A 72,089-nucleotide genomic window follows, 5' to 3' on the forward strand; every position below is an offset into this window, starting at 1 on the left:
AGGTTCTTTGTGCCTGTATGTCCAACGTTAGTGGAAGTGAAAACACATCTTAACAGTACCCTGAACAGCTTTCACAGCTCAACCCTACTGTGCCCTGTCAGCCCATCAACATCCATCAGATTATACACACACACTAGGTTAGTTTTGAAAGTCTGTTCAAAGTTCAGCTCCAAGGTTTGGCACTTATGATGTTCTAGGAGACCAAAGAGCCATCAAAGTGTAAAGTTACAATGACGTGTTTTAAGGAAGTCCCTGGCAATATTTCAAGATCCTAGGTGTAGCACTGAAGTATCACCTCCAGGTTAGTTTCTAGAAGTCTGCAGGGAAAGGGATCCTAAGTTATCATTCTAAGGGTCAGTCTTTTCAGAGCAGACATGTCTTACACAAAAGACTTTTCACAGGATTATTCACAAAAATGGCTGTGCTGGAGTACAACATTGATCAAAATATCTCTGGCCCTTTTGTATATTGATTGACACTTGGCCTCTGACTTGAGAAAGTTCTCTGAGCAAATGGTCTGGAATGTCACAATGAATGTTATTACCATTTGTTTTGTTTCATGTGCCCAAACCACTTAAAATCAACTTGCCTTACCCCTTCAGAGGAAGCGTCTCAGAAAAAACAGCAACTGTTTCCAGCTGTCTGCTTTAGATGGTGTCAGTTATTTGATACATTCTGAGTGCTTCATAAAAAACTAAAACCCCTCTCTTACAACTGTTTTCATGGTTTAATCCCACTTTCCACTTTTCTACAGCACTGTCAACACACAGATTAAAAACTCTGCATAGCTACTTGGCTCATGCCCTTACATGCTGGGCAACATTCCAGACTACAACACCTAGGACAATGCAGAACTACTCAAAAAACTGGCTACTGCACGTACTCCTGCAAGGACAGTAGATTGTATCAAATGTAGAGCACAGGCCACATTGTAGCTCAAACGAAAGGCTTCACGGTTGCGCCTTCTGTATGAAAGCCTTCTCATGCTTCTAAACATTAGAACATTCTATTAGAGATTATACATTGCGTCAGCCACAGTATGGATTTGTCAACACACTGCTGAAAACAAATTATACTTTGGGTTGAAGCAAAAGTAAATCAATCAGGCTTAAAGAGCAATCAAATAAGTATTGCTGAGGCTTTACAGTCTATTTATAATTTTATCTAATTGATCAAAGTACTAGTATTACATCTAAATCTTAAATTGTTACAAAAATCAGTCTTGAATTACATTTATCATTAAAGGGGAAGTTACAGAAAGGCACAGAGCAGAGGTAGGATAGACATTTAAGTAAAAGCCATCTAGACAAAATGAATTCAGAAAGGAGAATGAGCATCTACTCAATAAGTGCAAATAAAACTAACTCAACTCCCTTCCCCACAATACAAAAACTTGCGCAAGTCGAAAGAAATGCTGAGTAACACACACAGAACTGTACAGGCACTTCAAGTGACACAGTTAAGGCCTTGATGATCTGACTAAGAAGTCTTTTTTTTGTTCATTTATCCTGATACTCTGGGTTGCTGCTCTCTCATGTAGGACCAAAAAAACAGCCTTGCCCTGCCCTCAGATTTAAAGCTTTATTTGGTGAATAAGGAATGAAGAGAGCAGGAGAGGAAGACTGGTTCAGAGAGCTGTTCTTTGCAACCATTGTATTACCCTGATTTTGAGTGAATTAGCAAACCAGGTTTTGTGGTTTAAAAAAAAAACAAAACAAAAAAACCCCAAACAGTGGAATAATATTTTGCCAAGTTACTTACAGTCAGAGACACAGAACTATTGCCACAAAGGCCTCTGGCAAGTCAGACAACAGAAATAGCAAAGATTTAAAATGGACTCCCAGACAATGCTGCACAGTCTTTTGAGCCGTGTTTGAATGTCTTGAGGTAAGGTTAGGTTTGTTCTTTCTGGTTCAGTCTCGCTGCTCGTAATAGCTCATTGGGATTACAGCAGGCTCTGTCCCAAGTTAGCACAAAGCTTTCTACTAAAGCATATGACAATCTTTTTGGCAATTTAAGGCTATAGTGACGTCTCAGTAATTTGATTTTTTTGGTGGTTGGAACGCAAAGTCTTTAAGCCTCTGCTGTAAAGCTCCAGTCAGCAAAGTCAGAGGAACCTGGGTGTTGCTTCATAGTTCTAAGGAGACCAGTTAGTTGTTTTCAAATTTGGCGTAAGGGTTATCTTCCTTAAACAAACCTGAAAAGAAAAAAACCTCCAGTCAGGCTAATATATTTCAGGATTGGAAGAAGGGAGGTGGGTGGGAGGAGAAGAGTACACAACTTGAGCGCACTCTGATTTTAGAAATAAATCAAGCGTTTTTTCACTCAGTACAGAGTCTGGTTTTGGTCACTTCTGCAAGTGTTCTTATGATTTAGTACACAACTTCCCATCCCAGCTTTAAAGGCTGTGACAAAGCTCTTCCTCTACCTTGGTGGGTCAAGCGCTTCAGTCTCATGGCAGATAAGGGAATTGCTTCACCTCTTATTGTTTCTTCCACCCTCTAATGGTGGGGTGAGGGTAATGCAGCCACTTTAAGATGGCCACTCCCTGCTGGCTCCCAGTGTTGTCTCTAGTTCTCTTAGGCCCTTGCCTCTTTGGTGAGGCTCTTGCCAGTAAATAGCTGGTGGGAGGTTGGGGGTGGAGGGGACGGTACCACCCTCAACTCCAGGCCCCAACCCAGGGACCCTACAAGTAGCAGCCTAGCGCTGTGGTTTCAGGAAAGCTGCCAGCTTCCCTAGGTTACTTCCCCGTCTCTCTTGACTTAAAGTCCATGCCCTGCTCGGATACAGGCCCTTCCTGGCCTCCTTGCCAGGGGAGGCTCTTGACCCCTGACAGCCCCACTGGGCATAGTAGAACTGGACATTTGGTTTGGCACTATCTTCTCCTTCTGGCAGGGTCTCTTCCCTCAGGTCTCCAGGCCTGGGAAAGGTCCTTTGCCCTCTTCGGGCAGGGTTTTCCCTCTCCCAGTCTTTGTACTTGCCGGGTTCTCTTCTGCCAGCCTTCTGTTCCTTCTTCTAAACCCCCTGCTCTTGACAGCATCTTGCCTGCTCACACTCTGGTATCTGGCCTCGCTCCCACAACTCCAGCCGCACCCTCTCTCTGGAGGGGAGGCTTTTAACAAGTCCTGGGTGGGGCCTTGATTGGCTGCAGGCATGTTAATTAACTAGGAGTAACCCCTGCTCAGCTACCAGGGGAAAAGGGACTTACTGATCCTAGGGCTGATATATTGGCCTTCTAGCACTCTCCGGTAGCCAGCCAGTCTGACCCTGTCACAAGGCTTAGAAGACTTAGATTCTCAAAAAGTTGATTAGAAGCCTATCTCCCACTGATTTCAATGGATATTAGGTATGTAAATACTTTTGAGGATCTGGGCGTGACTGTACAGGATTGATTTTCAAAAGGGACTCAGTTCTAAGCACTGCAAATGCCATTGTTTAGTGATCTGATCTGTGAGCACAATCAGGTAGACACTGAAATGGTAGCACTTACACCCATAACAGGAAGCTGCCTTTAAATATTTCTGCCCTGCAAGGTTAACAGAACCCAATTCCATGCTAAAGTGTTTGTGTAAAGCAGTGGCAAGTTTCTCCTTCAACAAAACAGAGAAAGGTCACTCGTGTAGATGCTCTTTCCTCTGTGAAGGATGTTTAAGAAAACAACTGGAAGCCTGAGTATAAAGCTGATGAAAACATTTGAGATGTTTTCTGCTGGAGGTTGGAATTAGGAGAAATGTGTTCTGGAAGGCTGGCTACATGAAAGCTGCTCCCAATTTTGAAAGCTAAATTGATTTCCCTTACCCCGCTTTCCCAAAAGATGGAAAAGGAAATGTCTGCACACAAGGTCTGCATTGTTTCCTTCTAGCTGTCTATGAAAGGGTGTTACCAGCTTTACCACAGCCCCTTCCCAAAGGCCGAGGGCAGGCTGCTCTGCCCCCACGGCTCCTTTCTCCAGCAGCCAGCACCAGCTACCCCACCATCCCTACTTGTAGGGACAGAGCACAGGGAGCACCACACTAACAGGAGAGAGCTGCTTACACCCTGCAAGCTGTGTAAGAGAGCTTTGGACCACACCAGAGCATGGACACAGTACTGATGGCACTAAAACATGACTTCCTCACGGCAATAGCTAAAGGCATGTACAGGACAAAGCAGGGCCTTCCAGCCCCTCTCCTTCCCCAATGACACCGGGCCCAGCAGCCTCGTCTACTCTTCCCCCATTCCACAAGAGGAATGGGGACAGCAGCTGAGAGGACCCTGTAGAAGACAGTGCAAGTCCTCAGATCCAGAGTTTATCTGCTACAGCAGCCACCATCAGTGACAAGTAAGGGCAAGTCAAGGCCTCCCAGCTGCTTCTCTGTTACTGCATCAAGAGGGACCCAACCAGGACCCGTGGCTTTCCCTGCCCACCCCACCCCAGAAGGTCAGCAGCTTAAACATCAGGCTGTGAAGGCAACTCTGAAACCTGGACTCCAGATATTTGTTTACTCTGCTGCCATTGACTGCTGCGCTCTCAGCTGCCCAACCTCACTCTCTCGGATTGGTCCTCACCCTCCTATTGCCTCCCTTCACCCCACTCCAGGATCTCTTCCCTCACTTCAGCAGTGAGGGCCCCCCTCCAAGGACGGAATAAGGGTTTACAGAAACACGGCACAAGAGAAGGAAAGCGATGAGATCCTGACATCACCTACTCCCTTTGGGCCAGTGGTGTGCTGCTACTCACAAGAGCAGTCTGCCTGGAGTCAAACCAGTCTCTGCTAAACCCATTCCACCCCTCACAGTGGCCACAGATGGCCACTGAATAAACTCCCCCATACAGAGCCAGCTCCCTGACAGCCCCCAACCCCACTGCACCTGAGGTTGAGAATCTAACCCTACCAGATTTTTGTGGAGTAAGATGCCACTTCTTGAAGGAAAAGTGTTTGGCCCATTGGCTGGACATGTTATAGCCTTCACCTTACAATGTTTACCAAGAGTAAGAAGCTTGTGTTATTTTTAATCACTTAAAAAAAATTCTTATTGCACCCCGTTCAGAATCTCAAAGCTTCCTTCTCACCTTTGTTTTGGCAGATTTCAATTAAACCCCATGAAAGCAGAAAAAGCCACATAAAGAACAAGCTGACCAGCGTTCCCATCTGGTGCTGTGGAAGGGCTGCGTCTGAAGTGTTCACCGTAACTGCATAGTTTTCACAGTCTGCTTGTGGCTTTCTTCTGCGTTCATTAGGTTTAAGGTGAAAGCTCATGAAAAAGAAACAGGTTTTTGGTTTTATGTAATCAACTAGTGACTATTAAGCTGCATGATTTATTATGCAGATTCTCCCCCAACCCCACTCATTCCCCAGTCACTAAAACAGGTCGTATTGGGTGTCAGACCAAATACAAATTAGACACTATAGCCATTGCTGTGTTCCTCCCCAAAGTGCAACTGATCATTTGGGGGTAGGGAAGATAATGATTTGTCTTTCCCATGCAGTCAATGTTTTGTTTATAGAAGGTACCATAAAAACTCTACTGCAATACATGGATTTGAAGAATCACTTGAAAGTCACTTGTGAGCTTATGAATTTTACCATATTTTTTCCGGATTTCATCGTGTCGAGATTTCATCTCAGCTCTCCTACAAAAAAATAAAGACAATTTAAAAAAAGTATAAGTTATCTGTCTTTTCCAATACTTCCTCCTCCAAAGTACCATTGTCTGAAGCCAATATACAGAGTTAGACGGTTACCCGTCTGCATACAGATTGTAGTTCCCTGCCCCCCAAAAGACCTGCTTGAATTTTAGGAGAGAAAAAAGCATCAAATATAGCAACCCAAGAATAAAGAGCAAGCCTATCAAATAGTTACAAGACAAATAATGGATCATTAAAAACTGTTAAAGGAACCAAGTGTGACGCTAGCTGGATTAGAGGGACCATTTATAATATTATTTAACATCAATATATCAACATTACAATAATTCATATGAGATAGGCCATGTCAGGTACCATTAGAAAGGTTATAATTTGCTAAGCAGGATGATATTGTTTATGCATATGTCATATCTGTACTAGAAGTTATGAATACGTTTGATGTGTCTGTAGTTCAACTTGTGCTGTGTTTCTGGGCGACACCCCAGCCAGGATGGCAGCAGCAATAAGCTGTTTAATGGCCCATTAAGGGAACTCAAAAAATACAATATGCCCAGGGAAAGAGCCAAAGGGCTACACCTTATGAGTGACCAGGACTTACTCCTGTGACCCTGGACTCCATCTTATTTCTGTAAATTTCCACAAACAGACAGCATGGCAAAGGGACAGAAAAGGCAGCTGCATCACATCCATATTGTCTTTAGTCTTCAGCCTTCACCTACCTCTGGATCAACTCATCTGCAACTGAAGCTGTAAATCAAAGAACTGAGACCCATCCAGGTACTGGATGTACACCAGAGGAACTATACAAGCCTGCAAACTCCACAATTCTACTGGAAACCCAATGTGTAGGGACTTTCAAATGATTTGTATGTATCTGATTACTGTAATCTTTTAACATATCTCTTATAGCTTGTTTCTTTCCTTTATAATAAAGGTTTAGTTTTAGTTATTGAAGGATTGGCTGGCAGCGTCATATTTTGGGTAAGATCCAAAGTTATAATGATTTGGAAAAGTGGCTGACCCTTTGGGGTCAGGAGAACCTTTTTGGTAGAGAGCACAGAGTTTTAAATAACTGATCTCTTTACTGGACCTAGTGGTTAATTGGGAGCCAGAGACTGAAATGCAGTAAAGGGGGCTGTGTATATTTTGTTTTAGCTCCTTGATAACCAGTGTGGGGAATCAGAAGCATTGTCTGTGGCTGGTTGTGAAGTCTGATGTCAGTGTCACCCACCAATGCTGGGAGAATCTGCTCTCCCCTTTTGCAGTCTGCCTTGCCTGACCTTGGCATTTTCAGGTGGTCTATCCTAGGCACAGATGGATCACATCCAGTATACAGTGCTGTTGTAGCCATTGGTCCCAGGATATTGTAGCAGTTGGTCCCAGGAATTAGAAAGACAAGGTCGGGTGAGGTAATATCTTTTACTGGATCAACTTCTGTTGGTGAGAGTGACAAGCTTGAAAGCTTACACAGATCCCAAAGAAGAGCTCTGTGTAAGCTCAAATTGTCTCTCACCAACAGATGGTAATCCAGTGAAAGATATTACCTCACCCCACTTTGTCTCCCTAAGGAGACAAGTAACAGTTTCAAGTTTTAATGAGTTAGTATGTCAAGTCAATGTTTTCAAATCTTCCCAACTTTTATTTAATTATAATGTAGCTTAACATCCATTTAATTTAACAAGCTCAACCAGCCACCCATGGAAACGGTAGTTTCCAAAGATGCTTGATAATATTACACGAGCCAGAAGAACAGGATCTCCCTAATGAAATTTACACACACAATACACATTGCAAGGTTTTTAATCCAGTTTCACAGACTGCTGGTTGGAGGTAAAGTCATATGTCCCTCCGAGACCTGGCAATGAGCAGCAGTTTTAGGTTTTCAGGTTGCTAAGGTAACCCCACTGCTATCACTAAAGGAGCCCCTCATCTTGGGCCAGAGTGAGTGTTGAGATAAGAGTATGGATGTGAATATCTAGGACTGTGTACATGATGGTACACTGAAATTACCAACAACTACCCCATGCTATTAGGAGACTGGCAAGTATACAGTAGATTAATATTTTACAGTTTGAGCAAGACTGAACTATTGCATCCCATTTCTCCAATATCCAGACAGATGTGCTGATCTGTTTACAGAAAGTTACTTGAAGCAGAAGATGATCCCTTTCTGCCTTGCCCACCCAATTTCCTCACACAGGGTACTCACCTCTCCTCTTGCCGTACTCTCCTCTGTTCCCGCTCTCTGACAGCTTTTTCATCCTCTTTGTCTGGCCTGGCAGGAATAATAGAGACTGTCATAAGCAACCATCACCACTCACCAGGGTTTTGGCATCTGGTTAAATTTTGTACAGCACTTATAGAAAATTACAGTAGGGATTAGGCTTTCAGATACTTGCTTTTTGCTCTTCTTTTTCCTGCAACAGCAGTAGCAGCAGATGCAAAGAGCAACAAGGATCACTCCTCCTACCACAGACATTGTGATGATCAAGGTCTCAAAGTTCACTGAAAGAGTCAAACAAAACTTTAATATGTTTTTGTACTTATAAATATGTTAAGAAAATGAGAATTACAATCTTGAGGACATTGAGTTATGAGACAGAAGCCATTATTTTCTGGAAGTTTAGTTGCTTTTAAAAGCCAGAAATTTTAGCCTGACCCATTTGTTTAAAAAAATGTTTGTTTTCTCCTGTAGAAAGCAGTGCAGATATTACAGTGAACTACAGTCACCCAAAGCAGAAAGGTTACCAAAGTACAGGGGTGTTATACAATTAGCTGATGCATAATTTAAGGTTGCCAACCTTCCAGGAATTAAAAGATTAACCTTTAATTAAAGATTATGTCATGTGATGAAACCTCCAGGAATACATCCAACCAACATTGGCAATCCTAGCTTAACTGTACACTTTAGTTACTAGATATTACTGCTAGTATCAACCACAGGCAAGGACACTGATGTGTTCCGAGATGGCAGACAATGGTTCCTGTGAAAATAGTTACCAGCTAGTAGTAACTCGTTGGTATGCTTGCAGGCTGGAGCAATTTAAATATAACCTGATGTCAAAGTCATTGATTTTGCTGTAATCCACTCGAAAAATTGCAGTAGCACAGATTTGAAAATGAGAATTTATAGCTAAATTATAAAGCGGTTTTTAAGATGTCTTATTTCAGTCACACTACTGGTAGGGTGTCTTAGCAGCTCTGTAAGCAGAGGACAAATCATCAACATTACAACTGTTTTTGTTCATAACGTCTTACAAATCCAAAATGGCCTGATAACTCACTAAAGACCAATCCCACGTCAACGGGAACACTGCTGAAAACCTGACTAGAAATGGAGGAACCTTGACTCGCAATTGAATTACTGCAGGTAGAAGCCCACTTCCATAATAAGCTTCCTGGACAAGTTAAAGAGCTCGTGTGGATTCCTCTGTCAGTGCAAACCACTGCTCTATGTGGCTGGTAACAGTTGCCAACTCTTGAGCTGAGATCGATAGAAACATACTTAATTTCTCAGAACTACAATTAACAGGGCCACTCTCCTTTTTCCTGAAGGCAATCATCTCTATATAGATTCCTACTCTTGGGGAGGTAAGAAGGAAGTGAGAGGGGGCAATTAAAATAAAAAGGCACAGATTTCAAGTTTTGCGCACCAACTAACAGGGCTGGAAGCCATAGGAATTTAACCAACAACTTCAAAAAACAAGGAAGCCTTTTTGTCCCCCTCCCAATTTGGATTTCTCATCTCTCTGCACCCCTATTTCTGCCAGTCTCTCCCCACCCCATTCTAGTCTTTGCCCACATCCTGGTTTTTTATCAAAGGGCTCTGATCCCTCATTTCCTCACCTTTATTCTACCACAATCATCACATAGCAGCAATAGCACACAATAGCTGTGGAAAACTGGAGGTGAAAGCTGCAACTGCTGCCTCATGGGGCTAGCAAAGTCTGTAAGTCAATGCTTGAGATATTATGGTCATGATTCCATATCTGTATCAGGCAGGAAAGAGTTAATTTGCCTCTGTTTTTCCACTCTATGATGTGAAGTTTTACTGTAGAACTCTCTCTATCAATCAGGAGCAAATGGAATTGGATCATGTGCCGCATCTACTCCTAAACCACCGAAGATCACAGAACTGTACCAATCAGGAGGGGATACAATGTTTTGTCCCTAAAGCAAGTGATTAGAAGGGAGAGAACAGTCCTTTGGAGGACGCTCAGTTAGAATTTAGGACTATTTTGTGTACATTTCTTTATTAGGATTCCCCATATACTTTCTTAGCATTTTAGTTCTGACAGTGGCAGTCCCCTCCCACAAAGCTGGCGGGTGACCACAGAAGCCATCATACAACAAATGAGCCCTATGTTCTAAAGGAGCAAGAAACGTCTAACAAGGCACTTCAGTTCCTTCAAGGAAATGTAATGTAACAATGAATAGCTCTTTATGCAACATTCCTAAAACGGCTTATAAGATAAGAGACTCAGACAGGAAAACTAGATCAGCCACATTTGGCTTAACTGGGCAATGCAGAGGCAACAACACATCTTTGTCTTTCTCCTCAAGACTGCTACATGTGTGGAACTTTATTCCTAGACTCAAGGCCAGACAGGACTATTATGATCATCTAGTCTAACCAGCATAGCACAGGCCAGAGAATTTCACCCCATCATTCCTTCATCTAACTCATAATATCTAGTCGAGCTACAGCATCTTTTAGACAGCTATCCAGGCTCATTTTAAAGAATGAATTCTGCTACGACCTGTAATGAAGAGATGCCTACCATATACAATGACACAAAAGGGAGAAAAAGCCATTCTTAAAGCTTCTACAGCTCCTAGATCCCTGCAGATGTGTCACATTAATCCCTTGGTTAAATAGGCCAGCCCAGTGCATAAAAGACAGGAAGAGGGGCCAGCACTCCCAGAAACAAAGCTGAAATGCTGTGGATCCCATATCAGACATGTACGGCGGTTCAGGTAATACCTTTTATTGGACCAACTTCTGTTGGCGAGAGACAAGCTTTTGAGCCACACAGAGCTCTTCTTCAGAGACTACAACTACACTGTATGTATGGTGGTTATCCACGTACAGGCTCACTAGATAAGACTGGCAGGAGAGCCAGTTCAGGTCATGTTCAAACTAGAATTAAGATGCAGATTTTTAAAGACGATAATTAGCCCCTGGAACAGATTAAGGATGTGGTAAATCCTCCATCATTTGGAAACTAACCCATGATTGGATATTTAAGAAATATGGTCTCGTTCAGGCACAAGTTGCTGGCCAAAATTGGCAATCACCAGGTGGAGTTTTATAACCAGTGCTATAATAAAGATCTTTTCTGGCCTTAAAAAGTATGTAAGTATAGATGGTATGTCACCATTCATCTTGCAATATTAGCTGTACATAACTTTTCTGCTCTTCACCATGCAAGAGGATAATATGGCATCTAGTTCCCAGATTCTAGCCTGTGGACCACCAGTGGTATAAGCAAGTATTTCCTAATGTTCTGCAGAGACCCTCTGGTTGTTCTTGTTTACAGCCCCTAAACCACACAAAGAAGCTACCATAACATAAAATGCTTTCCAAATACTACTTTTCTATGTAGGTCATTAGACACACAAGTTACTCTATTGCCAGAAGAAAAGAAGATGGTCCAGAAGACTCTGCATTAAGATGTGGTCTTTGAGAACTCTTGATATAGCTAGGATCTCTGTTAAGACCTAGTGGCATGAACGCTAGAGAAGCTTGGGGAAAAGTTCCTTCTGTTATATCCAGTGTATGCAGTGAAGGCTGCTGAATTGATAAGATGCCACAAATTTTAAATTACCTTATGTTTTCCACAAATGACTGAAGTAAAATCCACTTACCCCAGCAGACTCCCCAGCGTGCAGAACTCAACTTGCAAAGAGAGCTAGGAGGGAGAAGATTTTTAACCGGATAATCCATGCATTTCTTGTTGCTGCTACACCAGAGACACTGAAAGAGAAGCAAAGCAAGTGAGATGCAGGTGCATGATTATTTGAGTTCCATGATACAACTTGGTAGCAAAGGTTATTCAAGCTAAGAGCATTGTAACGAGCCAGGCAAGTTTACAAACTACAATGTATGACATGCCTTACCATATTCCAATATACTCAAGGGCACATGGCTGATGAGAGTAATCTGTATTTGACTACAGATAGTTAAGGTGGTTTCTGAGACTTGCTATGGTTGAATGTTAGGTTAGAGGGATGCTGTGGATATATAGAACAGCATACTCCCGAGGCATGGCAAAAGCTCCGTAACTTTGCTGCACTTTTGAAAAGAAGTTGGCAAGTCATGAATGTCAGTGCCTTAAACTTTGCTAAAGTGTTTCTCAAGAAAATTCTGCTGTTTGTTGGTATGAACGTGTGCCTCAACTGAGGCTGTCCAGAAACAAGCTTTCTAAATGGCTATGAGTTTATAATAGTTACAGTACATTTTCGTAAGACAAAAGGCTTAAAATACATTCCCTATATGATGGCTGTTGAAGAAATAAGGGAGGAAACTTTCTAAACAAATGGAAGCATAGCTTTACATCATGACTTTAAGACTTAGTTTTGCAAGTCAACTTTTAATATGCAACGTTTGTACTTTTCTCCCCAAAGCAAATACGAGTGAAAGCGAGCTGCTGATATTCTCATACCAAACATAAGGTTGTTGCAAAGAATCCTCCATGGAGCCTAGGCTGAACGTTATCATTAGAAACCTTAGAAAGCAAATAATCACAGTCAGCAGTAGACAGGACATGTGAAGGCTTTCTGGACTACAAGGCTGACCAGTTTCATGAGGAAAGCATTCAATGACTGTTCCAGAACCAGTGAAATGTGAAAGGTTAGTGTCTACCCTAGCTAATCATTCTTTGACCGGATTCAGTGTTTTAACATACAGTACTCCCCCTCAGCTATCACAGGATTAGTGGGCAATAGTTCTTGAAGTTCCTCTACAGCTCCTGGCACTGCTCTTTGAAGCAGAAGTTTGTGGGAGTTGCCGTTGGAGATGCTGACGCAAAGTGGAAGATTTACAAGTTGTTTTTTTTAAATGGACAAAAAGAGGCCTTAAATGCTCACATTGTACCTCAGAAACTAGGAGCCATATGCTCAGGATTACAGCAGCTGTAGTAGCTCCAAACAAGATGAAACAGGAGCACAGGACAGAGCAGTCATGGTACAGCAAACAGAAAGAGCACACAGCAGTGCATTCGGAAACCTGGAGATTAAGTAATGGGATGCAATACTTGGGCTTAATTTTGCTGTTGGGTTTAGTGTGCAAGTGCTGAGTGATAGCAGTGGCCTGTGCTATACATGAGGTCAGTCTAAATGATCTGATGGTCCCTTCCAGCCTTAAACTCAATGACTAAGTCCTCCTTATTTATCCACAGCTTGGGGGGATTCTGTTAAGCAAGATGTGCACATAGCTAGAGTAACTGTGTGCTCTTAGTGTAACCTACTTCCTCCCTTCCCCGGCATCCTTTACCCACCATTGTTGCATCTAGGGATGTAAGAATTCGTTAATAAAGGATCTGTTTAAATGTTCTATTTTTAGAATGGTTAAATACGTTGGGGCGGGAGGGGGGCTGTGCTGAGTTCAGCTCCTCACTGCCAAGCGAGAGCTGCCTAGCTGAGGCTCTCTCACTGAGTGCAGAGCTGTAGCTGGGCAGCTCTTGCTCACGGCAATGGCATACGGTGGGTCTCTTATGGCCCCCCGCACAGGGCAGAAGGGTCCCCGACTCCCACCAGATGGTGCCACCCCCTGCTGCCCAGGGAAGGCGGGGCTCTGTACCTCCGGGGGGTGGGGAAGACATGCTACGTTCCTCCGCCTGTGCCCCGGGGACTTTCTGGTGCTCATGGCTCTGCCATACCCCTCCCTCACCCCCGCAGCTGGCACTTATCTGCCAAACGTGCAGAGCTGGGGGTGGGGGAGGAGGAGCTGGGCTGCTCTCGATCATTGGGAGTTGAGCCCAGCTGTGGGTCCCCCCCTCATTCTGCATGTGCGGGGGGGAGCTGTACTGGGCTCCGTGCCTCACAGCAAGTAAGAGGGAGTCGAGCCCAGCTGCTGCTCTCCCCAAGTTTAAAACAGAAATCAGCTGTTTAAAAGGTTTAAACAGCTGATTACCGTTTAAACGTGTAGGTTTTTACATCCCTTGTTGCATCCGGTCTTGTATTTAGACAAGCTCTTTGGCAAAGGAACTTGCCTTTTTTGTTTGCTGAGGACCTAAGGGTGCTGGGTTTTTAAAATGTATAGTGCAGGAAAGACCAAATGAGCCACACCGCTGTGTCGGTTCTGACCTATGGTGGCGCTAGTGTATCAGCTAAGACAACTATAGGATTTACTCTGAGCTAATGTGGTTATGCTGGTAGATGGTGTTTTACAGGTGCTCCAGATGCTTTGGGGAGGGAAGGGGATGTGAGAGTCTGTCCACCATTCCCTGGGACTCAATGGGAAGAACTGCCCTCCTTTCCCGGGTCCCTCTGCTCACAGGAGTGACTAGAAGTGGCATCACGGAGTTCCATCTTTTTGACAGTGTAGACCAGGCCTAAGAGGACAGTTTCAAAGCCATTTGGAGCTGCAGTGTAGATAAGGATCTGGCTGACAGAACATTTTTTAGAACCAGTTCAGTTAAACCTTTAACCCAGGGTAGAATTTAGCCCTACAACTGGAACCTGAACAAGTTTGTTGATGTTAAAACCAAGGTTTGAGAAGTTTCCTAAGCTCCCATTCAGCCTAGTACCTAGACCATTTCCACCCAAAACTATACCCAGAACTGTGGTATGTGAGGTATCATTTAGATCAGCTTCTGTACCAGATGACTGGAGGATAGCTAATGTGATGACAATTTTTAAAAAGACTCCAGACGCAATCCCGGCAATTACAGACTGGTAAGCCTAACTTCAGTCCCAGGCAAACTAGTTGAATCCATAGTAAAGAACAGAATTATCAGACACATAGATGAATATGATTTGTTGGAGAAGAGTCAACATGGTTTTTGTAAAGGGAAATCGTGTCTCACCAATCTACTAGAATTCTTTGAGTGGGTCAACAAACATGTGGACAAGGGTGATCCAGTGGATATAGTATACTTCGATTTTCAGAAAGCCTTTGACGAGGTCCCTCACCAAAGGCTTTTAAGCAATGTAAGCAGTCATGAGAGAAGAAGGAAAATCCTCTTCTGGATCAGTAACTGGTTAGAAGATAGGAAAGAAAGAATAGGAATAAATGGTCAGTTTTCAGAATGGAGAGAGGTAAATAGCAGTGTCCCCCAAGGGTCTGTACTGGGACCAGTACTGTTCAGCATATTCATAAATGATCTAGAAAAAGGGGTAAACGGTGAGGTGGCAAAATTTGCAGATGATACAAAACTACCCAAGATAGTTAAGTCCAAAGCAGACTGTGAAGAGTTCCAAAGGGATCTCACAAAACTGGGTGACTGGGCAATAAAATGGCTGATGAAATTCAATGTTGACAAATGCAAAGTAATGCACATCAGAAAACATAATCCCAACTATACATAGAAAATGATGGGGTCTAAATTAGCTATTACCACTCAAGAAATCATTGTGAAAAGTTCTCTGAAAACATCCCCTCAATGTGCAGCAGCAGGCAAAAAAGCTAACAATGTTGGGAAATCATTAGGAAAGGGATAGAAAATAAGACAGAAAATGTCATATTGCCTCTTTATAAAGCCATGGTACACCCACAACTTGAATACTGCGTGCAGATCTACTCTCCCCATATCAAAAAAGATGTATTGGAATTGGAAAAGGTACAGAAAAGGGCAACTAAAATGATTAGGGGTATAGAAAGCTTCCATATGAGGAGAGATTAATAAGACTGGGACTTTTCAGTTTGGAAAAGAGACGACTAAGAGTGGATATGATAGAGGTCTATAAAATCTTGACTGATGTGGAGAAAGTAAATAAGGAAGTGTTATTTATGCTTCCTCATAACACAAAAACTAGGGGTCACCAAATGAAATTAATAGGCAGCAGGTTTAAAATGAATAAAAGTAAGAATTTCTTCATACAACATACAGTCAACCTGTGGAACTCCTTGCCAAAGATGTTGTGAAGGCCAAGACTATAACAGGGTTAAAAAAAAAAAACTAGATAAGTTCATGGAGGATAGGTCCATTAATAGCTATTAGTCAGATGGGCAGGGATTGCTGTTTGCCAGAGGCTGGGAATGGCCAACGGAATGGATCACTCAATGATTCCCTGTTCTATTCATTCTCTCTGAAGCGCCTGACATTGGCCACTGTCGGAAGACAGGATACTGGGCTAGATGGACCATTGGTCTGACCTTGAATGGGTGCTCTTATGTTCTTATTTATATTGTCTGATAGGAAAACTGAAGATACGGGAATCAAGTCTGTCCTGCCGACCACCTATCAAATCTAACCCAGCCGTTGTTCCAAAACACCCAGTTAGTAAATTCTGGGCACCATCTGGTATCAACTCACATAGCAGATTGCCAGTTGTACAATGCTGTCATAATTCCTCCTTGTAGAGAAAAAAATAACTTTGTTCAAGATAGTAAACTATGTGTTCATGTTCAGTCTTACGATCCTAGAACAAAGGGCAAAACAGTTAAAGACTTGAGTACTCACAAGACTATCATCTGATCTGAGGCTGTCATGAGAAATGTATCACATGAGGAATTTAAGGAGGAGCTTATCAAAGATTTGATTACTAAAATCAGGAAATACTCCCGCACAGAGATGCAGGTTAGGATTACTCGCCTCACTCACTCCAGATAAAATTAACCTTTCTTGCCCCACCAGAGATATAATTAGGGTAGGGAATTGATCATAGCACTGAATCAGGGCTGGACTGTGGCAGCAGAGTGCATTTTTCAAGCAGTTAACTGGATTGTCAAGAAGCAGTCTAGAGCCAATTCCTTTGCAAGTGATTTCCACTGTAATCTAAATGAGCTGATTTTAGTTATTCTTTTATGCTGTGCAAGTGTCAGCATTATTATGTCCAGTGTTATTCCAAGCCTCTTGGGATATAGTGTTTTGAGATTGATTTCCCACAATGCTCACCTCAGAAGCTGAGTTAGATGCAGTTTATTAGGCAGAGTCTGAGAAACAACTGACCCATAAGTCTTTTCATTGCTTTTTTAGTGACCTCTTTGGGTCTCTCTATAGTGCAACTGGGAGATACAATTATAGCACATGTAGGCATATTTAACCTAGCTTCAATCGAGCTAGCTTGCTAAAAATAGCAGTGACGTCATGGCAGCATGACTGGTGGCTTGGGCTAGTTGCCTGACCCCAAGTCTGCCTGTGACCTTGGATACACATCTGGGTGGCTAGCCTACGCCGCTGAGCCTTCACTGCTATTTTGTAGTGAGCTAGCCTGATGAAAGCTAGGGTGGGTACACCTATAGGTGCTGTAATCACGCCTCCTGACTGCAGTGTAGACAGATCCTAACTGTTCATAAAGGAAGCACAACTCCTCCCGGAAGGTGGTAAAGGATTTACATTTATCATATGACATTATATTCTTCAGAAGTGGAAACCACAGGATGGCAGAGTAGGTTCAGTAAATCTCCCTAATCCAGAGGTGGGGCTTAGAATGGTCTGCCATACACAAAAGCCAGGGGCAGATCCCCAAAAGCAACCAGACTGTTTTTGCGTTTAGCGTTTCATTTCCTAGAACACTCGAGGATCTCTCAGTTTCTGACTTTTCCGCAGTTCGGGAATGTTACAACCCTGAATCTGCAGCTCAGAACTGACTGATACAAGGGATACCTTCATACCTGTATAAAGGTATAGTTTCCCCTAGCCTTAGAGCCACTACATTTCATCTATCTGTACCAACAGCCTCCTTCATCTGATGAGCAGGTACAAATTCAGGAGACATGTTAACTTTGAGTTTCTCTGAAAGTCAATTTAAAGTCAGATCCCTGACAGTAAGCAGTTAGACAGAACACCCCACAATGTCATTAGAAGGCATTCCAGGTGGAGGTCGTCAAGGCCCAGTGTCATTCTTAGGCCTTCCATAACCTTGCAAATTTTGCATCAATAAGACTACCTCTATACTATAAATACTGAATTAAAGAGCCAAAAGTTTGGCCTCTTCCTACCTTTAAAGCCAAACCTTCAAAACGGAGGTGTTGGATAATTTCCCCTACCCTCATCTAATTACATTTGGGTCTAGGAGTGCTAGAGTACAAAAATGCTCTTATTTCCAGCATATCCTCAGATTGGATTGAGAGAATAGACCACAACACTCAGCCCCCTGGAGAAGCGGGGCAGTTTAGCCAGCACCCAAACAGTGCCAAAGGAAAAGCAGTTCTCCAAGCAGTCCCCAAAAATACTGGAAGGCAGAAGCAGTTCATCCCAATGAGGCATGTGGCAGAGATCATCACAGCCCGGAGGTGAAGGCAAGGTTCTGTAGGAAAAGGTTCCAATTCAACTTTTGAAAACCAAACCAAACTACCCCAAGTGCTGAAGTCAGCTGGCGTAGTGGCTGCTCACCACTTCCAAACACCAAGACTTTTTTTTTTTTTTTTTTTTTTTTTTTTTTTTAAAAAGATGCTTAGCAAAACTCTGAACCTTTGGCAGGTTGACACATCAAGTTCACTTAAAAAAAGTGGTAGATTTTGTTTATTTACTACTTACGGTCACATTTTTCATGCACTCTTCACAAGTTTTGTTTGTGTATTGGTGACAAGCTGTGGAAAGGAAAAAGAGCCACATCAGTATTTAGTTTCCAAATAAGTTGCTAATGTTTTAAACGTAATTCTTCAACCCTCCCCTCGCCTTTTTTTTTAAAAAACAAGTTTAAAAACAACTTTTTTTAACGTGATTTCCACCTACCAATCATAAGCCAGTTTAAAGGTAAAGAACAAGAGGGTTGACAGAATCATCTTCCAAACTAAATGCACATAAGACTGACATTTCAAGAGCAAATATAATCTCTTTCAAGTCATCAAGGAGACACCACCACATACTACTGTCCACCGCTAGCAATGTTCAACAACTCACAATACTACTTTGAAGAGGATAAAGATGGGTCCACACAAGCAACATGCCAGGCTGTACAACATACCATTTCTAAAAAAACTCAGAAATGCCTTACCAGACATTTTTGCTTGACTAATTACTATACTGTCAAGTGCAACAACTTCTTTCCCTACTCACTGTGCACCAGTGCTTTGTCTCAGAAAACTGGGGAAGAAGCACCATACCATCGGTATATTCTCACTCTATTTGTGTACACAAAATTTATTTATAGAGGCTTCTTTCCACATACTTATTGTATGTTGTTGAAATTCTCTTGCCATTAACATAATGCTTTTAATGGCAGAGCACTCTGCATTTCAACAGGGACTTTTATCCCAGGATCTCAAGGGCTTTCATAGGTTCCAGAATAAAGACAGTTGGGAGACACGCAAGACAGTTATTACTACAAACTTGTTACGAAGTCTCTTCCGTGCAGACTCAGAAACTACGCAGTCTAACATTTAACTGTGAAAACATGCAAGCTAACACCGATTTAGTCCAATGTTTTCAGTTAATGGTTTATTACTTAATTGTTGGGGAAGTAAATTATGCCAGGTCCCAATTCTCAGATTTGCAATTAAATAAAAGCTTTAAAAAGAACTCCACCATTTTGCTCAGCTTCCTGTTGGTAGTGACCCTCTGGATGAAAAATAGGACAACTGAGCTGGTCAAACCTGTCCTCCTAGTACGTGGGTTACCACCAGCAGAAGGTTCAAAAATACTAGTTGTAATTTTTAACTTTTCTTCAAATCCAAGCATGCAAAATCCTTCAAACTGCAACCAATCATTGTTTCTGACCTTCACTACACCCTTCTTTTATCTTAAGCCTTGTTCACTGTAAACATGCTCTGCTATCTAAGAAATGAATTTTATCTATCAACCTATAAAGGATAAAAAAAAACATAACTAAGGTGAAAATATGGAGATAGCATTGGTTGTTTCTTGGCTATTATACATTCAGGGTATATTGTCCCTGAACAGAAGGGCTTGTACACTTTATTGGTACAATACTTTAATGGTTTTAGGTAGTTTAAAAAGGTTTATATGTTTTTGTCATCTTTTGGAAGCTTAAACATGCTATGTATGCAGATTTTAATTTATGGGATGCATCTTTGAAACACTGATTTTTCTTCAATACATCTTTCAGAAGCTTATGGACAAGTTTATACTTCAAATCCTTCCATCACATCATAAACATGAAAAAGCATGCAGTGACATGCCAAAAGCAATGAAAGTCCAACGGTACCAGTTTTTAAAATATCACCAGTTCAAAGATGAACAGTTTTGGTATACAAAATATCCATACACCTAAATTTCAAAATGCCATTTAAATCCAAAAGGAGGAAGAAGAGAAATAGCCCAGACATTAAAACCATGTTTGCTGTGTTTACACATCATTTTGGTTGTCTTGCAACAAATGCTCACTCTAGATCAAATTAACTTTTTTTCTTTATACATAGAGTTCTGAACAAGTATTCAGAACTTGATTTTTTTTTAAACAATGTTAAACATTTCACTTTGTTCAGTCAGAATTATATCATCCCTTACAAATGTTACCATTAGTGGGCTGAGCAATAGGTGCTCTCTTTTAACAAGCGAGTTAATTTGTTCTTATAAAAACAAGTCACGTGGATGTAGGACTCTGAAAAGGTGAAAAGTTGTCAGACCACGTTACAGACTCCTTGGACCTTTAGGCTGGCCGTCTGCCCCTCCCATTCCACCCCCCATTTGCACTCGAGGAACAGACTTTTCCATGCCTTAACTTAAACACAACAACGCATATCCTACTTTTTCAGTCTCCCTGAGAGCCACAGGTCCATTTCCTCAGTGTGACAACAAGTAAGCAGCTTTACCCAGATGAAGTCCAGCTCAGTTGGATTGAACTTCCATTTACGAGAGATTAGGATCCACAGTAGGATCCCATGAACAGACCACAGAAAGGTGTTACAGAAAGTTGTTCCTTGGGAACTGCTGTGGCCAGAGTGTAAGTCAGAATCACCCCTGGAGCTGCTCAAGCTTTCTTTGGGGCTGGACCAGTCCTGGGCAGCTCCCAAAATCCAGGAGTGCAAAAATGGTATAAATCCACTTTTGCTCTGTCCATTGGTTGTGAGAAGCTCAACATGGCTTCCTGTCAATTAGGCTTGAGTTATAGAGTCTCTGGTAAGCAGGATATTCAAGCACACTTAATATACCATTTTTCTCAGCTCCTCATTTGTGGGCCTGTCTGGTTCCCAAGTCTCCACTTCCCCAATCTCCAGCTGGACTACAAAGAGGAAGTGTGCCCTCCCAGCCTCCCTTTCACATCCTGCTCTAAAGAGCCCTTAAAGAGCTTGTCTACACAGGAGTCATTCAGGAACAGCTACTCCTGAATAACTCCATGTGTAAACAAGTGCCAAGTATCTAGATAATTAGCCTCTTCTTTGTCCCACTTAGCATGTTATATGAACACTTCCTCCTCCCCCCCCCACACACACTCACTCACTGTCTCTCGTAATTGCCCTGCAAACCACCTCCTAAAGGATACCAACTCCTCAATATCATGGAGTGGCAGTAACTACTCTAGCAAAGGTTAATTATGCATGTTTATGTATCTAGAGTGTGACTTCCTCTTATGTCTATAAAGATATACTTTCGGTAGCACAGAGAATTAAGAAGCCAGTGTACAGACGCTTGTGGCAAGAGCCTTTCACTCAGAACATCCATAAAACACACTGGATTCACTCATGAGAAAGGCATCACTCTTCCAACCTATAAGGTGAAAGACTCATGACTGCCTTCTTCTGAAAATAAGACTTTTCTCAGTTTGAGGTTAGAGGAATTGTAATTCATCAGCACGCATTGACAGACAAACCTCAGAAAAAGGGAAGACAGAGGCATGGTCAGCCCTGCAGAGATGGAATGGCAGGTGGGAAGTAGCTGGGCAACAGCATCAGGAAGCAAGGTCACATTAAATTCATACCATGTGAGTCAATTGTTATAGCCACAGCTGGCCCAGGTCAGCTGACCTGGGGGAGAGGGGAGGGTTTGCAATAAAATTTCAGTGTAGACATTCAGGCTTGGGCTGAAGATCGGGCTCCGAGACTCTAAGAAGGAGTGGGCCTCAGAGCCCAGGTTCCAGCCCAATCCTGAATGCCGACCTTGCTATTTTTAGCCCCACAACCCAGCCAGCTACCTGGGCTCAGACTTGGTGCCATGAGTTTTTTATTGCAGTGTAGATATACTCTAGGTGTCTGATTCTTGTAATAAGTGTGTTTACCCTACTATAAGTGTTAATGTGCAAGTAATCAGATACTAATAAAACAGATTATAAAACATGGATATCAATACAAATTTACAGCGATCGATATTTGGGGCAGACAGGTTTAAACCACTCACTTAACGTTGTCAAATTGAGACAATACTCTGTCACAAAGAGTATTTTTAACAAAAATATTTTCCCAAGAGGAATCTGCAGCAATGATCTAGAGCAGGGGAGTCAAACGTAATGTGTGTAGGTGAGATCCAGCCCACCTGATGAATTTACATGACCCAGATGACTTATTCTGATTGTGCAGAAAGACAGAGTTTTAGCTTTCATTTACAATAAAGTAGCAAAGAAGTAGCAAAGTAGTAAAGTAGCAAAATTTTCAATTCAAAGTAAAAGTAGCAAAGAAAAATTTTCAAATGTAAAGCCAAATATTAGCCAATGTAGAGCTACATATCTGAGACTGCAGGGAGCTTGAAACAATGGCTCCAAGCTGCAAACTCCCTCTCGTGCTATTAATCTCACTGGAACGACAAACAGAGCATTTGCCATGACAAGCAAGCTACCGGGTAGCTGGAGGAACATGCAGAAGGGGCCGACAGATGGAATCCTTTCTAACACTACTAAGAGAGAAAACTTAACATACAAATAGCAGCCCAGGATAGACAGAGATGGTGGAGCCTTGTGCATGCCAAAAGTGATGTCTGACAGCCAAGAAGGATTCAGAAGTGCCAACTCTCAAGCATTTGTATTATCCAGTTCAGTTCTTCATGTTTTGAAAGCACCTCCTTTCACACCTAGCCTAGGTAAACCTTTAATGAGTGCTAAGGACAGGCCTGTGAAAATGACATTCCTCACAGGCTAATTGGAAACAGCCACTGCAATCCTTGGCCCGGCATTCACTGAAGCCATGAGATGGGCCTAGAATGTTTACTATTGATGCTACCTCCTCATACACCTCCAAGCCGCCATCTTCTGCTTCTGTTCCTCCACCTTGTGTAACTATTAAATGCAGGGTGCAGGGCCAGGTTCTTTGTTATTATTTCACTTTGTTGATGAAGAAAAGTCAGCCTGTGGCATAAAGCAGGGTAGAATGCTATTAGAAAATTTGCTGCCATCCTACTCTCTTCTCCTACAGAAGAAACGCTGGGAAGCAGTGACTCTGAAAAAGACTCTGGGAGGTCATAGTGAATAATCTGCTGAACATGAGCACCCAGGGCCAAAACAGCTAATGAGATCCTCGGATGTTCAAACAGGGGAATCTCGGGTGAAGTAAGAAGAGGTTATTTTACCTCTGTATTTGGCACTGGTGTAACTGCTGTGGGAATAGTGTGTCCAGTTCTGGTGCCAACAATTAAAGAAAGATGTTGATATATTGGAAAAAGTTCAGAGAAGAGCTACAAGAAATTAAAGGATTAGTAAACTTCACTTCTAGAGATAAGCTAAATCAGGAAATCTCAATTTTTTTTTTCTGGGACTCCCTTTGAAAATATTTCAGGCTGTGATGATGCCCCAAAAAAGTGACGACCCCCTTCCTGCCGTGCCACCCTTACTTCTGCACTGCTGCTAGGGGTGACACTGCTTTCAGAGCATCCAGCCAGCAGCTGCTACTCTTTGGCTATCCAGCTCTGGCGGGCTCTGGCTGTCAGCCATGCATGAGGCTGACAGCTCACGACCGCCCCTCTAATAACTTCATGAATCCTTGAGGGGTCCCAACCCCCAGTTTGAGAACCCCTGAGCTAAATAGATTGAGCTCCTTGAGTCTAACAAAGAGACGGTTAAGGAGCGATTTGATCACAGTCTGCAAGTACCTATATGGGAAACACAAATTTGATATTGGGCTCTTCAATTTATCAGACAAAAGTATAACAAAATCCAATGGCTGGAAGTTGAAAATGAAGTCAAATATTTACACCTTATTTCCAGTCTAACAGTGAGGGTAATTAACCAGTGAAACAACTTTGCGGTGGATTCTCCATCAATGGAAATTTTAAAATCAAGATTGGATTGGATTTTTTTTTTTTTTTTTTTAAATAAAAGATCTGCTTTAGTTCAAACAAGATCTTTTTCAGGGAAGTCCTATGGCCTTTCCTATGAGGCTATGCAGAGGTCAGATCAGAGGATCACTGTGGTCCCCTCTGGCCTTAGAAACTATGAATCTGGGAGTACTGCTAGATCACCACCTACTCTTTGGTGATCATATAGCAACAGTCACGTGAACAGATGCAAACAAGGGTGGGGGTGGTCAGTCAGGCACTGGCCAAGAAGTTGATACTTTTTCTTCTCGATTCACTCTTTCTGCTATGACCTATGCCTTTGTAACCTCAGGATTAGACTTCTGAAATGCACTCTACATGGGGATGCCTTTAACTCACAAACGGAAACTTGCAGCAAAGATGGCAGCTTGCTTATTGAAGAAGTTTCTCACGGTGAACACGACACCAATGCTTCATGACTTACACTGGCTGCAAGTTGGCTTGAGTGAATTGAAGGGGTTGGTTTTGACCAACAGTCTTAAATGGCTTGCAATCTTCCTATTTCAGATATCTTTCTCCTTGTGCCACATTATGGCAGTTGCAGTTAATCGAAGCACTTGAGTTGGAGCCCCCTCAAGAAAAGAGGGAACTGTTGGACAGTATGGGAGTGTTTTCTGTGATGGGCTGTAAATCTTTAAATTCATTCCTCATTTTAGTCCCAAGTCACATGATTTCAGGGCACACTTCAAAATCCATCTTCTGGCAACCCTCTCCTATTCTCTGGTTTGGGGAAGTTGCCTTGTTGGTCTGTAATTGTAAAGTATGTCCAAGGAATACAGAACTTTTTGGATAGCCACCTTTTACAGTTTGTGAAATTCCAATTAGAAGACCCAAAACCTCCACCCTAAGATTTTGAAATCTGTTAACTAGGAAGAGGGCAGAAATACCGCCTGGGGATGAAGTCAGTTACATCAAGTGAAAAATAATACTTTCAACCTCAAATATTTCTCACCATCCGTCATGTTTGAGAGAGACATTCCATTCCACACCTCTTAATTACCTTGGCTTGCTGTATTTGCAATACCACACTCTGGCAGAGAAATCAGGTAGCCTGTCGAAACTTCTCTGGATCTTCAGGAGGTTAAAATAGAACTGTGGTCTTCCACATATGAACAAGTCACCTCTCAAAGATTTAAATAGGAGCCCCTTCTATAGCAATCAGCTATTCCTAAAATGTCATAGGGTTTCAGAGATACAATCTTATAAATACAGTGGAAAATTATAAACTAGTTATCAAAACTAACAAAATACATTGCAATACAACAATTGCAATTTGTTTGTTACTCACCCACCAATTCACAAAATTCAGTAACTGACATCTCTTCGCTGAAAGCAGTGACAAAACTACAGTTACAGAACATTGTGAAGTTCTATCAGTAGACAAACTCAAAACCGCCTACATCATGAACTTATTGCAATTCAAAGAATAATGAAGTTTTCACCTTTTCCAAGAGATGTGCATATGGGTGAGTAGTATATTTTCAATTAAAGGGACACCAGCAACTTAAAATCTAGCCAGTTTTAAGGAGAAGTAATTTCAGGCACCACCTTCAGGTGCCCTGCTAATTTTTGTGGTTTTATGATCATTTCTAGTGCTGAAAGACTTACACAGAAGGAACAGGATGTATATGATCAGTTTCAGAGTACTGTCTTCTCTAAGCTCTTTCCTTAGTCATGTTAGGTGTGCTTGTAGCACTAGCAAGTAAACAAGTTTTCACAGAGGTGTGATTTTAAATTGGTGTCCTGCTAACAAGCATTTGCACAGCAGGAAAAAAAACCAAATGCCAAGACAATTAATGAAGCTTAAATTTTAAATTGACAGACTCAATTAAGTTGAAAACACAGTGAAGTTTCATTGCAGCATTACTAAGGCCTTGTCTACACTACAGAATTTTGTCAAAACAAGTTATGCCAGCATACAGCCACTGCTGTAATTAAACTGCTGTTGCAATTCTTACTATACTCCCAGTGAAGTGCATTCACACTACCAGGGAGCAGTACACTATGGTTAGCTATCCCACTGTGCAACAGCACGCAGGGTGTTTTGGGAAGGGTTTGCAATCCCTGATGGGGCAGGCACAGCATCACATGATGAAGGTTTCTGAATCCCATCATTCCCTGGGCACCCCACTAGACTGACAGCTGCTTTTCAACTTCTCTATCAGCCACACTGACAGTGCTGAACACAAAGCCCACAGAAGTGTGTGAGTGGGTGGGGAGGAAGTGTGATACACGGAGTGAGTGTATGTTGGTGGACACTGAGTGCATCTGCATGCTATCTCTAAGTTCAGATAGCAGCTGGAAACAACGAATACGGAGGCAGAAGCTGGTGTCCCCGTCCCCCACCTCCACCCCAGCAGAGACCTGTACACCAGGAAAGGGAGGTAGACAAGAGGGGCCACAAACAAGGCAAGCACTATCAGAAAACATAGTCTATGTATAGCTACATTCTTCAGAGTTATTTTAGATTCACCATAGCAACGTCTCAATGTACCTCTCCCAGAAGTTGAGAGACTGACACTAACGCGTCTACCACTATGGGGATCTACTCCCAAAAAAGATGTCATCCGTAAAATGCTGCCTAACCACGTTTTAATGATGTCGCTGAAGCATATTTCGATCTGTGATAAGGCAGGGCTGTAACGGGTGCTTGGAAGACTGAATACTGAGACAGACTATTGCAAGGCCTTGTCTTCGCTGTGAGTAAGAGGTGTGTTCTCCCTTTGTGTTAGCAGACAGTAGGGAAAAGCCTACACAAGAACTCCTGAAGTTTGTGGGGTTCAAACAAGTAAGCAAATCGAGGTCAAACCTAGGGTGTGTGCCCCGTCTTTAACCCCACCCGCTAACTCGAGGGAAAACCATGAACTGCCTTATCTCCACTAGAGGTTGTCTGGAGTTAGCTAACTTGAATTGTCAACAACAGCAATCGCAGGGATCTGGGGTGCACCCACGACAGCGACAGGAGCGAGGGGAAGGGTGGGGATCGGTGGATGGAGATTAGAGCCCCTGAAAAGTGTGTAGGCAGGACAGCGGGGGGCTGTGCGGGGCACGGGGAGGGGGAGGCAGCGGGGGGACTGTGCGGGGCACAGGGTGGGGGCGAGGCAGCGGGGGCTGTGCGGGGCACGGGGAGGGGGGCAAGACAGCGGGGCTCTGTCCGGGGCACGGCGAGGGCGGGGTAGGGAGGGGAGGGCACCGGCAGGCTGTGGCGAGGGGCCGGGGTCTCTCACCTCCCTGGGACGCGGCAGTCGGGGAGGCGCTGTCCGGGGCCATCGTGAGCAGTAGCAGCAGCGCCAGGGGGGCGCAGAGAAGGATCCCGCTGCCCGGAGCCATCGCGGGGCTCCCCGAGTCCCAGCCCGCCGCACGGCCCGGCCTGCGCTCAGCGCTCGCTCCTCACCCGTCCCGGCACTAGGTGGGGCCTCCGGCTCCTCCCCTTCCCTCCCCCGCGGCGCGAGCCCGGCTCTGTGCTGAAGGGGGCGCGCGGCGGAGGCACCCGACACCGGGCCACGCGCGCCCCCTGCCGGGCCACGGCGTCCGCGCGGCTCAACCGCGTACGAGGGCCCGACCCGGCCCCAACCGCCCCCTGCCCCCCCCCCCCCCCCGGGGCGCTGGGGCCTGGAGCGCTTGGTGCGGCGCGGGCGGCGCTGAGAGCCAGCGAACCTGCGCCCTGCCTCTGAGGGAAACCACTTCAAAGCAGGGGGTGTGACCCCCCCGTTCTTGCCCCGCCCCGCCCCCGCTTCCCTACCCTGGTCCCCACCTCCAGTAATCTCCCCACAAGCCCTAGCACCTAGGAGCCCCCGAGCACCCCCCACCGGCCCTGCTCCCCAGCCCCCACCGCCACCGCCTGCTCTCACCCCTGCCCTGGGGTTGGCTGCTGCGTTTACACGGGGACCCAGAAACACGAACAGGAACCCGTTTCACGCCCAGAACGCCTCCTTCACCCTCACCCCTGCTCCTGGCTCCGGCTGGCCCGCAACCCCTCAGAGCAGGGCGGTGTAGTGGGGGGCTCGGGTGCCTGGCGTGGGGCTGAAGCAGAACCGCCTCACTGAACCCCTGCAAACCTGCTGGCCGGCTGAGCAGAGCTGGTTAGACAAAACTGCCTGCACCCCTGCGCAGATCATCCACCCACCTTCTCCGTCAGCCGTGAGGGGACATGAAGACGAGCAGCGATTCAGTGCTGTGGGCCTCTCCAAGTTGCCACTTTTTCAATGCCAAGGAAGGTGGAAGGTAAAATATTGGCTTGCAAGGCCATAACGTGCGATCTTGGGTTCAACTGGATTTCACTTTCTGAAGGAGACGCCGATGACTTTGCTCTGTTGTAGGCACGATGCTCTTCTTTCACCAGCTAGGAACTTCTGGATACTGAAGGAGACAAGGGAGCCTGTGGGAAAATAGTATGTGAAAATAATATCTATCGTAATGCATATGTACAGGGTGGAAAAATTAGGGTCTACAAGTACCTACTTGCGGAAGAGAGTTCTGGTAAAGAACTGTTTATGAACAGAAAAAAGGCATAGCAAGATCCAGTGGTTGGAAGCTGAAGGTAGACAAATTCAGACTAAAAATAAGGCACACTTTTTAAACTGTGAGGATAGTTAACCATTGGAACAAGTTACTTAGCAACTTGATGGATTCAATCTAGGACTTCAGTGACTCAGCCAGAAGTTAGGGGTCCACAGGAGTGGGTGGGTGAGGTTCTGTGACCTGCAATGTGCAGGGGGTCAGACTTGATGGTCCCTTCTGACCCTAAAGTCTATAAGTCTACAACTTTAATACCTGGGTAGCTTTCTAAAGGATATGCTATAGCTCAGTGGTTTTCAATCTTTTTTCATTTGCAGACCTCTAAATTTCAGATAGAGGTGAAGACCTCTTTGAAAATTCAACCTGTGATCTGCGGACCCCTACCATAGAAGTCTTAGACTGAAAACTGACTGAACAGAATTCAACTATAAATGTTGCATGTGCTTGGCCTGGCATTTGACACAGCGTGAGAAAGGGTGCTAAACTGGGCTATGATTGTAACAACAAGACTTCTGGGTTTTCACCTGTAGGTGGGGTTATTCGCATACTTTTGATTCATCAGAAAAAGAGAATGTCTTTTCTGGGATCTGAAACTATTTTCATAATCACTTTTTGCAGACCCCTTAGACATAGTCTGTAGGCCCCCAGAGGTCCATGGACCACAGGTTGAAGGCCATTGCTGTAACTCAAACGGAAGTCATCTGTGTGAAGTTGTCTAGCCTGTGTTATGCAGGAGGTCAGACTAGATGATCATAATGGTCCCTTCTGGCCTTCACATCTCTGACTCTATAAGGGCTAAACAGCACCATTCATGCCAATCCTATGATGGAGCTATTAGTATATTGCTCAATTTCTGTCTCCTGCCCCCTACCCATTCCCAGCACCTTCTGTCTGAGTCCAAGATGTGGTCAGTGCATGTCGCTTAGAAGAGGAGAAACATTTATAGAGAAACAGGAAACCCGGCGCATATGCCAGCTTCAGTAATTTACCCTTTCCCCATTCTCTTTCCATTTACTATGAATTGAATCAATGGTTTCACAGGCTCTGCCTGTGCAAATGATAGGACATTGTGGATGCAAGCATCATTTATACTTACCCAGGGCCTAGCTTCAGTCAGTCTCAGGCTTTTCACAGGATGAGTGATGACTCAGCCCCAAACACTGAGGAAGTTTCTTCCAGGGTGGTAAATAAAGAAGAGGAGCTACTGGAATCCCTTCTGGGGCTTGTCATCTTCCTAGAGATGCTTCTGTGGGTGCTAGAATCAATAAGTTTGGGTGGAGTTTGGCTTTGGAAAGGGAGATGGGGGGAGAAGGGGTGGTGAGTGGAGGGGGAACTGAAGATCTAAATAATTCCACTGTTAGTTTTTCATCATAAGGGCTCAATTGGGAGCTGCTTGAGAAATTTCAGAGCTCCAAGTTTAATTTTTTTGCTGTGATAATCTATTCAGGACTATGGTACAGTAAGGGGAGTCTTTGCCTCTGCTGAGCACACAACCCTGCCTTTATTCTTTGATTGTATTTTTAATTTCAGGAAGTTATATATCACTAAGAAGAATAAGACAGGGGTCTGAATTTCCTACTTACACTGATGGAGATTAGACTTTCACTAGTGTAAAGGGAAAGGAGAATCAAGTAGAAGATGTATAATCATACATTCTTACATATATCACTCCTACTTCTGCCTTTCTTAATCATCACAAAAGACCTCAAAACAGAAGGATGATCTTGTGGTTAAGGCACTTAAGAAATCTGGGCTAAACTCCCAGCTCTACCACAAACTTCCTGTGTGACCTTGTGCAAATGACTTAGGGCAAGATTTTCAAAAGAGCTCAGAGCCTGATTTTCAAGTGCTCAGCACCTCCCACAAGTGGGGCCACATTTTCAAATACATTCAGCACCAGCAGCTCCCATGTTGCTCAGGGGATACCGGCTGGGGTGACACACTATAGGTCAAGACCAGCAGATTCATAGAGCTAATGGCTGTCTTCAATGCACGCAGGACTTCATTCATATTTAGGGATCAGTTAACCCTTCATGAACTGACCAGTCCTGAGGGGTTAATACCTTCATGACTGGGCACTTCTAGGGGCACAGCCAAGTTACTAGGGAGCACTGGGTCAGAGCTGAGGGAAGGCCTGAGATGGCAGGGGGAGAGGGGGAAGGAGACTGAGGTCAGGCTCTTAGCTGGAGTCAGCACCAGTTGGACTTACCTTAGCTGTGAAGCACCTTCTTCCCTTGCTGTCTTCTAAATCTGTCCCACAGCAGGATCCTTTTGGTGGCCAGATACAGGCATTAGAGCTCAGGGCATCTGGGAGGGACAAAGCAGCATTTCCACCCCCTGTAGCCATCTGTATGTAGGGCCACAGTGCAAGTGGGAGGAACCACTGTGGTCTCTGTTTCTCCCAGGTAGAGATGGAGTCCGGGATCAACCCTTGGTGCTTTGGGCTCCCTTCTGCAAAGCCCTGGTGGGACAAAGGATGCTCCACTCCCATCATGCTTGTAGGGCCAATACAATGCTGAACCTATATTTGTGAAGCATGAGTCTGGCTGCTTTAAAAATCAATCATTTTCCTGCCCAAGAGAAATGCTGTTAGGAGCAGCTGAGGGTGACCCCTGCTAGCCAGAGAAAGACATTTCAGTCTGTACTATCCCAAAGATCCCTTTCAAGGGGGAGTTTCAATGCAGTTCAGTTTGATTTGGAGTCCCCCTATTGCCCTGTTTGTCTGGTGCCTGCCACTCATGTTCTGTGGATGCATCGGGGATTCTGAAAGTGGAGGGAGAGGAACTTGCTCTGTTGCCAATTGATATGGTCAATGCGGTCGGGCACATTTCACAGGGAGTGAGCCAGGCAACCTGGCCTTAAGCCATCAGGTAACTGGGTCTGATAAGCACTTTGCAGGCTGGAGAAGGAATGTGTCCCCAGCTATTAGTGAGGGTGAGGAGTGGCATCTCCTCTCCACCTCAGGGAAGGCACACTAACAATTCTGGGCATTGGACAGGATGGAAAGGGCTGAAATGTCAGGGTGGATCTCCAATCCTCCTGCCTTTACCTGGCCTGGTCACTCTGTCCCTTGGTCTCTCAGCACCATTTTCAGGACACCCCTCAGCTTGCCAGTGCACTTGCCCATCTTTAGCAGCCCATCCAGCACGGTGAAGCAGAAGGGCATCAGGTCCTACAAAGGCAATGGGGCAAATGTGAGATGAGAGTCCATGCCCAGGGAATTCGTTTAACACCCTACTAAATAGGGTCTGAGGTTTTGGCTGTATTTGCCCTACTACGTTAGCTGCTCATGGGAAATTGGAGCCTATAAGAGGAAATTTCAATATGCCAGCTCCTGCTTTTCTATCTCAATGACTGAATTGTGGGGGGAAACCCATGAAGTTGGGGATACAAATTCCTTGACAAGTGAAGGGACAATCCCTCCCCCTTCCTGCATCTCTCTCTCTGGGACTTTCTCTCTAGCTACAGTCTCTGTTACTCACTGCAGTAGTATGGGCAGGGAGTATTGTTGCAGTTGGGATAATCATGTTCCCCACTCAGCATGGTCTCAGCTCACCATAAACAATCCAGCAGCATTAAGGAATCACTCTCAGGGCCAGCTCTCGCCACACCCCATCCAAAGTCATTTGAATCCAGTTTTAGCTGGCCAGATGGGAATTCCCAGCCTGTTGAGCTCTCATCTGGTATAAAGTCAGTGCCCCCGGTTCCTATGCCACCTGTCCAGGTGTTGAGAATGTGTCAGCAGTGGGGTTAGAGCACAGTTAGACATTGCTAATCCTCAACTTGCACAGGGTCCCTGGAGAACCATCTCCTGCTGGTGTTAGAGTAAGCCCCTAGGTTGCTCTAACTTATGTCAGGAAAAGGGCTGGCACAGTTTAGCACATAGAATCAGGAGCTGTAGTATAGATGCCCCTCCCCGCTGTCTTGGGCCAAGCAGATCTTGATGTGGGAAAGAATGTGCCTGTCGTGGAAAAGAATCACACTGCTACATTTTAGAGTTGGATCGGGTGCAGCTTTAATTGTGACACACACAATCACATAACCATAGCTATGGGGAATACTATAGCCATAGGGAAAACCCAGGTGGCTATAGGGAAGTCAAGCAGCATGTCTGGATGCTGGGCAAATGTACTTCACTTGGCTACCCGATACAAAAGACTTATATAGGGGTTGCTTAGGTTCATTTACATGTTGATCATATAGTGGAATTTGATTAACAGTTTATACTTAACAGAAAAGACAATCACAATGCACAGTGGGGCACACCAGATGCCCTCACAGGAACGCCCAATGAGTCACTTGAGTATACAATGTAGTTTTCAGGGACCCTGGCTAACACCCGAAGATGGGTGGTGACACAATACCAGTTCAAATGCTAATTTCTATGGAGTGAGTTTCTATGGGGCTGGTAAGACAAAGGGGGGCAGGTACTGGTACTTATCGAAACAGGTAAAGTCTGTTCACAGACTTCAAAAAGGCTTAAGGCTCATAACAGAGAACTTGCCTCTTGGGTGTGGTTCAGGGACCCCTTGTGGGATTTTAACATCTTTATCCTAATTTCAGTTGAGGCATTCTGTTAATGGTTTAGCCTGGGGCTTCTATTTCAGTTTCAGGCTACAACTTCAGGCCAGGCCTTCTATGACCAGTTTCAGACCAGGGTCGGGTCGAAGCAAGGGTGTGTATGGAGCTGGTGGGCAGGGCGGCCCAAGAAAGCAGATGGGGATGAGCACATTGGTAGTGGCAGGAATACAGGAGGCCAGGGCAGGGAGTCAGGACCAAGCACTGAAAGGTGAAGAAACCAAGGGAGGAGATGGATTTAAAAGACTAGGTGGTTCCTTTGACCTGGTGAAGGGCGGAGGCCAGGACAGCACTGTAGACACCAACCCATTTCTGCCACGCCAGCCTTTAGATAGGGCCAGAGATTAAAGTGCCATGTTCTTTCTGTAACTCCAGTCACTAGGTAACGCAGGGAGATAGCAGAGGGCTGTGAGGCTGAACACAGTTTGCTTCTGCTTACCTTTGCAAGGAGAGAGACTGAGTGTGTCTCTGAGCACTGAAGACGTGCACTGAAGGCTCTGCAATGGGCATCAGCTCCGAATGGGCCACAGACCAGAAGTGGGCTGCTTGTGGGAGCCCAGATCAGTGTGGACACAGGATCGCCCTCCTCCCCCATTTCTCTGGGAATGCTGTTGGGGAGCAGCAGACTCCCTTCTGCTGTCACTCATTCACCTTGCGGAAGGCTCTGAAGCTGCAGAACGTGATGAGCTGAGAGCTAGCTCTTACAGCTCCATCCTATTCATGGCTTTGGAGGAGCAGAGCCATTTCTGCCAGTGATGGGGGAACAAGGAGGAACCTGTCTGAGCAGCAGCAACATCAAAGCAACCCCCCTCTCCCCTCTTATCCTTAGTCCATACCCCCAGAACCTATTTCCCTCCCACTGCAGGGAAAAGGCATTGCCATTTAACCCTTTCTCCTCCTTTTCAGGACTGTGACCCTTGGAGCTTCTCCCTTGTCAGGGGGTTGGGAGAGGTTTGAGGGTCTTGGTGTCAGTGCTGTAAGGACTCTTTCCAATTCATTTGGTGTGGAGTCAGGATGTTTTCCTTAAGGGGAACACGAGCTCCATCCCATGTTTAGACAGACAAAATGACACCCCCTCGACCTTTCCCCTCCTCTCCTTCCATCTGTCTGCCAGGCTGTTGGGCTGAACAGCAGCCTTCCACAGCCAGTAAGTTGGGCCCCAGAGACATACCCCCGGTGTGAGATGTCGATCAGGGCATGTTGGTGATTGGTGCTCCTCAGGTAGGCCTTGCCCTCCCTTCTGACTCATGCCTGCAACACACAGGCTCAAATGCAAGGGAATCAGGGAGAACTTGATTACTCAGCAAGAGCTGCAGTCTTCAAATGCTGTTTGATGGCCCCCACAGCCTCAGCGCCCTGGAGTGCAGAGTCCCAGGGAGGCAGAAATTGGGCGTGGGAGGGGCTGTAATGGAATGCTAAATGGTAGTGTAAAATTCAGCCACAAGAGGGTGCTGTGTGTAAAATACCTTATTATATGAACCTCAGCTGTACCCAGCAGATCATTAAAGGATCTTATGACGAACATATCTGGCATGTGAAAGCAAGCTCTGTGACCAGTCCATATTTGGTACAAAGATATGATACGATGGCAGGAGTAAACTAAGAACAAAAACAGAAGGAAAACAGCAACAAAGGTTGCAGACAGGCAAAACAGCAACAAAGATTGCAGAATCTCATTGACATGACTCTCTTCGACATCCCAGAGAAATTCAGCTTTGACAAACCTTCACAATGGACAGACTGGAAACAGTATTTTGTAAGATTTTGAATTACAAACTCACTCCACAAAGAAACTGGAGATATACAAGTATCCTTAATTTGTGCTATGGGAAGCAAGTAGAGCATATCTTTAAATCCTTTAATTTTAGTGAAGAGAGTCACAAAGATGACTATGAAAGGGCTCCAGCTGTGTTTGATGCATACTTTATACCTCAGAGCAGTAGTTCTCAAACTTATTTTATTGTACCCTCCTTTGTGTCTGTAGTAGTTTACATCTCCCTATCCCACCACACAGCTACATACACTGACAAAAAAAATAAATCAACATACAACTCTCACTAAATATTAAAAACAGTAAGGCATTGATTCAAACAAAGTCAATGACCCATTGCAATACTAGCAAAAGCAAAACTGTGATTATGGTCAATGCTTACAATTAAATGTGCATACCACATTGTAGCAAACAGATTGCCGTACAGATAGCAAAGACATTGTGTAGTGCTATGCAAGCTTAGAAATCTCAAAATGCACAGTGCCGTCTACAGTCAAATGCACAGCATCATCTGAGGACCTGATATGTCTGGAGGAAGCAGCTTTGCTAATTATTCATTGCTGTGGGTATAATGTGCGCAATAAGGCTTTTTCTTAAAGCTTCTCATGCTGCGCCCGCCGGGGGTGTTGCCTCCCAATTTGAGAAACTCTGCCTCAGAGGAGTGTGGTTTATGAAAGAGCAAGTTTTCACCAAAGAATTCAGAAACGAGGGAAATGTTGAATGTTTTATAAGAGCTCTATGTGCATTGGCTGAAATTATGATTTTTGGAATGCAAAACATGAAAATACCAGAAACAGGCTGGTTATTAGGTTAACAAATACATATCTTTTACAGCAGCTACAATTGGAGAGATTTAACCCTAGCCACAGCTATTCAAATAGCAAAACAGTCTCAACTGGTGAAACAGCAAAACCTAGAGAAATTTGAGAAACCTGACACTAGCTTAGAAACTATAAACAGATCCTTGAGCATTAAAAGTCAAAAACCCCTGAGGCAAAGAAAGAAAGCTTCCAGGTTAAGAGGGACAAATTCCAGCCCACATGCACAAGGTGTGGAAAAAGTCATATCCCAAGAGATGCAATATCCAGCCAGAGGGCACGGTGTAATAAATGCTTGAAATATGGACGTTATCTAGCTGTTTGCTGCACCAAAGCAAGCAGAGAGTTGATTCATTACAGAAAATTAAGAGCCATTGTTACTGGGATCTATCATAGAACCTGTCTGGAGAGTGAAACTGAATATTCACAGCAAGATTATTGACTTTAAAATTGACTTAGGAGTTGATGTCACAATCATGTCAGAAGGTATTTACAATCATCTTCAACCTCTCTCAGAGCTGAAGTCACCTAACACAGCTCTCACTAGCCCTGGAGGTATTCTGAACTGCATGAGTCAGTTCACCACATAAACAACTTATGAAGACAAAAGCTATGAATTAAAAGCGCATGTGATCAAAGAACTAATAGCCTTCTCAGTTATAGCATGGCAGCCATGATGGGCCTAGTGAGAAAGGCGGAAGAGCTTAATGGAATATTTGTTGATATTGGATTTTTGCAAGGTGATCCAGAACAAATAACCTTAAGAAACAAGGTTGAACCTTATAGTGTACATACACCTCACAAGAGTCCTTTCCTATTACTTCATTATAGTGAAAACAGAGTTAAAGAGAAAGGAGTGGATTAGGATAATCAAGAAAATCTCTGACACAACTGCATGGTGTGCCCCAACAGTACTAGTTATAAAGAAAAATGGAAAATACAAATCTGTGTGACTCTTAAAAGATTTGATGAAACAATTGTGAGAGAAAAATACATCCTCCCAACACTGAATTACTTCCTCCCCAAAATGAAAGGCACTACAGTATTCCCCAAGATAGATTCCTTAGTGGATTCTGACAAATGCCTTTAGCCAAAGATAGTGCTAAACTGAATACATTGATTGATTGCATCATTTGGAAGATTTTACTGTCAAAGATTACCTTTTAGGATTACCAGTACACCTGCAATTTTCCAAAGAGAAATGGTAGAATTGTTAACGAACACAAATTGAGTTTTCATGGATTTGAGGTTTCATGGATGATATTCTGATATATGGATCTTTGATGGAAGAATACAACAAAACCCTCAATGAAGTCCTAAGCCTAATCAGTCAATCTGGACTGAATCTAACTAAGGAAAAAATGTATTTTCCTCCTATCACAAATTGAGTTACTGGGACAGACAAACAAAATGGAATCAATCCTAGCCTTAAGAATGTAAAAGCAATTACAGAAATCAGTGCACCAACTAATGTACCAGAACTGAGATGTAAACTGAGGATGGTAAATTACCTTGGTCAATACCTACAGGATCTTTATTCAGTGACAAAACCACTACATGAACTGTTGAAGTCCAACACATCTTGGCCATGCGGGCCAAGTTAAAAGAAATTATCTCAACAGCTCTAGTTCTCAAGTACTATGGTATGAACAAACCCACAGTCCCACAGTGGTCAGTGCAAATACAAGCTGCTATGGCCTAGGTGCTGTATTGTTAATGCAACGTGGCTCTTAATGGAAGCAAGTTGCACTTTGCTCTCACACATTTACATGAGCAGAAAAATGACACACAGATTGAAAAAAAGTGCCTGGCAAGTGTATGGGCATGTGAGAACTTTTACAGATACTTGTGTGGACTGGATTCATTTACATTGATAACAGACCATAAACCGCTTGTAACCATCATCAATGGAAAAGGCCTGGATCAGGCACTGCTGAGATACCAATGCCTATTGCGATTTAACCCAATTGCTAAATATGTTCCTGGGAAAAATCTGGTAGTAGCAGACATTCTGTCATGGAGCCCAGCATCACACTCAACTATTCGTGAGCTTGAAGATGACATAAAGGCATATGTGGATGCTGAGGACAAATACAGATGAGTGTCAGAAATGAGACTACTTCAGCTACAAAAAGCAACCTCAACAGACATGCAACTTCAGAAAATTTTTAAGTAACATTAGGGACAGCTGACCCAAGTATCTAAAGGATACTAATGGAGTGACAAAAGACTACTTTGTGGTGCATGGACAATTAACTTAGTCAAATGGACTCATGATTAAAGGCAAACAAAATGAGAGGAGAGATCCTAAACGTCATCCATGAAGGACGTCAAGGATTAGCTAAATGCTGTGAATAGGCCAACCAGTCAGTGTGGTAGCCAGGCATCAGAACATTGCAAAACTAACAGACTAACATAACACAAAGAACCTTTAATAATATACCACCTCTACCGGGTAGACCTTGGAAGAGACGAGCTGCAGATTTATGTGAATTCAGAAGACATCATTATCTGGATGTTGTGGAATATTTTTCCAGATATATAGAAATACAGTACTTGAAAGACATAACATGTCACGCTGTTATCAAGAAACTGAAGTGCAGTTTTCTTCAGTTTGGTATTCCAGAACAACTAGTGACAGACAACGGACCATAACAAAATATGATTTTGATCATTTTACAAGCAGCCCATGTTACCCACAAGTGAATGGAGCGGCTGAGAGAACAGCCAAAACAGATAAAAAGGCTAAAACAGCTTATGAACACTTTTACAATAGACATCACTCAGAGAATTGCCAGTTCTAGAACCTAGTGACCATGTTCTTGTTAAATTAGAGGAGAAAAAAGATGGACAATTCCAGCTGCTATAAAGAAAAAGAATTCCATGCACAGATCACAAATGATCGAGCCTGAAAGTGGATTGCTCAACAGAGACTGTCAACACCTACAGATTGTTCCTCAGAAAGAACAATCAACAAAGCAAACTCTACAGATGGTAGATGCAGAACAAGAAGACTCAAGGTTTCCCAACCTACCACAGCCAGTTGCTGCAACTAATGGACAGGCAAATGACCAAGGTGTTATGTGTTTGGGTCATATAATTAGAAAATCAATATGATTTAGAGACACTTCACAGACTGATCCATACTGAACTTCAGAGACAGTATGATACTGTAAATAGTAGGAATGTAGAACTTAAAAGGGGAGCAGTATGGAATGCTAAACTGTATTATACAGTTCGGCCACTAGGTGGCGAAGGGTGTAAAAAAACCTTATTTAAAGGAACCGTACCCTTACCTGACAGAGCATTCAAGGATCTGACAGTGAATACATGGGGGGTGTTTAAGCTAGCTCTGTGACCAGTCCATATCTGGTACAGAGACATGCCTCAATTCATGACCAGGCTGGAAGGGGTTTGTGGCCTCTCTTTTTCCACTCCTATCTGCATGTCTGGAAAACTCATTGCCTACCAAGGATCAGGGAAGGAAGGAGGATCTGGCAGAGGCAGTTCTGGGAAAGCGAATGTTAGAAGCTTCACATCCCAAATGTTTTCCTGCAAACCCAGCATGGTTGAGCCTGCTGGTGCTGCAGCCTCTTGGTCACTGCACACCCTAGGAGGATGAGCCTACTCGCTCCACAGCATCATATCTCAGAGCAAAAACCCTTCGAATTCAGGTGCTGGGTAGATCCTTCAGAAGGAGGACAGGGAATTGTTCTCTGTGTAACCAGCATCCCCTAAAGGAAAATATTCCTTTCATCATTTAATTCCCTGGGCCTGAATGGCACCAGAAGAATCTAGCATCAGAATGGGGCTCTCCTGCAGCAGCACAGAATATAGAGTCCCGTGCCATTGGATGCTATGGAGTGTGCCTGAGCTTTGGGATCCACCCCCTTCCCCTGACCCCAGCACCCAGTAGCACTCATTCATTAGGAGGTGGATCAGTGGGAGGATCTGTCCTGGAACACCAAGTGCAGGATTTCCCTGTGGTGACAGCCCCTCACCCACTCGCACAAGGCTTCTCAGAAAGGAGAATTTCCCCAGCAGATCCTGGATTCCCCAATTGGCTGTTGTTCCCAAAACAGACAGGAGGAAGACAGCAGTGAGGAAACATTCACATTCAATAGAGAGCTGAGACACAACAAGCTGGGGCTTTAGGGGCAAGTCTTCACGAGGTAGCTGCTATCTTTGCTTGGCTTGTCCTCATGCCCTAAGGAGAAGGACCTGGCTTGCCTATTTGAGATGTGGAAGTCTTGCTTTGTCCTACCCTGGGCACTTATTCCTCTGGGGAATGAACTTTTCTGGATAATGGATACAAGGAATATTTTGATTTTCAAAGATGCAGAGCTCCTGCAGCTCCCAAAGACTTTGTGTTAAAGCTGTTATAGTGCTTGAGGAGATCACACTTGATGTTTGGTTGGTGAAAACAAAGTATAGAACTCACAGCCAGTTTGGGGTTGTACCCTACTTCTTAACACTCTGCCCTGAGATTGGTCCTCATGCTCTTGAGCCCCTCCAGACAGCTTGATGTTTACTTCCAGAGCAGTTATGAGAATGTTGAATATAGTGTCCAGCCTTGTACCAAACTAGTGGGGTTCCACAGAGAAAGACCTCATCATAGGTTGCTGGCCCCTTTAAGGGGAGATGGGCCCAACCCCAGCTCTCCTCCCCAGGTGGGGAGACTGAGGAGGGTCAGGGTGAGACCAAAGAAGGCTGCTGCAGGGCCCAAGTTTGATGGGACACAGGCTATTGGAGTTTTTGGAGCACATTCAGTTCCTTCGCTTTTACTGTTTTACCACCCCGCAGGCCCCTACCAACCAATCTCTTGTGAAATTACCTTGTCTCTGGCTATTAAAAGGGATATAGCAGCTATAAAGCTGGATAAAAGGTAAAACAAACAAAACCACTTTGTCAGCACATACCTGGTAGCAATACACAGTGAAATGCCATAGCTTTCATTACCTACTAGTATTCAATTACATTTCCTGATGAGCCGGATAAGGCAATATCCAAATCTTGGCGGGGCAAAGAGTACTCTCTAGGGCCAAACAGTTCTTCAGGTCTTTGCTCTCCGGTGAGCCTGCTGCCAGCCAGGGGTTGCACTCTTTCAAGAGGAGAGTGCCAGACTGCATTTGTTAATCGCAAAATAAATGGTTCAGCGTGCTGGTAGAGAATATTCCAACAAAATATTGCCAGCAAATAATTTTACAAATACATTGTGATGCTATTAATATTTTTAAAAAAAACCCTATGGAACTAAAGTTAGAAGTTAAGCTCATGAGAAATGAACAGATATTTAATTTCCTTTCCTTACTGCCTAAAATTGTGACACTTGTGCAATCTTTTTTTTTTTTTAGAAATGTGCTGCATCACATACAAACAAGTTCATTAATGAAAGAACGTCAATTACTGATCGCTTTATGTTGCATAAGCATCAGATTAGGCACCTGATTAAAAGTATTCCTCTCTAAGTTCAGAATGTATCAACACAGTCTAGCTACACTGTGTTTAAATGTAAATTAAGTGTTTCTAAATTAAATACATGTCATGAAGGTAAACAGAGGGAAAGTAAACTGAAGTGTATCTGCCCAGCTCCCCATCAGTTCTGCCCGCTAACCCCCATCTGTGCAGCCCCTGTCAGCTCTGCCCAGCCCTCCTTCAGCTCTGTCCTCTAGCCCCACATCTGCTCAGGCCACCCCATTGGATCTGCCCTTTAGCCATCCCCCTACCCAGACATACATTTCTGGGGTAAAGTCCGGGACTAGAAGTGTGTTGAGGTCACCCTGCAGTATAACCAAGGCTGGTGGGAGCCAGGGTGTGACTGGCAGGTTGCAGATACACAAACAAATCTTGGAGTGACTGACATGCTCGTGGCTGGTTGTGAGCAATTTAGGTTGGAGGCAACAGCAGCAAGGCATTGCAAGTCCCCCAAGGTTACAGGATAGGGGTGACACAAACCTCCACTGCTCCAGATTATACCCTCGCATGTCACACCCTGAACAGGAGGGGAAACTAAAGCAGGGTGCAGCAGAGTTACCCAGGACGATGAGCGCATGCTCAGGAGGCAGCCAAGTGAATGTACACCCACATTCAAGGATGATTTCCCATTGACAATTACAGTCTGAGCTCCGCCAGTTAGCCAGTTCTTAAGCCATTCCATGAGTGCTTTATTGACAGTGGGCCATATAAATACCTTAGACTGGTCACCTATGGGTGTTGCATCTGACAGACCTATGATGTTACAAGGGAAAGGCTGTCCTGCTCTTGGAAAGACCTGCAATAAAGCAACATGGGCCCAATTAACCCACTGCTTTTTTACATATGAAAAGTAATGATTATATCTGTTCACCCAGCATATTGAAATGATGGATCGATTGGTCATTAACACCTCTTTATTGTTCCTGGGCCCCACACAGCTAGCCACCTGCAGTGAACAGACTTTCCAGTCTGCATAGTTGGTAGGAAGGAAGAACACATCTGAAGAGGTTAAGGGGCTGGGGGAGATGCCAAAGGGGTGAGAAAAATGTCTGTTCATCCTCCACCCATCCAGCAAACAGCATTCCTGCAGCCCCCTTACAAAATAGCTGTGTCTGCACCTGGGCCCATATACACAGAGTTGGCCCTATTTTTAAACACCCCAGCATGACCTGCACTTGTTTGCATTAGACACCCTGCCCCTTGGCACACAATGGAGACAGGGATGTAAGCATAACAACTAGAGCAGAAGACATGAACTGATGGAGGATGGACTAGTGGTCATCCAGTCCAGCTGCTGAGATGCACAGGCTGTAGAATTTCACCTAGGGATGTCACCAACTAGCCCAAGCAACTTGTGGCTGAGCTAGAGCATAGCTCTTAGGAAGAGACTGTCTCAGTGTAAAGACTCCAAGAACCCGCCATGCCCCTAAGTGAGCTGTTCAGTGGTTAAATCCCCTTACAGCTAGAAATTTGCACCTTATTTCCAGTCTGGATTTGCCTAGCTTCAACTCGAGGCATGACCCTGAGATTTCCCTCTCTCCCCATTCCCCACCTCTCAGAACACTGCACACTCTGCATATCTGACCCTACAGGCTGCCCGTCAGCATTGGCAGCTCCCCCTCCCAAACTTTTCTATCTGTAACTCTTGGCAGCAACAAGGGTGGGTTCAGTGTCAAGGGACCCCTCTTAACAATACAACACAGAACTGGCTTGAACCCTGGGATGAAGTGCAGATGCTCCTAATGTTTTCTTTGAGTGCTGTGTGCACGCCTCAGTTTCCCCATATGTTACTCATGTATTTCGGAGGTGGGACCCAGGTGTATGATCATTGCAGAGACCACTAGAGGGTGGATGGGCCTTCCCCAGCTGCACATATGCAGACAATGGCCAGACCCCTCTGCCCTTTTGGGTCAAACCAGCTGCAACAGGTTGTAACATCTTGTCCAGGAAAGAGACAAAGGGCTGGGAAGGGGCAAGAGAGGCGGGTCTGGGTGGTGGCTGGGAAGAAGGGCAGTCTCCCGGCAGGGGTTGGGGGTATAGGGCCTCAGCTCTGAGGCTCTCCAGTTGATCGCTGCTATAACTTCTAATTAATCGGCTAACAAAGTCTTTGTATGCTGCAATTTTGAGAACTAAAACACTTCTGACTTCCACGTTGGTTGTGAATCACTTCTGACTGTAAGGCAGGTTGCACAGTCCCTTTGAGGGTGTGGTGAACTAAGGAATCTCATTTTGGGTGTGTCCCAGAGCAGGGATTGAACCTGAAATTACTACATTTCAGGTAAGAGCCCTAGCCACCACCCTAAAGGTTATTGTGGGAAGTGGGAGATAATATTAGTACTTGTCCTCCTTGGTCCATTTTATGACTGGGCAAAACTATTCATGACAAATTTGTCAATAATTTTATACCAAAACTGTGGGTTGTTTTGTTTTTTTTGTTTTGTTTTTACAAAAACCACTATATTTGTCAGAAATTTTTTGCCCATCTCTCTCAGTATTGGCTAATCATATTAAAACCATATTGAAATAGCTAAACAGGGCCAATATATTGTGCTATTGGCAGGCCGATGGCTAAACACCACAGTGATGGGCATGTGCCAAAATAATCATTGGATTCATGTGCCTGAAATGCAGTGTGACTGGCAGGCACTGAAGAGCTCTGGGATAAGGAGCAGCATGGTTGCAAACATCATTTACCCCTTTTCCAGAATCTCTCAGCTGCTCTCCAGGACTTTCAGAGGAAACCTGGTTTGGAGCAGAGCTGTGCAGAAAGCATGCCTGGGCTATGGGAAAGCTGAAATCCATATAGTGTGATTGGTTGGCAGGTGGAATGGGTCATATCACCACCACGGCACCTCCTCTGGCCATTCTGGGGATTAGCTGTGCTAGCCAGTGTGCTCCCCTCTGGTGGTGCATTTGGTTCTGGACACACGTCTCTCTTCATGACATGGCCTTCCAGCTGTGCCACGATCTGTGCTCCCCGTCCAGGCACTGCCTCTGCAGTCCTCACCCAGCCCCTTTTCTCAATGGCAACTGCTGTCTACTGTCTGGCCACTTCCCTAGTGGCTGGGGGAGGAGAGGGGGGGCGGGGAGGACGACCAGGCCCCCTCACTACTCCCCAGCCCAGGGATCCTATAGAAGGCTGCCACTTGCTGCGTCCCCTTCAACACCTCAGTCCATTTCCCTGGGCCACCTCCTGCAGTACCCAGCACCCTCTCCTCCCTGCTTCATGGCCTCAGCCTGCAAATCCCTGCAGCCAGCCAGGAGTTGTCCTTAGTGCTCCCAACCCCCGCATGCAGCACTGCTTTGTCCCAGGTTCTAATTGTCTTTAGGCTGGAAGGCGCCTAGCTCTCCCTCCTCAAGCTCCAGGGAGTGACCGACTGCTCTGCAGTGCCCTCCGCTCTTCTTATATGGGCCTGCTGGGCCCTGATTGGCTGCTTCTCTAAGCCCATCTCTAATTGACTGCCTTCTGTGCAGCCTCTCTAGAGCTCTTTTAACCCCTTAGCAGCCAGTGTGGGGCAGACGACCTATCACAGTAGGCTATATATATTAGTAGGGTGACTCCGTGGCTGTAGTGTGAGTCTGAGTGTGGCTATTCTCAACATCACTGCTAAGTTTCTGAGCTTGCCTCGTAGGAATGGGGCGCTGTCATGATGCACAGGTCTCAAACCCTGACCCACAAGGTTCATGGGGGCAACCCTACTCCAACTTTCCATCTGGCAGCTTACGTGGGACCCACGAAGCCCAGCCCCAGGGTGAGGCTCCACCCCTGAGGTCTGATTGGTGGAGTCCTAGAGCGACTGATTAGCCTGTTGGCCCTACTTAAGGCAGCAGCAGGACCTTGGAGTTGTCTGAAATGCTGTGCTGGGCTCCCCCTGTGCTGGGCACCCCTTGTGCTGGACTGTGTGCCTTTTGCCACCTTGGCTTGATCGCCTGGCATCCCAACCTGGCTTGACTCCTGACATCTGGCTTGTGGTTCCCGACCTCCAGTTTGTCTTTGCCTCTGACCTTGCAGTGTCCGAACCCAGCCGACTCTCGGTTCTTGTCTTATGACTGCAGGCTCTGGCTGCCCATGACCCGGCTGTGACATGCTTCCAAAAACCTGAGCTGAATGCTCACATGGTTAATACAAAGTGCTGGCCTTCCTCCCCTGACAAACCTGGCTCCCAAGTTCCCGAGTGCCCAAGTGATGGCTTCTTCAGAGTTGTTTGGGTGTACAAGGGAACCTTGCAACAAACGGTGTCGGCTTCAGCAACAGGTTTGAACTGCTTCTCGCCCACCACAGAGAGGCAGGGCCCCAGCGGGAACTCAGCTTGATTTGGCTGAGCGACGTGGACTGAATGTTGCCCTGTGGTGTTCAAACAGCAAGACCGCTTTTTAATAAGTCTCTCCCATCATGCTAGAGGAAATAGCCTGCAGTGCATAAGTTGGGCTGGCGACAGAACCTGCCGTGGGGGATGGAGTGACCTTGAGCACTGATGGAATTGGAGCTCTCTGGGAGCTGTGCCTCATTCACCGCATGGCAGCTGAGTCAGGCAGCAAGTAAGTTCAGTAGCTCTCTGTCTGCTGCACCATTCAGACAAAACATTCAGGGCACGCAAAGCAAGGCTGGCTGCCATTTGTTAGCTGTTGCTTATTCTCCTTGCTGTTTCCGGCACAGGGAATGAGCCTGGGATGCTGAGTGGCCAAAGCACTGGACCAGGGACCCGACTTCCATTCCCAGCTCTGCCACCAACTTGCCGGGTGACCTTGGGCAAGTCACTGCATCTCTCTGTGTCTGGTTCCCTGTTTTACAGATACTTCCCTCCCCTCCTTTGTAAAGTGCTTTGAGATCTACTGGTGAAAAGATGCTATGTAAGAGCTAGGTATTATTATCATTACCCTCTATTGCACATTCAGTGACATTTTAGGAGGCCCTTCATCGCCCTGGATCACGTGCAGTCTCTTTCCTCAGTGCAAAATGCTGCCCAGTCAGAACGGTCATGTATGACACGCACGTGGCCCTGAGGTAAATGTCAGAACATGGTGCCATCCAACAGAGACTCAGACCCTGCCCAGAACACTGCCATGTGAATTGGCGGTGATGGTGACAGAGATGGCCATTTCCTGCACTGTCTCTGGGATACTTTATTGAATTCCACAGCTGCCTTCCATAGGCTGAGGCTGGAGTTGAGGTGATCTCTGGTGAGCTCGTTAGCATAGGGTGTAGGTTCTCTTACTGTTTTTAATATGTTTTCTCTGTAATGTTTTCACCTTAAGAATAAACATGCTTGCTTGGAGAGCACAGCGTGGTGACTTGTAATTGCAAGTGGTGATGCTGTTCAAAACCTCTCGAGAGAAAGTGAAGCACAGACTCTGGCCTGTTTAGACAGTCTGGCTTGCTGGGGACATTGCCGTGTGGGCAGGAAATGGTGCAATCTGGAAAAACCCTGGTCAGGAGGGAGAGACACGGCCCTTTGCCAAGAAGCCAGGAGCCTACGGGGTGGGTGCTCTGGCTGGACGATGGAAGGGGAATACAGGTGCACTGTACAACTTTAGGTGCAGGGCCTGTAGCATGTTTCGTGACAGCACAAGGAACAGGCTCACCTTGGTGTTCCAGGGCCAGGCAAAGAGACAAGGTCACTTCAAAAGCTCTTTACTTTTTTTTGTTCCCTCAGCACAAAACCGAATCTTCTGGAAAGGAAACTGAAAGCAGCTCTCCTCTTTGAAGGCGTGAGCTGTGCTCTAAAGGGGCCTGGAAGTCACTGGGCTGGGAAAGAGAGAGAGAACCGTAGCTGAACTTTGTGACTTTGTCCTGACCCACAACTACTTCAAATTTGGAGGCAATCTATACCTTCAAGTCAGTGGTACAGCTATGGGCACCCGCATGGCCCCACAGTATGCCAACATTTTTATGGCTGACCTAGAACAACGCTTCCTCAAAACTCGTCCCCAAGCACCTCTCCTTTACCTATGCTACATTGATGACATTTTCATTTGATGCTGTTCATTTGATGCTGTTCAAATCCCGGTAGAATTCTTCGAGGGACTCTTTCCGGAAAGAGTCCCTTGAAGAATTCTACCGGGATTTCAATAATTTTCACCCCACTATCAACCTCAGCCTGGACCAGTCCACACAAGAAATCCACTTCCTGGACACTACTATACAAATAAAGGATGGTCACATTAATACCACCCTATACCGAAAACCAACTGACCGCAATACATATCTTCATGCCTCCAGCTTCCACCCTGAACACATTACATGATCCATTGTCTACAACCAAGCCCTAAGATACAACCGGATTTGCTCCGATCCGTCAGACAGAGACAAAGACCTACAGGATCTCCATAAAACATTCTTAAAACTACGGTACCCACCTGGAGAGGTGAAGAAACAAATTGACAGAGCCAGACGAGTACCCAGAAGTCACCTACTATAGGACAGACCCAACAAAGAAAACAACAGTACACCACTGGCCATCGCCTATAGCCCCCAGGTAAAATCTCTCCAACACATCATTAAGGATCTACAACCTATCCTAGCAGATAATCCCTCCCTCGCTCAAGCCGTGGGAGGCAGACCTATCCTTGCTTACAGACAGCCCCCCAGCCTGAAGCAAATACTCACCAGCAACCGTATGCCATACAAGAAGAACACTAACCCAGGAACCTATTCCTGCAACAAACCCCAGTGCCAGCTCTGACCGCACATCGACTCTAGTGACACCATCACAGGTCCTAACCACATTAGCCACACCCTAAGGAGCTCATTCACCTGCACATCATGTGCCAGCAATGCCCCTCTGCCATGTACATTGGCCAAACCGGACTGTCACTACGCAAAAGAATAAATGGACACAAATCAGACATAAAAAATGGTAACATCCATAAACCAGTCGGAGAGCACTTCATTCTCTCAGGACACTCTGTAGCTGACTTGAAAGTTGCCATACTTCAACAAAAAAACTTCAAAAACAGACTTCAGCGAGAAACTGCGGAGCTGGAACTCATATGCATACTTGATACAATCAAACTGGTTCTGAATAGGGACTTGGAATGGTTATCTCATTACAAGAAGTAATTGTCACTATTCACACATTCTCGCCTTCTAATCAATGGTTGTGAATAGGCCTCATCTACTCTAACTGAATGGACGTTGCTAACACCCACCCTCCCCATTGTTGTTCCTTACCCTTGGATGCATATATATATACCCCCGATCTGATTTCTGTTCCTTACATCTGACAAAGTGGGCTGCAACCCACAAAAGCTTATGCCTGCAGAAATTAAATTTGTTAGTCTTTAAAGTGCTATGAGAGTCTCGTTGTTTTAGCTGTATACAGACTAACACGGCTACCCCTCTGGAACTTTCTGGGATTGTGGCAGCAAATGCTTTGCTTTCAAGGAGGGGGTGAGCACTGGGAGGTGGCAGGAAGTGGGTGGGGGGCAATCTGGAGCTGTGAGATTATGGAGGGCAGTAGGAGCATGCCCACAAAGGGGGCTAAGAATGATCGTGGAGTGAGCATCGGAGAGGACAGGGAGCCAGCAAGAGGGCAGCTGTGACACAGATGTGTTTGTCGGAGCACTGTAGCAATCTGACCAGGCTGGAGCCTACAGTCTCGTGGGACTCCAGCCAGGCGGGCACTGCGGTGATCAAGGGGTGAAGCGACTGGAGCATGGGACGGTCATCAGAGCGGGGGCTGCAGTCATGGGAGAGGTGGACTGTGGTGTGGAGACAGCAGGATGCAGACTCCTAGCCCTGGTCTACACTACACAGTTAGGCTGACATACAGCAACTTCCGTCGATCTCACTCTGTAAGCGTCCACACCACAATATTCCTCCCGCTGATTTAACTCGCCCGCTATGCTGGCCTAATAACTCTAGCTCCGCGAGCAGCGTGGTCCTTGGGTCGACGGAATTAGGTTGATGCAGTTTCCGTGTAGACACTGGGTTGTTTACATCTCCTGTTGCTGACCCAGGGCTCCGGCTGTCTGTGCCCCATACCACCCCACTTAAGCTGGTGCGACTGCTCCTGGTGGATGTGCATCACCCACAGAAGCAGCGTAGCATGGACACGAAGAGCCGACTGAATTACAGCAGGGGCTGTACGCAGACCTAACTTAAGTGAACTTGATTTTGTAGCCTAGGCATGCCCCACATGGGCAGCCACATTAGGGACAAAGAAGAGGTCTTCGGGGAGCGTGACATGAAGCTCACAGGTCTCAGAGGTGAGCAAAGAGGTGGAGGAATGGGAGATGCATGTTGCTAATCTTGCCAAGTCCTGTGATGGACGATGCAGGTGTGAGTGTCTGAGTGGCACTGCCCCTGCTCAGCAGCTGAAAGAGGGGCACATTATTTGCATGGGCTTTGTATTTGCATGAGTACAATTAAGGACTCAGCATATTGCATAAGTACACTAGGTGCTGAGCATGATGGGAAATGGTCAACGTGTCTGGTATTGTGTTACAAGTCATCAGGTAGAAGAGAGATAACGGCTGTGGGAAGGGGGAGGGCACAGTGAAAGGTTCAGAGGAGATCCCATACTGGAGGAGATCAGGATTCAGAAGTGGGTAGTTTGGGGCAAGAAGTGTTCAAGTGGGAGAGGGTAGCTGGAGAAGAGAAGGGGGCTTAGAAAAGGCACCAGCTGGGAAAGCAAGTGACTGTAGTTCCACAGACCGAAATGGAGTGAGGTAAGGCAGGAACTGGGCACCGTTTTACTTGTGAGGCGCTCCAGGGGTCAGCAATGGCCTGAGGGGTGAGCAAGCCAGAGCGAGTAGGCAGTAAGATGTCCCCTACTCCGTATTGCCACCCCTCAGGGATTGAAACTCATGAGTTAGGCCCAGCAAATCATGACTTTTAAAAAACAAAAAACCAGGTCTTTTGGTCTCTGAGCCTTTAGGATGCACTTGGGTCACATTTTTAAAGCTCTTCTCTGCAATCAGGAGGGCTAGAAACTAGAGCTGGTTGGATATATTTCATCAAAATGTTCTTAGGATGAAAAATGCAAGGGTTGTATTTAAATCAACCTATTTAGAAAGACATACCTGTGGTGACAAAACTTTGTTTAAAAAACCCCCACAAAATGAAGCATTTCAATAATATCAAAACATCCAGTTTTGCTATTTTAGGAAGGGAAGGTTTCCATTTTTGTTTGTTTTTTGAAACAATTTTTTAATATGTTTTTTTTTTAAACTCAAAATCAGAAGAATGTTTAAATTTTATCGAAACATTTTGTTTTGATGAACCCAAAACAGGTTCCCCCCCCCCCCCCCCCAAATTTGTATTTTGTGGAAAACTTCAATTTTTTTTTGCTGTCATTCTATTTTGGAACAGAAAAAAAAATCTTAATCATGGAATGTCCCTGTGAAGCAGAAAATTGGGACATTGCCCAGCTTGGCTAGAAATGCCTGTTGTTTTTAAAGAAAGCGGAGACTCTCATGTCAACCTGTGACTCCAGAAGCTGCGGCTTCAAGAAAATCATCAAATGCCCCAAGAGTCGTTAGGACTGCCTCGCACGCTGAGGAAGAGGGTTTCAGTGCAGTGGTGGCTGCATGTGCCAGGCTGAGCTTATCGGGGAAGCGGTGGGTGGTAATATGTTTGGAGACTTTCTCCGTGATTTCCCTGAGTAAGGGCACACTGGACATGGGCAGCAGTTTTGGAGGGTGTTTGGGATCAGGGTGGGTTTCTTGCTGTGGCAGTGGATCGAGGCGATAACTAAGAATGATCCAACCAATGGACCAAATTCGCTGATGAATCCTGGTCACACGCCAACACTAGGAAAATAATCTCTACCCTGCAGCAAATAATACAAGCTCCCAGTGGTGGAAAGGGAAATGTCCATTAGTTATTCCTGATAGCCTCTAGAGGTAGGGCGTCCCTGGCAATAACTACAAGCGTCAGGCATCTCAGGCCCAGATCATAACAGATAGGAGCCATTTAGAGTGAACTATTCTTTCCTGAGACGTGCACTCTGAGGAATTACTCAGCATAGCTTGACCAGGTGCTCAGCAAGATGTGCTGTGCTGTATTCGCTTTGCCCCACCCAAGCTCTGCTCATGGCAAGTGCTGATCTGTGTGCTCAGTGGCAAGTTAGATCTAAAGCATCAGACAGAGATCCTGGATTCTGCAGCCTCTGGTGGAAATGCTACAGCAGCCGTTGATAGGTGAAAGCAGGGAACTTCCAAAGTCATTAATGCGGAGGATGAATGGCACAATGAGTGCAAGGGGCCTGTATTATTTATTCTCATGCTGAATTCAATTTATTTTATGCTGACAATGCCTAATTACAGTGCAGCAGCTCTCGGGGATGGAGAGAACGGGGAAATTTGGGGCTTTTTGGGACAAGGGAGGGATGGGAGGCAGCTGGCGATTAAGGGAGAAGCACAATAGCAAAATGGTCCTGCTAAAATGGCCAGCAGTGAAATAGTTAACATTGCTGCCATTTGAATAGCCACAGGATGGTTTCAGGTTCAATAGCCCCTGGGGATAGAGGGGGAGGTGTTCAAACATCTGGGAGAAGTGGCATCAGGTTGGCAGCAGATTTAGGTAGACAGGCCTGGCGCAGGTGATGTTCGGTTCATGTTTGTAATGCTTTCTTCATGCCCACGAGTTCTAGGAATGCGTTGACCCTGCCCCTGCTCATCCCCATAGCGCTGATGAGACTTCAGCGGAACTGGGCTGGGTGACGTGGGCTGAAAGCCTGGCCCGAGAGATTTTAAAACAGAAGCTTAGACTCAGGCAGATGATTCTGCACTCCAGAATGAATTCCACGGCTATGGGATACACAGCGGCCTGCTGATGTCTCAGTGAGACAAGTATGACTGGTATCTTCTGGTGGGCCTCCCCAGCTGCAGTTCCGCTCCACGTCACACTGCCTCGCCAATCCCAGCCCAGCCCATGAAGAAATGGCACAATGCTGCAGCCATCACCATTTGTACGGCTCTTTCCCAGTAGGAAAGGAGGGTGTCGTTTGCTGGTTTCCCTAGCGAAGAACTGCCCTCCAAGAGCACAGCGTGTGTAAAGGAGTCACAGCGAATCTCTCTCTCCCACCAGCACACGAAAGGACAGGACCTCAATTTTATCTTTTGCTCAACATAAGCCCCATCACTTCTAGCAAAGACCCAAGTTAGCTTAATCAGCCAAAGGGAGGTTTGAATGCCTAGATGGGATAGTCTCTTAAAATAATTCCAAAGGTTAAACCAAAGCAAATGGCAACAATCATCACTTTATGATGAGGCATTTTGTTTGGCTTTTTGTGGAGGAAGGCAATTTTATTGACTGATGTAGGGTGACCAACTGACACGAGTCCAATTTCAGGACATCACAGGACACGGCAAAATTAAAATAAATAAATCCCTTTAACGTAACCAAGAGCATTAATGTCACCCCATAGCAAAATAGCCCATTTCCGGAAGCTGTAGACAGTTAAAACAACACATTGAACTAAATTCTGCATTCAGTAGCTAGCTTGATAGCAAGGTAAACAACCCTGCCCCGCGGCTGGCCCTCTTCCGCCTGAGGCCCCCCACTCCGTATTTTGCAGGACATTGCGTACTCGTTGTGGGACACAGGGACAAAGGATCCATTTGTGGGACTGTCCCGCAATTTGCGGGATGCTTGATCACCCTACACTGGTGAAGTTCACAAAAAATCTGAGTTTATTGCGCCGGCTTGGTTTCATTCGTGAATATAGACACACACTGTTGTATCTCAGGGGAGGGAACTTGACACTGGGTAGAGGGATGGAAGTAGGGGGGAGAGATGTGGGTCTTTCATACTTTGGAGGTCGGGTAGCGCCATGCTACCAACTGATCACGCTTCAGTTCCCCACGCATAGAGATCTGAAAAGAGACTCGGGAGTGGGGCAGGGTGCATGGGAGTCCTGGGCCCTAGTGAAGACGTCCTCTTTCCCACTCTGGTCCTTGCCTATGCAGTGTTTTCAGGGTGTTCTCCCCCCTGCACAAAGCCCCCAGCAGGCTGACAAAGCTGCCTCCATGACTGTAAAAAGCCGAGGCCGTGTCTTTGTCCGCCCATCTATTTTCTTTGGCGCCTCTGCTCCTACCACCTCTCTCACTCCCTAAATCACTCAGTGCCGTTTCTGAGAGCGACGTGGAATGCCGCAGGCGCACAGATCCAGGGGAAAGCCAGCCAGGGACGAATGGCAGGGCAAGAGCGGAAGAAAATGAGAGAGTGAGGGGCTACGAAGGGAAAGAAAATAACAGTGAGGGGTGCAAACACCCATGCTACTACAGGAAGGGTGCAAAGCACCACCTCTCACAGGAGTCATGCTGCACCAGTTGGGCAATTACTGTGGGGTTGGTTTGTTTTTTTTTAAATGAGAGAAGAACCCAGAGAGAGCTGGAGAACTGAGGGTTAGAGAAAGGGAACAATGTACAAACAGAATAAATAAAGTGTACAAATAAAGCAGGAGAGAGAAAGGAGGAAGAGGAAAAGGCAAGGTGTGAAGAGAGAGAGATGTATCTTCCTTTAATTCTCCCATTTGCTGGTTGATACTTCTGACAGGCTCTCCTTGTGTGTCTATGAAGGGTATTTTCAAATAATTCAAAATGGCCTCAAGTGGTTACCACGGTAACACAGTGTTAAAGTCGTCACTGCCATGGAAACCCTCTCTGTGGTATAACATAAATATTTTCCTTGAAGGAGGCTGGAGATGAGTGGGCAATGTGCTATTTTCTCCCGCTTATTGGCTGCAGCAGGAGAATCTCCAGGAGATGGGGGGAAGGAGGCCTGATAAAATTAGCTCAGGGGACACGCACTGCCTGGAAAGGAGACAGTGCTGCGATTTTAATATAAAACCCAGAGCTTATTTTTGGCCTTAATATTCCAACCAAAATAGATTTGCTCAAAAGGGGGGGGGGGAGGGGGAACAAGGTACGACTTAGATGCTTTTTCTTGTCTTTTCAGGGTTTCCCATTCCAGCAAAAGACACCCAGGCACCTGTGTCCCAGGGCCTTCAAACCTCGAGGGCAACACCCTCTTGATGAGAGCTGCAGTGTTCCCCCTCTGTCAGCTGGCCACCGACCGAGGAGTTGGTACCATCTGACCCTTTCTCAGAGCACATGAGCACTGCTGTGCAAGTGATGCCAAAATAGCATGGCGATCGTAAGGCTGCTTCAGAGCCGCTGCACTCACAGGGACAAGTTGTGACGTTTCTGATGCATACCGCATCCTGGCTGCCCAGGTTCCCCGTGTCACCACCCGTCCAGTTGTGCTCAGATCCCAGATTCAGTGCAGCAGCAGCAGGTGCTAAGTCAGGCTGCTTGATTTTGTTTTCCAATCTGCTCCTGGCTGTTGTGATGTCAGCCAGTCCCTCGCTGCAGTACGTAGTCACACGACTGACTTGGATGCCTGGGCCTTATGCCTCCCTGGGGTGGCTCCTGCTTTGGTACGTTTGCTGATGGATTCTGGGACGGGTGATCAGGTCTGTAGTGACTGTGCAGCTATGAAGGGTTTTTTTTGGAGGGTGGGAGGGGGCTGCCTTTGGGAAACATGCCAAATAGCCCATGTTTCACTGTGGACCATATGGGGGGTAGAGGAACCTGCAGACTGAGATTAGAGTTTGGGCACAGTGCTGTCGGTGGTGTGGAAGGCTGGCCTGGGGCGCAGAGGTGGAGCGGTATTGGGTCCCAGTGTGCACGGGGGGAGGTGTGAGGTTCTGGGGCTGAGATGCTAGGGTGTGTTGAAGGCCTGGATAGAGATGCATGGCAAAGCTATGACAGTGGGTGTCTGGAATTGGGGGAAGAGGTGGTGGGCATGGTGGATGCACCATGGCGGAAGTGGCAGGGAACCCCGCTGTCTTCTTGGTTCAGTGATTGCAGTTGCTGATGTGGCCGGCTCCGTAAAGCCAGGCCAGTTTGAAACACAGGAGCTGGAGTAGGCGTTGAGGGGGGCTCCCTCCAGCACGCTTTGGTCACATTATTAAGACTATCCTGCCTTTTCAAATCCAAAACTGCTGCCATCATGTACCACAACGAAAGCAGCAAAGGCTAGGAAAAGTTGATGTAGAGCAGAATACCCGGAGTCTGCTCTGGCCAGCTGCGGGGAGTGATAACTGCCACCACGCTTCCCCCTCCCTAAGCCAGCCCAGCTAAGCTAAGCTGGGGAAACTGAGGCTGTGCAGCATCCCTGCACTCTGACAGTCAGCCCAGGGGGAAACTAAGCTGGGTTAGATGGTGCCGGGAGCTGGTAGATAACAGCCAGGTTAGGCCAGGAGAGTGGGTTTAATTGATCTTTAGTCATTCCCCCGTGTCAATATTTACGATCTCTGCTTCCACAAGTGAAATTTTTATCATTCATTTACCGCTGGAGCCATTGCCCTCCTCACGTTTATAAACCAAACCAGACTCTAGACCCGCTGCAGCATCGCCCCGTAACTTCCCCCTTTGGGTGGAGGCAGTCGGGTAACTGCAGAGGGACAAAAAGCGAGCACCCCTGTAGCTGCAGGGGTGAGCAGGGGCCACCCAGCAGGCTCACGGGCTCGAGCCACTTTATCTTTGTGATTACAGTGGCTGCTGCAGCAACGTGCAGAGTGCACGGCCACTGACCGCGAGCCTCTGGGAACTGGCCAAGGCATTTAACATATGCTTTACTGGGGGATCCCAAAAGAAAATAACATCAGGAGCACCCTGGCTATGGAGGCCTTATTGCAGGAACAGGGCAAACTGACCTCATTGCCCAGGTGGACACTTAGCTGCCTATTGCTCAGCATCATCCATAGCAGACCTAGACCCTGTCTACACTTACCTCCAGGATTTGGCGGCAGTCGATGGGAGTTACGCAAGCTACACAAAAAACTTGCGTAACTCCCATTGACTTCTGGCTCCTCTTCTGCGCGCCGTCTTCACTGCACTGCACCGACGGGAACCGTGTTCCCGTTGACGCAGCGCTACACCATTTGCGAAGGTGGTCTTAGTAGGTTGATTTCTGGATCAACTGAGTAGGTCTTCACTGACCGCTCAGTCGATCCAGAGCAATTGATCTGACAGCGACAACTTTGCCACTGTCAGTGTAGCTGTAGCCCTAGTGTTTTGCAGCAGGAGATGATCCCAGGGCCCCCACATGGGGAGGAAAAAGGGTACACTTTAACGGGTCCCAGAGGCCCTGGGGGGCCCGGCCCAGGCTGCAACCCCCATTACTGTGAGGAAGAAAATGTTTCATGAGATTGTATGTATGGCATGAGGGATTGTGGTATATGTGTGGGAGGGGGCCCGTGTTACAAGTTTGTACTGGGCCCCAAAAAATTATGCTTGGGCCCTGGATGATCCTTGTGAGCTTCAGCATCAAGCCTTTAATCCAGACCACGTCGTAGGCCGATGACAGGTCTACAAAGGCTGGGCCGGTCTTAGATTTCCTCTGGAATTCAACCTCGAGGTACGTTACAAGGGCCAGAACTTGGTCGTAATGACTGCATTTAGGGCAGAAGCCCGCTTGTTCTTCGGGGATCACTGGCTCGACAAGGGGACTGATTTCTGAGACATATCATCCTCTGGAGAGTTTGTAGGTAGTGTACAGGAGTAATATTGGCCTATCTTCCAGGGTGGTTGGTCATTGGGTCATTGGTTGGTTTGGTTATGGCAATGACTATCACCTCTCGCCAGGCTTTTGGGATGCATCCAGATTCCATGATTTTGGTGTACAGTTTTGACAGCCATTGGGGTTCCCTGGGACCTAGTTGATGAAGAAATTCTGAGGGAGGGAGGGGGACACCAGCTCAACTTGCCACCTTCCCTTTCTTCATTGCAAGTAAACCCTCTTTCACTTAATTTGTACTGATAGCAATGGGTCTTGTGGAGGAATTGAGATCATTGTCCCATGTAGCTGACAATGGATCTCTCACTTGGTATTTTTGTCCCATGGTCCATAGGTGCTGTCCATCAGTTTGGAGGCTATGAAGTTGGGCCAGACTTTTGAGGTCCATTATTCTGTCAGATTAGCAACTCTGAGATGTCGTAATAAGGCCCAGGCATGGCGACTTGAGTGTGTGAAGTTCAGACCTTCAAACACACTCAATCCACTGCTGGTGTCTGGCTGAGTCTAGAGACTCTGACAGGGTCTTCGCAACCTGTGAGCTGCCCAACTGGTTGTACAGCCAGTGCAGTTCCTGCGTCTCTTTTGTCCAGCAGGAAGTGTATTCTTCCCAGAGGATGCTCTTCTTAGCAGCAGCAATAAGGAGGTCAACGAGCTGGTGATAACATTCTGATCTTGCAGGGTTTCGGATCACTATTTTTTACAATGGCTTCCCCATAGCAGTCCCAGTTGGCTTTGGCCAGGTTCCTCTGTGGGAGTAGGTTAGACAAAATCACAGGGATTTCGATGCTGACGTGGGTGATGATGGACCTGTGCTGGCTGCGGTGGAAGTTGGGAAGTATTTTGCAGGATGCATGAAGGGTACTCCCATTTTGATCTTTGGGAACAATGGTGAGGTCTGCGTTGTAGTCGCATTGCCAGAGAGCAGAGTGGAAAGTTGCTCGCTGTTTGGGATCGAAGACCAGTTGCAGATCTTCCGTGGACATGATCTTCCGTCCATGAGGTCTTCACCATTGGCCTCATTTACTTCATAGCCCCACATGGTATGGTGGCTGTTAAAGTCACCAACATATAGGGCTGGGATTGGTGCACTTGGGAGTGCTGGCTTTGGCCATTTTGAATCAGGGTCTTTTTACATGTTGGTGATGTGCAACTCCCCTGTCCTGGTGTAGGTGATGTCTTCTTCACTTATGGGGGAGACGTCAAAATCTGTGATGGTGTTCTTCACGTATATGGCCAGCCCATATTTCGGATGGTAGTAGCTAGTTGTGAGATTGTAATCATGGATATGGTAGCAGCTAGCCTGTTCGTCATTGAAGCCGTGGGTTTCTTGGAGTGTAAGGATGTCAACGTTATGCATCTTCATCATGTTTGTGAGATACTCGCACTTCTCCGGGAAAGTCCCTCGGTGCTAAGTTGGAGGATCCTTGTTCCAGAATCTCTCTGGCGTGTTACATGGCCCTGAAGACGACCGTTGTGGTAGCGTGAGTTGTTGCTCTGAAGACGGGGAGATCATTGATCGACATTCGGTCACCAGGTTGATGGCATTAGTCATGATTTCTAACTTAACAGAGTAGGCTGCATGAAGGCTGCCATCTTCCACCCCATTTGGCCAGTTGTAAAGGACCACTGGAGATGTGGTTATAAGATCTCAGAAGGGAGCCTAGAATAGCCAGTGCTTAAAGTGGTCTGAAAAGTGTGTGAAGGGGGGGTGTCATCTACTATCATCTGGGAGCAGCAGCTCAAAGTGCATCCCTCAGGGACCTGGCTCAATTTTTAGAACTTTTTGTTTGCCGGATCTGTGACCCATTGTGCTGCCCACCCTGACACACACACCACACCACACCACACACTCTAAGCACCGATAACTGCAGCGGGATAGAGAGGGGTTATGAGAAGGGAGCAGTTTGCGCTGCTGCTACTGGCAGGTTACGGAAGAGGGGTAGACCTGGGAGGTTGGGCGGAAGAGTCAGCTGAACAATGGACAAGCAATAACGTTGTCCACAAACTGAGCTTTCTCCCTTTCCCGACTGCAGTTTGTTTTAAAACAAACAGCGTTGCTCCCTGATTGAAGCTGTTCCAGGCCCGCTCTGGGGTTTGCTCTGGCTGCAAGGATTCCTTGCATGTCTGAGCTGCCTGGTTGCTAAGTCAAGGCCTGGGCTTCATCAGATATTTCTCCTGGAAACGAAACGTGTTAAGTCACCTAATTAACTTAATTTTACAGTTAAACAAAGGTTGACAGCAGCCCCAAAACATGCCATCTGTGAGCATGGTTCTCTGTGCTGGGACTCTGGGGGCAGAGAGAGATCGAGGTTCTGCAGCAGGCTCCGTGACCAGATCCCTGCAGCCAAAAGCAGGCATCTCATGGGTCCAAGCAATGCAAGATGATTCTGCTTCCATGTGGCCTGGCTGGAGCAAACAGGGTGGCATTCTCTGCCAGGAGCCAGGGTTGGAATTAGGAGCTCCGCGTGCTGGTGACTGTGAAGGATGACACAGTTTGGGGGAGCAGCTGGCAGATTCTGAGCTTTGTCCTGCATATTTTAGGAACAGGCGCTATAACAAATCAATGCTTGGGATACGCTATAACAGGCACACTCTGCAAGGACCAGCTCAGAACCTCGGGGGGAGGTCTACGGTCACCCTTTATACTAGGGTTCCACTGCTACAGAGTTTGGAAAGGGTTAATAAATGTTTTAATTAATGGTGAACCAATTGTTAAAGATTCCAACAGGTGGCTTGTAACCAGGGTTTATAAGCAACTGTAATACTTTCTCCTGACTTGCTTATAGCCACCTAGCACACACAGAACTCATGCTTGTAACGTGATTAGACCCAAGTTCAGCTCTGCACACAATAAAAGGTGCGGTTGCTGCTCTTTACACCTTTCCCTCCTGGTAAGGCCAGCTAATAATAGTTTGCAGATGTGGGACCCATGCAGAAGCCATTTTTCAGAGTTCTGCGTTTGGGCAGATGTGGAAAGGCAAGTGGGTTGGAGCTATGTAAAGGCCGAGAGAGTCTGGTCTCATGACACTGCTGAAGGAAGAGGCTGGAAGGAGCAGGGAGAGGGAGCCACTCTTGAGATTGCTCTGCCAGAGGCTTCCCATCTGCTGTTTACACTGGAGAAATCCTCGCTGCATTATGGCTTCTTCTTGACTTTCAGAGCAAAGCAGCTTTAAACCCAATTACCTGCTCTGGGGATGACACCTGCTGGGCAGGAAATTCTGGGCTATAGGTCCATGCCACAACCCTGGCTGCTGGAAAGGCCCTTGGCAGCCAGCGTAAAGCAAAGCAACCCAAGGCCCGTGCAGGCGGTGTCAAGTCTCTTTCCCTCACTACCTTCCCGACTTGTGCTGGGCACAGCCTGGCTTCTTGGAGAGCACGGCCTGGAGCACGTCCCCTGGGAAGGGGCATTCGTACAGGTTGCAGCACGCAGATTTGCTGGTGTTCGCAATGGGGGGAGGCAACAATCTTCCTTGAATCTAAGAGCGGCAGGCACGGACCAGAGCCTTGCTGTATGTCCATGGGACAAAAAGGCTGTCCCCTGTAAATGGGAGCACTAGGAAGGACCCAGCCGACCAGGTGTCTCATAGCCAGGCAGCACCTTTGTTTTCAAATTGGAGCCCACTATGAGTCCATGAGTCTGGAAGTTTTGCATCACTTTTCTGGCCCTGGCGCACGCTCTAAGTGGGGAGGCGGCAGAGGGGCAGCTGGATGCCCCTCTCCTCCCGCGCGGGCACGTCTCACCTGCTGTGGCACTGCGCTGCCTCTCATTCTTTGGCTATGGAAAGGGGAATTTCCAAGCTGCCGGTGGAGTTGCTAGCCTCGCTGAGAGCTTATTTTTCTAAACAAAGCGTTTTCCAGGAGCTCCGTGCTGCATTCAGTCACCACAACCAAAGAAGGCCAGGATCCCAGCACCGAGATCTGCTCAATAACCTGGGCAGAGGTGGGTTTATATGAACTCTTATTGCAGCTCTGCATGAAAGATGGAAACAGTCTCTCCTTTTCCGAGAGCAGATGGTTTCTTTCACTTTCACACGAGAGGCAGAGCACTGGTGGGGGTAACAAGTAAAAACTGCCACCAAACGCAGCCAGATGCGTTGGGACTTGGCGTTTCTCTGGAAAAAGCCTCTGATCTCCCCTTCCATTCTGTGGGCCAGCCAGGCTATTTTTAAATGACTGCAGCTACAAGAGGACAGGGAAGGTGGGACTCCACTGCTGCATTGCAAGAAGACAGCTGATAATCGTAGCTAATTAAGTTGAGGAGGCATTTCCTTTGCTGCTCCCTCCGCAAACATTTTTGAGACGGGTGCTGCTGCCCTGCTAACTCAGTGTTGTGCTGTGGATGCTGTGACAGCTTCAGATATCAATGCATTAATTCTGCAGGCCCCTGCTCTGCAATCAGCTCAGGGTGGGTGGATGGGTGCCAGGCCCTGCGGTTGGGCCTGATACTATAAAACTTCACATCAGATGCCAAGGAGTCAAAAGGGTTTAAGGAAAGCCTAGAGAAAAAGTCCAGTAGCAAAATGATATTTTTTTTTAAGTGCTTCCAACCCCCGCAGTGCTATGGTTTGTGTTACACCACCACCAAAGGGTCCCCTGGGGCTGAGCACCAAACACACCCAAGAGAGACAGTTCCTGACATGACAGACAGTGGGTGGGGGAAAAGGGAGGATCATCACTCTGGTAGCCAATAGCACATGTTCCCAGGATGCCTTGTTTTCATGCTAAGAATTACTGTGGAAATCCGCTACTAGTTAAACTGTTGTAACCCATGTTTTCTGTATGTGTAGAATTTGTCAGGAACAAAATGTAAGTTCTGTTGAGATTTGCCCAAAATAAATCGTGTGCTGGGTACAGTCAGGGCAGATGTCTACAATCTCGTGACAGCTGGAATGTTATGTACAAAACCTAGCTAAGAACAGGTGTGTAAGATCTGTAGAATTGGTAGAATTTTCTGTCCGTTGTAAACAAGGGGAACATAAATAACCATCAGAGGCAAGAAGTCATGGCATCAGGGTTGGAGACAGATGAGAATGGGCAGACTGTGGGCACCAGAGAGAAGAGAAGCGGGAGGAATTCCACACAGCTTGATGTTTCAAACTGATACCAGGTCCTCAACATGGAAAAGATGGAAGATACCTCTGAAGATCCAACAGGTCCAAGGGAATGGAGAGATGTATGGGACACACGTGTGGATGGCTGCTCAGCCCAACCTGTAAGAAAAGTCAAGCTTACCCGCAAAGAATTCTCCAACAATCCAAGGAAGACAGACAACCCTTGTTGGAAATTTGTTACTCAGAAGAATCAAAAGAACATTCCTCAAGAGATGGGTGGCCAGCATGCTGCCTTCCCTGAGTAAAGACGCAAGACATCAGTGTAAAAGTGGATGGCTTCTGAAGTCTACACGCAAGAATCCAGTGGTGTTGGGTTCACATCAGCACTAATGACGCTGTGTTATGGGATCTCTCTCAGACAGTAGATGACTTCAGGAACTAAACTAATAGCAAAAGGAGAGGTTAACAAGAGGGAAGATATAAGCACTCAAAATCAAGATGTTGAAAACAAAATTAACCAAGGACCCAAAGGACACGAAGAGAAGAAATTCTTGAATTGCCTGTACACTAATGCTTGGAGAAAAGAACAAGAGGAATTGGAGTTACTCATTTATGAGCATAAATTTAACCTGGTTGGTATTACTAAAACCCACTGGGATGATTCACACGCTTGGAATGTTAAAATCATGGTTACAACCTATTTTGGATGAATCAAGTGGGCAAAAGGGGAGAAAAATGTCAAAAATGATGTTGCTTGTTTCCGAGTCATTGATAACTCGGGAGAAAATGATCTTGAATGGTCTTGGATCAATGCCCTAACAGATAAAGCTCAAGATGGAGTATTATTTGGTGTCTGCTACAGATCACTAAATCACACTAGGGAACAGGATGACTGGCTCCTTATCCATCTATCGTGTGTAGGAAAAAAAACCCTGTGCGATCATGGGGGACTTCAATTTGAGTGACATATGCTGGAGGTTTCACGTTGCTAGTCCTAAAACATCCCTGGAATCTGTAAACATTGTAGATGACAATTTCCTAATCAAGAAGTGTTGCAGCCAACACATGGGAAGTCTATCTTAGATCTTGTCCCCATGGATAAAAAGGAACTCATCACAGAACTAAAGGTTAATAGTACCTCAGGTACAAGTGATTATGATTTGATCACCTTATTTTGCTTTGCACATTATAAAAGTCCAGATTAGTAATATACATGCTTTGCTACTTTAATAGGGCCAGTTTCCTAAAGCTAAAAATAATTAGGAGCCAAATCACCTGGAAGAAGAATTTAATGAGAAAATGATAACTGGAAATGTGAATCATTTAAGAACACTTTACTAGATTCCCAAAAGGCCATAATCTCACAACAGAGGAAGAAGGCTGTGCTGATTAAAAAAAGTCCAACCTGGTTAAGAGGAGAAGTGAAGGTACATGTAAAAAATATACGTAACAAATAGAAGAAAGGGAAAGTTGATAGTAATTAATATAAATCAGAAGTTAGGAACTGTAGAAAATCCATAAGGGAAGCCAAGAGACACAAGGAGAAATCTATGGCCAGCAGAGTTAAGGGCAACATGAAGGAGGTTTTTAAAATATATTAGGAACAAAAAGAATTCTGAAAATGGTATTGGTCCATTACTAGATGGAAGAATTAACAATTACCATTACTAGATGGTAGAATTAACAGTAATAATGCCAAAACGCAGAAGTGTTCAATAAATATTTCTGTTCTGTATTTGGGGGGGAAACAAATGAGGAGTTTTATCATTTGGGGCTAACATTCTTTCCATTCCACAAGTACAGAAGCACTTAAGTTAGACATTTTTTAATTCAGTGAATCCAGATAACTTGAATCCAAGAGTTTTAAAAGAGCTGACTCAGGAGCTCTCTAGACGATTAATGCTGATTTTCAGTAAGTCTCGGAGTACTGGGGAAATTCCAGAAGATTGGAAGAAAGCTAATGTGTCATTTTTTAAAAGAGGGTAAATGGGCTGACCTGGGTAATTATAGGCCTGACTTCAATCCTGGACAAGATAATGGAGCAACAGATATGGGATTCAATTAATAAAGAACTAAAGGAGGGTAATGTAAATCAACATGGTCTTATGGAAGATAGATCCTGTCAAATTAACAATTTTTTAAAAATGAGATTACAAGTTTTGTTGATAAAGATAATAATGTTGATGTAACAAACTTCTGTAAGACCTTTGACTTGGTACTGCACAACATTTTAATTAAAAAACTAGAAAGATATAAAAATAACATGGCACATATTAAATGGATTAAAAACTGGCTAACTGATAGGTCTCAGAGCGTCATCGTCAATGGGAAGTCATCATTGAGAGGGAGTGTTTCCAGCAGGATCCTGCAGGGATCAGGTCTTGACCCTACACTATTTAACATCTTTTTCAGGGACCTGGAAGAAAACATAAAATGATACTGCTAATGTTTACAGGTGACACAAAATTGGGGGAGTGGCAAATAATGAAGAGGGCAGGTCATTGATTCAGAGTGATCTAGATCCTTTGGTAAACTGGGGATAAGCAAACAATATGCATTTTAGCATGCTTAAATGTAAATGCGTACAATTGGAAAGAAGGAATGTAGGCCACACTTACAGACCGGAGGACTCTATCCTGTGAAGCAGTGACCTGAAAAAGATTTGAGGATCATGGTGCATAACCAGCTGAACGAGAGCTCCCAAGTGTGATCCTCTGACCAACAGAGCTAATGCGATCCTGGGATGCATAAACGGGAATCTTAAGCAGGAATAAGAGGTTATTTTACCTCTGTCTTTGGCACTGGTGCAGCCGCTACTGGAATGCTGTGTCCAGTTCAGGTGTCCACAATTCAAGAAGGAAGTTGATAATTTGGAGACGGTTCAGAGAAGAGCCACAAGAATGATGAAAGGATTAGAAAACCTGCCTTATAGTGATTGAGCTCCTTGAGTCTATTTATTTAGTTTAACAAAGAGAAGGTTAAGGGATTACTTGATTACAGTGTCTAAGTACCTACATGGAGAACAAATATTTGCTAATGAGTTCTTCAGTCTAGCAGAGAACGGTATAACATAATCCAATGGCTGAAAGCTGAAGCTAGATAAATTCAGACTGGAAATAAAGTGTATATTTTTAACCATGAGTGCAATTAATCACCGGAACAATTTAGCAATTTGGTGGATTCTCCATCGTTGGCAATTTTTAAATCAAGACTAGATGTTTTTCTAAGAGATCTGCTCTAGGAATGATTTGGGTGCAGGTCTCTGGCCTGTGTTATGCAGGAAGTCAGACTAGATGATCACAGTGCTCCCTTCTGGCTTTAGAAACTATGGATCTATGAAGTATGAGCAAAACTGAGTTTATAATCTGAAACAGAATAACAATGTAACCTCTGCAAACCCCTTCACCACAGTTTAATACTCTGCCAATCTGTGTAGCGCTCATTTATCTTTAACTAATAAACCTGGTTATCTGACAATTTATCAGTCAAGGAATTACACCTGCAGTAACCCCCATTGTATAGATGGGGAATGGGGGCTCAGTCCCACAATTGCTGAGCACCCTGGCCCCAATCCAGCAAAGCACTTAATCACGGGATTAAGATGAAGTAGCCTCGTTAAAGGCAGTGGGACAACCAAAAGCCTTAAGTGCTTTGCTGGATCAGGGCATTTTGCAGGACTGAGAGCCTGAGGCACAAAGACACTTACCCCTCCAGTAAGCACCTTAAGCACTGAACTACAGAGCAATTCTCTCTCTGTCTGGCTCAATTAATAGTTAATTGGTGAATACAAATTGGAACAGCTTTAACAAGAGAGATGGAGAGTTGTCCCTCCCACCCCCCAATCAGACAATCCCATAGCCCTGTGGTTACGGCACATACCTGAGAGGTGGCAGATCATGTTCAAATTGCTTCCCTGCTTCCCCACAGCAGCAGAGGGGAGATCTGAACTGGGGTTTTTCCCTATGCTGTAGGGGTGCATACTACCCACAGGCTAAACGTTCTAAGAAAGGCCTCACTCTCCACCAGCTGTTTTGCCTGGAATGGTGGGTGCTCACAGCATGCTGGCTGGCTCAAACCCTGCAGGCCCAATAGGGGAGGGAATGCTTGCTTTGAGGATGGCCCCGGGGGGTTAGGTGGGTCTCTCCCAGGTTGCTGAGCTTCTGGAGAACCTGCTCTCTCCTGGACAGCAGGTGCGTACTCAAAGGGCAGAGAGGAGGCATCTTTCTCTCCTCAACCTCTGATTCAGAGACTTCCCCCCCCCGTGAGCCCTGGACCTAGCTTCCAATGCATTCGCCATACAGCCCTGCAAGCCCGGGACAGAGCGTCTGGGCACCTCCTTTCCATTAAGTTTGTGTCCAGCCCTAGCAGAATACTGAGCTGGGAGCATCTTCTTCCCAGGAACACAGCATTACGCTCTTCCCAGGGATGTAGGGGCTCCCGGGAGAGATCTATCCCACAAATGAATCTTCAGTGCACCAGCCAGATCAAACCCTATCTTCATGTTTTACCACTTCATGAGCATCAAAGCGGTAGGAAGTGTGTATCACAGCACACCCTGCCTGAGGGCCGTGGTGGCTGCTTCACGGGCAGGCAAAGCAAATGCAGCTTCTAGATGTACACATGGTCTCTAGTTCACTCATCGTTGAAGTGTTCCAGGCTGAACACCCAGTCCTTCGCGACCAGTGGCTTTGGGAGACAAGGGCTCCAATCTATGATCCCTGGGAACAGAGCGTGGAGTTAATCTCTAGATAGTTGTAGAGTTTCCCTCCCTTGCTGGATACACCATGCTATTAAAACCCCACTGTTCTGGGGCTGTGGGTCTTAGTATGAGAGAGAACAGGAAAAAGTATCTGTGCTTACCTTAGCATTTCCTCTCTCTGGGTAAAGAGGTCCCCAGATCCAGCCCATAATGGAGAGATTGGCTGGGACCCAGGGCAGCTTTTGGTTCAGTTCAGAAGCATTAAGGGTTTTGCTCTGTAATTGCCTGCCTGGAGTCATTTGGAAAACCTGCTCCAAACTGCAGGTGGACTGAAGTTCCAGTGTAATGAGGTGACAGCACTTATTACTCACAGACGGGAAATGCTCAGGTAAGCGCATGCACCATTTTAATCTATTGGCTTGAACTTCTTTTCCAAACAGTCTACATTGCTTTAGCTTCTTCCTTCTGCATCTCTGTTTTGTTCTTTCCTTCCTCCATGAAACAGTTAATAAGGCAGCGGGAAATGCCAGAACCCAGTACCTGCCTTCCACAAAATAATGAAATCACCCCAGCTGTTTGCTTGCAGAAGCAGTGGCAGATAAAGTCCCAAGGATCTGCAGGCTAAAAATAGCTTGAGGCCTATAAATTAAACAAAAGCTTTTCGCTGGGTTGCAGAGACTTTTCCAGCAGTAGTTTTATCTATGTGAAGTATAATACACATGGGCTATTTATTATTACTAACCATACACATGCTGCATATCACCCCATTGCAATTGGGTAGAAACACTTATTTATAGGAGACAGGCCTAATCCTCCAGATACTGAAGAACTTAAGTTTCAAGCTTTTCCTCCTCCTCCATCTTTTCTTTTCTTTAAAATGAAATACCCCATTTTTCTGGACAGATTTCTGGAAGACTGAGCTGCAAAGCACTGCCTGGCCGTGGCTACCCTCTGAAATGTGTTAGTAGTAATTGTTCTTTACACTTTGGACTTTTAACACAGCATAGCCCCATATTGTTCTTCCAGTTGTACCTAAGAAAGATTTTGCATTAGAGGCAATGTGATCTAATGATTAGGGCATGAGCCTGAGAGCCAGGAGACCTGGGTTTAAATCTCCACTCTGCCACTGGCGGTGCGTGGCTGTGGGTGAGTCACTCAGCATGGGGACAATGGGCGCTGCTGGAGGCTGAGCGCTCTTGAAAACCTGGGCTCATCACACAGGTCCCGGAATGGGTGCAGAGCTTTTTTAAAATTCTGGCCTTTACGGTCCCTGCCTCAGTTTCCTCATTCTCCCTTGCCAGGCCGTTGTGAGGGTCCATTTATAAATGTATGTAAAGCCTTTTGAACACGGGCTTTGCTAATGGTTACAGAAGCTTAAATACGGCTAAAGGAAACACAGGAAACATTCCTGCCTGCTAGTTCTGTGAGGCACACAACGCTTGGCTTCTAAGGAAAGGATCTGCCAACCTTCTCAGTGCCAGAGAGCAAGGTAGGGGGTGTCTTCTGCCTATTTCTGGAAGCTGTCTCCGGAAGGTCCTTGGGGCAGGGATCTGTCCTTCTCCTGGGTCTTGTGGAGCCCCAGCTCATGTGGGGCAAGCGAGGTGCTAGAACAATGTGTACGGCGGGGCTGCAGAGAGCCAGAGAACCAAGTTGTAAACCCTGCATGTGATGAAAACCACTTCCAGGGGAGGGTGGGGAGTGTGCAGTAACACACCTCGTTCCAGCACCTATGAGCAGGTCTGCCAAAACTTCTGCCTCCTACTCTGGGGGGTCTTTCTCCTGCTCCCCCACAATCCTCCTCTGTCTTCCCCCAGTATGTGTGGCTCCTGTTCTTGTCTTCCCATTTCCGGTCTGTTTGTTTCACCCTCCAGGAGCTAGTCCCAGTCCCTGGCTTCTGAGAGGCAGAACGGGCTGGCTTTGGTGAGGCTGCCTTTGCTTTTCAGGCAGACTCTTCTTTCCTGAGCAGGGAACAAGGGGGAATTGGCCCATTTCCCTGCACAGGCCAGACATAGCACAGCTGAGATTCTGCAGCTGGAGTGATTCTGGGAAGGGGAAGCAGGCCTGGGGAGAATGGAGAAGGGGAAAAGTGGTGGAAGAGGGAGGGAATGGACACCAGCTAGTGCTCCTCCTTTTGGATCTCTGCTTCAGCAATGTCCAAGCAGGGGATTCAGGCTAGCAGAGCAAACGTACCTCGGGGATGTTTTCTGAGTTACCGATGCTAGCTGTGCAGATAAAAGGAAAGAGGTTTTGCAGTAGTGTGGACAGGTAGAGGTGGGAGTAATTCAGCTACTGCCTATAGTTTAAGCAAGGCCGAGTATGCATGTGTTTGCACATCTAGAGAGATCAGGGGTATATAGATCCCCTTGCCCGGAGTGGAAGTGGGGCAGCATAAACAAATCTATATTACCCTTTAGAGAAAGCCCTTATCACTTGTAAAACTGGTCTGTTTTGACTAGAGAGACCCAGCCGTAACTCTCTCTCATTGTACATACGTGGGTGTGTTCAGGTACTAGTGCCCTTCAGAGAAGATGAGCTGTTCTTGCCACAGCAAATGCCAGTGGAGCACAGACAGAAGGGCCTTGGGTTGCTGAGGTGGTTTATGATAAAGCATAGCACTGAAAAATTCACCTATCAACCCTGCACACTGTATCAGCGTTGGTCTCCCTCTCTCCCTCCTCTGTGAGCCAGTAGCCCCTTAACTGCACTGCGTATCCTATAGGCAGGGTGATAGGGCTCAGGGTCTGCCATTTATTACCAGGCTGAATGCTCTTCCCCCTCCCACAGCTGAGTTGCATTCGCAGGATGCTGTAAAAGGGTGCCCGGGTGGGGAAACACCCCTCTCTGCTTTGGAGCTAGATTCCCCGCATGACGCAGGAGCTGTTTATTTTTTACCCGGGTTTGTACGTGTGCCACTAGCTCCGCCTCCTTGTTGAAAGGGCAGAAATCGGCTGCCAGGCTATTTTAGGTGAACTTGATGAAAAAAGTCAGCTCTGAGCTGCCGTGGCTATATTTAGCTGGAACCTCTGTCCGGGCTTCAGACTCTATTTGGAAACCCTGAACCTTGGTGCGCAGCCAAATGTTTCCTTTTTATAAAGTCTCATCCCTCAGCATATGGCAAATGTTTCTCGTCCCTTGCTGTTTTATGAGTAACCATGACCTACTGCACTGGGCCACACAGCCAAACAGCAGAGATTTTTATGCTGAAACTGAGCAAGCTGGCTGGCAGCAGGTAAGGATTCACCTCTGAGACCCAAAAAGCCTTTCATAAAAACATCTGATTTTGCCCAGTAACTCCAGAAAGAAGAACCTTCCCCCAGTAGTCACTGATTTCCTGTGTCCTTTTGCAGAGATCAATCAAGGACCATGTGACAGTGAGGGAAGTTTGTGCTCTCACTGAGGGATCTGAGAGGCTCCTTCTTAGATCTATTTCACTCGCTAACCTGTCCAATGAACCCTTATGCTATGGCAGTGGGGATAGCGAGTGACTCGCAGTACAGCCTGCACGGAGCTTTTCGCTTAAAGCAGGATTAATCGCTCTCTCTTTCACACTTCAGTGACTGAACTGAGTCCCCAGATTTGACAATTACTGTTTGGAGGACAGTTTAATTTCCATTGACATTGCTGGGATATAATCAACACTAACTGTGAGAGAAAACAATTAGAAATCATTCCTTTTTTAAATATGGCCTGGCTGCCTGATTTTCATTTGCCTCCCTGTTGCTAACTAGTCACCACCACAAACTGAAAACAGTTATGCTCAAGACATACAAACAGAGACATTAGACAAAAACATAAAAATGCTCTACTTAGAAAATTGCAACGTAATACTATATTATTTCTTAGAATTCAGAACCTAACACACAAGAACTCAAAAATAGAGGGAGACAAAGCAGGCTGCTCCTGAAAACAGAGAAGCACCATTAATAGTACTTTATTCTTGACTGCCTCTCTGCAGACTGATTGTGGCTAGACCCAGATTCCACACACCCCTACGGATCCCCCTGGCCTGCAAGCAGGACCTGGAGAAAATATCTTGAGCATTTCAAGTGATAACTTACAATTTTAATACCATTTTCAATACACCGCAAAAACCACATACACGCATGGACACCACAAACTGAAAACCACATGCACACAGTACCACCATGTCTCAGACAAGCGAGTTCAAAAGTGTTGCAATTAAATGGAAAAAGTTGTCCCCTTTAATCATTGTACCCTTTGCATGGTGCAAAGAGAAACTGCTATGTACCGCCAGCCTTCCTCTCCAGCTCTGCTCTCCACGTAGACCCCCCTGCCCTTGCTCCCAAGTCCTGCTACCCGTTCCCTTCCTGAGCCATTTCTTTGGCTGGCTATTCGAAATGCAGGGTCCTTGTGTGGGGCGACCTTACGCTCTGAGTTGTCCCTTTTAATTCACTGGGGCTGCCTGTGATGCAAGGTGCCACTGCTGTGCAATGTGAGTAAAGACGGCAGAATCTGTCCCATAGCCAGCAGGCCAGCCCTTGTCCATAGGATTCCCTCCTTCCCCCTGCAGTGCCCTGCTTACTCGTCCAGGCTCCATGGGGTAGGATGGAGGGCAAAGGAGGCTCCCCAGCAGGAGTTGCAGTCTGTGGCACTGCAAGGGGTCATTGGAGCAGGGCGCCGCTCTGGCTTAAAGGGACTGTGACTCCTGCACTGTAGAGATCCCAGCTGTGTTTGACAGCCATGTGGCCGTGTCTCTCTGTTGGAACATGGGGAGGAGGCAGGCAGAGGGGGCGATCCCAGGGAAGCTTGGCTGACAAATACAGCTGGATCTCAGCAACACAGGCGGTTTCTCCAGCTGACGAACCTCCAGGTTTTTGCCGGTGAGGAGTCTCCCCTGATGAAGCTCAGCGGGTCTGAGGCTGGGGCTGTTGCTAGTGACTCTCATCAGGCTGACAGAGTCTCGGGACCGGGAATCATGTCTCTGGCTCTTTGCACAACAATTCTGTCTGGTGAAACCACCTGGGCATGCTTGGGTCCCCCGTACCTGTGTTTGCCAGTGACATGCAAATGCACTGAGCCCAGCGACGCATGCTCCGCCGCTTTGCCTGGCTTCTGGGGGCTTCCAGAAGAGAAGATGGTGCTAAGCCTGCTGTCAGAACAGCCATCCGAGCCAACACGGACACCCAGTTCGGTAACATGGCTTGGGAGATGTAGAGTGTGGGACGGGAGCGGAGATGCATGTGGCTCAAGAACCAGGGCTCCATTCTGATCACAGGCCCTTATGCCATTCAGCCAGGCCACCGGCCACTCCTATGCCTGACTGTCCAGGAAGAGAACCCAAATGCTTTCACAAACCTCTCGCCTCCAAGCCAACACCCCCTGCTTCCACCGTAGAACCATAGAATCCCAGAACCATCGGGTTAGAAGGAACCTCTAGGGGCAAATCGTTTATCCACCTGCCAAGATGCAGGATTTGTTGTGTCTAAATGCAATCACCATGACACTCGCATTCATCCCCTCCCCAACTGTGCTCAAATGCCCAGCCTGAACTCGGACCAATTTCTAAGTAGCAATAATACATTACAGGCTTCACTGGGAGCAGGTTGCCTGTTGGTCGGTTGTTTTGATCTTGCTGAGGCTGCAGTGGAGCTTGTGAGTTTGAGTGTGATTTTGAGGATTATTACATCTTCCCATGTCAATGTCGGCACACAGGGTGGAAACTAGTCTCTTCCATTCCTCTCTGTCATTTGCT

The 72,089-nt window shown here is 45.9% G+C and overlaps 1 protein-coding gene across 1 annotated transcript; it reads right to left on the reverse strand.

Moving 5' to 3' along the window:
• Positions 1-1,146: 1,146 nt before the first annotated feature.
• On the reverse strand, positions 1,147-27,370 carry PTTG1IP (PTTG1 interacting protein). The gene is made up of 7 exons (XM_067538743.1): positions 27,165-27,370; positions 18,274-18,326; positions 11,498-11,606; positions 8,029-8,134; positions 7,839-7,904; positions 5,568-5,614; positions 1,147-2,197 (listed from the first exon to the last, which is right to left on the reverse strand). The coding sequence occupies exons 1-7, from the start codon at positions 27,265-27,267 to the stop codon at positions 2,151-2,153; spliced, it is 531 nt and encodes a 176-aa protein (XP_067394844.1). The 5' UTR covers positions 27,268-27,370; the 3' UTR covers positions 1,147-2,150.
• Between the last annotated feature and the right edge of the window lie 44,719 nt (positions 27,371-72,089).

The sequence above is a fragment of the Emydura macquarii genome, unplaced genomic scaffold (assembly GCF_026122565.2).
Source record: "Emydura macquarii macquarii isolate MOO-44397 ecotype Brisbane River unplaced genomic scaffold, CSIRO-AGI_Emac_v2 contig_499, whole genome shotgun sequence".
NCBI classification, from domain to species: domain Eukaryota; kingdom Metazoa; phylum Chordata; order Testudines; family Chelidae; genus Emydura; species Emydura macquarii.

What these genes read in the sequence shown, in the direction of transcription:
- PTTG1IP (XM_067538743.1), bottom strand. Translation starts at nt 27,267, where the DNA reads ATGGCTCCGGGCAGCGGGATCCTTCTCTGCGCCCCCCTGGCGCTGCTG. An exon ending in AGGAAAAAGAAGAGCAAAAA is followed by an intron (nt 7,905 to 8,028) that starts GCAAGTATCTGA and finishes TATTCCTGCCAG; the next exon opens with GCCAGACAAAGAGGATGAAA. An exon ending in TGAAATCCGGAAAAAATATG is followed by an intron (nt 2,198 to 5,567) that starts GTAAAATTCATA and finishes TTTTCTTTTCAG; the next exon opens with GTTTGTTTAAGGAAGATAAC.